Here is a 72,089-nt window from a genome sequence, read left to right as displayed (position 1 = left end):
TGAATGACTTCTATATTTAAATTCTTTAGAAAATCACCATAACTTGTGGTTTTTAATGATAATCTTCCGCGAGTGCTCTGCGGTATGCAATAGATTTTTCCGCAAACGCTGAGTAGGCACTCTCAGACCTCTCTGTCTATGAGTAAAATGCATTTATTTTTTTCAATCACGAGTTTTTAAGTGAGTGTCCTCTATCTTTATGGATTTCATTTTTATATATTTACAAAAGCCTGCATTAAACGGATTCTTTTATTTTATTTGAACTGGATATAATGTGGGTCACATAAAAGTGATACAACTTTAACATTATCTTTCTTTTGAAATATATTTAATTAATGTGGTTCCACCACTAAGAGAATATTATCTTTAGACAGACCAGAATGCTCCTAATATCTGACGTCCTTTTATACGTTTAGAGATACCTCGTCCGTGCTCACTCATTGATTGTAGATAGTTAATTTTCTAAAGGCGTTGGGCCGCATTATTTATTTAGAAGCCCTCGCTCTATCGCTCATAGCGAGTGGGCCGTGGAATGTTATAGTTTCCTGAATAGTTCACTGACCGCTATTTGGCAACCTTGATATTTGTTTGTTTTTTTAAGTAACATTAATAAATAGAGTATTATTCTAAGTTTTTCTTTTTCGTAACCTCTTTGAATTAATCATGAAAAAATTTTGAACAACATTCTTTATTTCGACTAAAAGGATATTCAAGAACTTTCTCTTTTAAATATTAATTTTGCAAGCAAAACGTGTTTAATAATTCTTTTCAATAAAATTATGTTCTTTATGTAATTTTTATTTATTGATGAATATTTTGTTCACATTATTGTTATTTTAAAACTCTGATTATGAAATCTAAATATATAGAGATGGATAGACCGCAACTTTCTTAACCATATTTAAAGCATTGTATTGTATAATTGTAGCAAATAGTCGTTATGCGGTTATTGCGTAACTTTAATGAACGCGCACCGTCCTCAGAAATCGTCGATTCAGGGCACAACTACTGCAACTCAAAAGCAACAGTTTCTGTCGGCCTGTGTATAATATTTATTCTGTTGGTTGTTGTCTCTAGTTCTGCTAATGTCTATTTATTTTTAAATCTATACATTCTTTCTTTATATCTCTAGTAGTAAGTTACGGTCTCTCTTTTTTTTATTTATCTATTTTATCATCTTTTCACGAAAACAGTGAATTTTTCCTTGTGAGATTATCCCCTTTATAAATATTGCTTACTATATAATATTGCAAACTTAGATTATCTAAACACCTGATGTGTTACGCTATCAATAAAATTATCATTAGCAACATCATATGAATGTATATTGAATTATGAATATTAATACAACGTTTACATTTAGAAAAATGGTTTAATTATTAAAATTTCTATAAATAATTTAAAATTATATGATGAATAAAAAGAAAGTAAGTGTCGTGTTAATAACTAAATGTGTTTGAAGAGATATTATATAATGTCATCCAAGAGTAATTTATAGAGACATCCTCAATACGCGAACATTCCTGTGATGTCTATAAATCGAGTTTCCAGTTTAGTTGCCAGTATTATCCTTAGCGCTTAATTACTATACAGGTGCTAAATAAATTGTTATGTTAATTTGTGGATGCATTATCGTCGAACTGGTTTCTATTTTATACCTGACTGACTTTAATGTGTCTTTTAGGAAATCAAAGCCAACGTGATATATCGACATTGGCACATTGCGGTGCCTTAGAATGTTTTTCTTATACATTCGTCATTTCACTCGTTTGAAATATTTTATCGTGTTAGACGATGGCCTAATTCTTTGAGAGGAACTGATATCTTTGTAAAAATTTGGACGCACCATATCTTATCTGGATAGGAAAAAGCTAAGCTGTTTCACTTTCTTGGTGAAACATGTTTATATCAGATAAGGAAATAAGGGAATTCAAAAATGTGATGATAACTCAACAGAGAGGCTATGAAATTTATGACATTTTTATATTTATCAATTTAAAATTGATTAACATATTTTTTTCATCCAACACAACTAGAATTAATTAGAACAGGACTCGACAAAGAAAGCTCTTTAAGTTAAGTTTAGAATATTTTTTTTGTTAGTGACACTAAGCTAGAACTGCTGAGTTGCGGTTTTTGTGCGATAACTCGTACATGTACGTTCCAGTCAGCCTTATAAGAGAACTTATGTTTCTTATTACGCCCTACCGGGAATTCTAAACAGGCTTTGTTTATGAAGAAAGTGAGGTATTGATATTTCTCGTGCGTAGTCGATAGCTACAAATATGTCGCTGGAAGCCTTTATAAAGAACTTTAATATTCCGTGTCACAGTCCTGTCAATGTGTACGATATAGACAACGTCAACGACGTAAATCTGACGATTATAATTAACAGTAATGCATATGCATATATATATTGGCAAGACTTCGGTACATAAAAAAATAATAAAACATAATTCAAAAATCAATTGAAAGTTTAGGACGTTTCTAATATGTTTCTTGAGTAATATTAAAAATTATTTTCTTATATCGAATATTCAGTAAACAGGTCACTGCCTGTAATAATAGTAACGAGGAAAAAATTAAAGGTTGTCACCGGCAGCGGACAGAGGTTATTACGTGTATTACGGACTGATGAGGCAATAGCGCGGCGCAAGCGCAAGGTAATGGTGACTTGAGATTACTTTTCGACTAGGATCGTGTACATCCGCAATCAGATATAATTGGTCATTCACTTCTCGGTTTTCTTATAGTTGCACGGTGTATCAAATTTAAACGTCTTCGAACGCAGTTGTAGTGAAAATCGTTGTATTAAGCTTTTCAAATGTGCACAATTTTGACACATTTGTCATTACCATATAAAAAATATAAGCTTCTAGAAACTCATCGGAATGTAACAGCGACCGCAAAACCGCGATAACAAATAAAAATCTTTGGTAATGGAATTTAGTAGTGGGAATATAATTAATATGGTTTTTATATGGAAGCTAGTTCATTCGAAAGCAAGTAAATTAACATTACATATCATCTTTATTGAAATGTACCGAAATTCTTGGTGTTATCTTAAATTTTCTTGATATAAATGGACTGACGTTATTATATATTTTTATAGATCTTTATAGAGCAGAATACTAAAATTTATTTACAAAACATTATAATAGTCCAAAATGAATAAATTAAATAGTTTAACATCATAAAGACACGATCGAAAATATTTAATTATTTCATATTCATACTAATTTACAACTCAAATAAATAAATATATTTTACTTTCACATATTTATGATGAAACTCGTAAATATTATGGCAACTTCTAGTCTCGCCGTGCTAACAAGCACCATGCTGCGAAACATCAATTACAGAGCCGAAATGTAAATATACGAGTATGTACCTTCAAGGCCTTTGTATGTACCAGTATTTATCGTGCTGATATTTTATATTGACAGTAAATTGTGTATATTTAGGACTATGTTGTATGTATGTACATTAATAGCTGTACAAATAAAATTCTATGAATTAAAAGAAAATATATAACTTGTTGAAATTTTCTGTTTTAATTTACGTATAGTCTTCTTCTAACCATAAACGACTATGATAATGTTTCCAAATCATTAGAACCATTATTACCTGGTACAAAGTTATTGGTTTTCAATGTTTTTAATTTTCCATTAAACCGTTATCTGTAAAACAAATAGATTACATAACGTAAATGCGAAGTTGTTGCATTCTTGACTTTTACGTAGTTCGATACGAGATTAAACACAAGTTATATTGTCTCAATATGAACGATAAAAACTATTGTCATGTTAATTGAATTAATATATATTTTCTTGTGAGTAAACTGCATAGTGTTACATTTTAAACATGAAATAAATTTTCATTTAACCGCAATGCGGGTTCAATCGATAAAAATAACTTTTTATTGTTGTCTATAATATTCACATTCACATTATAAGCTTAGTAAAATGAAATTTTTACTGCTCACGAGCCCACATTATACTAAAATGCATTTTAACTGTTACTTAAAATCTCATCTTTATTCTCATCAGGTAAAAGCACTTCATATATGACAATAAATTTAATATTTATTTATTAAAATTCAACTACCATTATCTGTTTAGGGTATTGCTTTTTGCATCAGCTTTCCCACTGTACTTTTACAGATATTACATTATCCTGTAACGGCTTTAACGAATTATATTGAAATTTTTACGTATGTACAGAAATACAGTCGCAATTAAGCACAACCTAACGTTATTTTTAGAAGTACCATTTCTAAATAGTATCATATTCTTACTTAGTCATTATGGTCTGAATTTAATACAACGTATTAGCGTTATGGTGTAAATAAATCATGAATCCGGCATGTTTGTAATAATTGTATTGTAAATGAGGACCGTGGTGTAAGTTTTGCTACCTAATGGAATCACTATCAATGATACCAGTGTACAATGACATTTCCCACAGTAATGTGAGACTGTAATGCAATATAATATACGATCAAAATATGCAATATTCTCAATGTTCACTGAAAATGTGAATTATTGAATCACAGGTACTGAGCTTGAAAATATAAGATAGTTTTTCTTTTATTAAATTCAATTCCATACAACGAACAATTTTGTAAACAATAGAATATTGCCAAAATAGTTGGTCTAGAAAGTAAAGTAAAATTTTTATTTTCATAATGGTGTCGCTGATTTAATCCAGACCGATAAGCACTATTCTGCAGTGGAGGATGAAAAAATTACATGGCAACTCTAATCCAGGACTTGATCCAGGGCGCATTCCCGATTCGTTCCTCGTTGTTTTTGCGGCTAGGCTCACTAATGGCTACAGGTTTAGCGAGAGCACCCGAGTTGTCCTACCCAAGACTGGTCTGCTCAAAAACATTGATGAATCTTAAACAGTTATTCCTATGTAATTTATTCTAATGTGTCTTCAATGCCTGTTTTATTGCAAATGCAATTGCGATGACGATAACTACAAATTATTATATATATTAGTACTTTATGTGAAATTGTGATTGAAATAGATTTATCCTTCACAAGGAAAGTACCGAGCTTTCTAGCAGCATAAGGCTTTATTAAAAGATGACAACGGTACATTTTGATTGACACTTTAATATATGGAAGGTAATTTGCACGAGAAATTAATTTCTTGTGGATATTCTTGAAAGCATTAATTTGTTAAACAAGATTATATTAACATTAACACTGTATCATTTCCTATGATATCAGAGATTAATGGTACTTAAAATTCAATCTATTTGAAAGCCAACGACAAAAAAATAAACATACCAATTATATTTTTATATATTTTGGTATTATTATGATATCTTTTCATTTCAGCGTATTTTATACAGCGGTTTTTTGATTATTTATTTAGGCTCGTTTCCATAGTTACGCCCTGGACCACGGATGGCTTATATACTTCCCAAGGCATGTTTTTAAATTATCAGTCTTTGTGAAATATTCAAGTATTATATTACCAAAAAGTTGAAAGAGAAACCTATCATCAGACTTCCGATCAAATGTACTAAACCAAATGTAATGTCTCTCTCTAAGTTTTATTATTAAAATAACCTATAACTTAAACTACAACACTAATTAACGTAACATTAATATATTAGAGGGATATTATATATCAATGCATTAAAAAGTCGTAAAAGTCCATTCTATGTTGGCATTAGTGGTTTAATATCATTAAGGCTTTTCCAAGCGAGTTTTATAAGTAATAGTGTAGTATGGAAGCATACACATTTATATTATTTTATACTACTGACTTTATTTTAATTAAAACGTTGTAATAAAATCGATACAGTATTTTTCATAAGATTCTAAATGTTTTATTAAAAAACATGGTGTTCTAAATATAATTCATTGTTTCTGCTGGACATTTTTCATTCAGGATAAGAGAAAAAGATTTTTGAAAAATTTTTTTTTGGGGATTTCTGCTTTTCGTGACCTAAAACCGAGTTTACCTCATATATTACGTCACTTTAAAGTATAGTTGAAATCCTTTCAACTGTTCCAAATCTTACCCCAGATATAATACAGACAGTCAAATGACAACTTCTTGAAAAACGTAGTTATCATATAATCATAAATTGACACTTTGTTTTTTTATTTATATGTACTTTATAGAGGAAAAGGACACGAGTGAGTTTTAGTTTACTTTATACATGTTTTTTTTTTGTAATATTTATTTCATTTCTTTAATGTAGTAATCTCATTTGATATAGAATCTACAGTGTACAATCAACAATTAATTATTAATGGAAATTAGTGTACAACGAATATAAATATGACTTTGTAGTATTGTAGCAACAACTCACTTAAAAAATAACATATAATTTAGCTAATAAGATAATTCAGCATAATTTTAGACATCCTACATACGCTACGGGTATAATTAACCAAATAAGCTCTGCTATTGTTGGATTGCACTCGTAAATATGAAAGAGTCGGGACTAAAGGATTTTAATTCCGACTTCGTTAGAGTAGTGTTAGAACTAAAATTTTTTTTGGATTTTATAGAACAAGAAGTGGGATGTAAAATGTTTTATCGACTATCGAGCGCTATACTTAACGGAATATAATCTTCTTCAAATGTAGGTACTATTTTCTTATATTTGGTGGTTTTAATTATATAATAAAGTAAACTATATGCTCCCTGAATAGAATTACTGTCTTCTGTGCCATAAATATGTCATAAATGTTAAATTATTAAAATAAAACGATTACAGACCAATAGCCGAAAATAACTGAAATGCCAAGAACTTAAAAAGTGTAACATTGGTAAAACTCGAAATAATAAACAGTATTTTTGAAAAAAAATAAATTAATAGCATAACTATTTATATTTTATTTATTACATTATCACCAAAAAGTTCCCAGTCTTTTCATAAAAATCTGTTTCTATGATTGAAAAGTTATATCAAAATGTTATTTTTAAAGCCCACTTTTGGAAAACACGTCGATATAAATACGCCAAAATATCTACTTGTTGTAGCGCAAGACGCTATTGAGTGATCTTTGTTTTATGTACTTTATTATTTCTATAACACGTTATGTTATAGTCTTACATAAAATAAAAAATTTCACAGTACATAAATTTTCATTTTATAAGGTTTTATTTATTGTAATATTTCTTATAAAGAACTTTGATTGTTTTGATTTGTTGAAACTTATAATCATTCTTCAACGCGTTTTTCTTCCGATGAGCTAACATATATTAGTTATAAATATTTTATAAGTGTAAGTACTTTACGATTCATAATTTTCAAAATTAAAATTTTACTTTTACTCGAATGGAAAATTAAAATCACGTGATATTAAAAAAATAAACATCTCTCATTAGTGATTTTTTTCTTATTTGATTGAAAGACAGACAAATTTATTGCCAAGACTATATATTATAACTTTTCAAAAACCCTTTTAATTTGAAATATAGGGTTTTCCATTAAGGGCGCTTGATCTTTGAAATGCAAAAAAAAATACATGTAGGAAAGATATTTGCGAATTTTTTTTTTATTTGGAAGGTCTATCGACCCCATTATGTATGGAATATGACATCATTCAAATGACCGCCACGGCTTCGGTTGGTGGCGCGCACACGAAAGGTCCAATTTTCGATGACTCTGGCGCACAAATCGGGCTGTATTTGATCGATGGCGTGGCGTATGTTGACTTTGAGGGCATCGGTGGTTTGCGGCTTGGTGGCATAGACCTGCGACTTAAGAAAACCCCACAAGAAAAAGTCCAGCGGGGTCAAATCGCACGATCTCGGTGGCCAGTTCACGTCGCCTCCGCGCGAGATGACCATGTCCAGAAATTGCTCGTGCAGAACTTCCATCGTAGCGTGTGCTGTGTGGCACGTAGCGCCGTCCTGTTGAAACCACATGTTGTCCAGATCCATATTCTCGATTTCAGGCCAAAAGAAGTTAGTTATCATCGACCGGTATCGTTCACCATTGACGGTGACGGCCACACCATTATCGTTTTCGAAAAAATACGGACCAATCACGCCTCCGGCCCAAAATCCGCACCAAACAGTCACTTTCTGCGGGTGCATTGCCACTTGGTGAACCTCGTGTGGATTGGTCTCGTCCCAAATACGGCAATTTTGCTTGTTGACATAGCCATTCATCCAAAAATGCGCCTCGTCGCTGAAGATGATTTTTTTGCCAAAATCGGCGTCAACTTCCAACTGCTCTAATGCCCAGTCAGCGAACACACGGCGCTGTCTATGGTCATTAACCTTGAGCTCTTGGGTCAGCTGGATCTTGTACGGGTGCAGGCTCAAGTCACAACGCAAAATTCGCCAAGTTGTCGTCTGCGAAAGGCCGAGTTCCTGTGCGCGACGCGGAATTGACTGCCGCGGGTTTTCGAGGACACTGTCGCGCACAGCGGCGATATTCTCGGCAGATCTCGCGTTACGTTGACGCACGGGAACCGGCTGATTGTTAACTGACCCGGTTGACTCGAATTTGTCCACCAATCGACGGATAGTCGACTCGGCAGGACGATCATCGCGACCGTAAAACGGGCGAAGTGCGCGGAACGTTGCTCGAACTGAAGACCCATTTTCATAAAACAATTTTATGATTTGCACGTGCTGCTCGACACTGTAACCTGCCATGGTGGTTTGGGAGGACGGAATGAATATAACACACTGCATTTGACAGCTGTCACTCAAACAACATGGCCGCAATCAGCTGTCAAAGTTCAAGCGTCCCTATTGGAAAACCCCATAGTTTGGTTCAATGTATCTTATTTATGAAACAATGTTTTCGACAAAAATGTAATTATTGGCTCATAATAATTATTTATAGTTTTACCTTTCCTTAGGAACAATAGCCACTAATTTCATACAGGATGTGGAAACCTCACATGCAGTTATTTAGATTAGTCGTATCCGCACTAAATCAATTTATTAATTGCTTCATTTCTCAATAACAAAGCGTAAAGTAAATTATTGACAAAGTAACATAATGATACTCCTCAACATTTTTTATACTTGAAATATTACTAACACATAATTTAACGGCACTCGGAAAATTTATATATTTAATCACAACAAAACACATATGAACTCAGCGTAAAAATCTGATACTGAGTACGTATATACGAGAATATTGCATGCTAAAAATATTACATAAGGTTACTCGAACAATTGTACTTTATATTGAAAGTCTAATCTTTTAACAAAAAGAATTTGTAAATTTTTATTTTTAGGTGTCTATAGTCGACGGGGTTAATAAGGCACGAGGATCAACGAACCCAGTTCCGTGACTTCCTTTTTAACATTGACGTAGTGAGAAAGTGTTCAGAAGCGTGGCCTGGTCTTTTGTTTCGAATGAATTGTCTAAGCGCATCCCAAACGACGACTCGTCACTGGGTTAGTTACCCCATTGTTATCTATGAATTAATGTTGCCCTCGCGCTTCTCTTTTATTATTAAATTCTGTGAATCTCAGGATCGGATTATTATAAGTCAATTACTTTTTACATATAGGAATGTGTGATGTAGAGTAACGGCAGCTAACAAACTGACAAGTCATCACCGCTAACAATCAAATGCTCTTATTGCATCGCTGCGTCATGGCTTCTCAAAGAAAGTAAAGCCGTCATTACCTTTACAAAGTAGCTAGAAAGTATTCCGACGCTGGTTACTTTATGATAAGCTTGATAAGGCATGTTAGGTAACTTTGTACTATACTAATACATCATCCGCATTATGTCATTGACCTCCAATTTCGGAACAGTGCGTAATGTAAATATTTTTTCCAAGATAACGTGAATTTTAACACGTGCGAGGACGTGGGGGATATTGAATATGAAAGCGATGCTCTTTTTATATTAATATTAACTAATAAAGTTACACTAGACGCATAAGTACATTGTACCGTTACGATATTATAACTACGGTCTAAAAAAAATATATTTTTAAATATATTCTAATTAATATTCATACTTAGGTAAAACTTCTGTAACAATAGTAACTCAAATTATACAGAAAGGTAAAAATTAACTAGACATTTTAAAGAAAAATTATATTTAAATATAACAGTAACCGAGCCGTGTCTAAATTGTTAAATAAACAAGTAGACAGAAAACAAGCGAGCCTGTATAAAACGACCACACTGGAGCCGACGGTGCGAAGGGAATGAGGCATCCACTCATTTGCACTAATCGGAGGCTATGGAGCTCATGTTACAATCATGCTTTCATGCCAATGTGCTGATTATAAATTACTTAAAGATACACATGTCTTATTATTCGTGAATTGATACAATTTGACAACAAATATTCAAAAACAAACAAAATTTTTGTAACAAAAATCCTGGAGCATCTAAAAGAAAAGTTTTACTATTGTTGATGTATAGTAATGACAAATCTATAGCACTATTAAGGCATTATATACAAAAGAATGTAACAGTAGGCTCTATCTTTGTTGGAAGATAAAATGTAAAGGCGCAAATTAGTTGGAATCTCGCCAAAGCGCCCGGCGAATAAAGAATCATAATTCTCTCCGAGGCTCCCTAAACGGTAGCGAGTTTTTTTTAGAAAAGATTTTCTAGAACAGTTATTATAGTTCGTAGTCTATTATACATAATCATCTAGATTTATTTAACATAAAATACTTTATAAGAAAGGATGTATACTTTAAAAAAATGAACTCTTAAATCCATATTTTGTTTACTTGTATTATTTATTATATCTTTATAAGTGAATAGTTTTTGTTATCAATAACTTAATTAAAGTTAAGTCTTAAAATGTCACAAATTTTTAGTCTGTGGCCATACACTTGAGATGCGCTGCCAGATGTCCCTCGTCCTTTTATCAGTAAATTAGATTAAAGTGCACTGGTTTGAGCCGTTTTAAGTTACACTTATGTCCCGATAAGAGTTTCCTTGTATGCGTTGAGGAGATAATGGTAATGTATATATATTTACTTATTAAAAGAATAATGGTTGAGAAATTTGTTGGTAATTATTGTGTATTTTTAAGCGTGAAAAATTATTAAGAAAATGTAGTCGTTTTAAAAATTTGTAGGTAAGTCATTAATATTTTAAGAATAAAACTGTACACCAAAAATAAACAAAAATATGGATACGTTTGAGTTACCACGTATTTGAGATAATTTAGAGGCATATATTTGAACAACAGTTATAGACTAGAGCACACATACACTAATATTGACACAACAGTGATAGAATATATCTAGGGTCTTGTTTAAATATTTCTTTAACTACAAAACATGGCTTTAATAATAGAAGATACTAATGAACCCATTGATAATATTTCTTATCATCACCTAGGAGGCTCTTGTCTTATTCTGTCTGTTTACGAATTGATGTTATATACTGGAATCATTCGTTTTAGGTATTTTTACGAAGACGAAAACATGTGAAATAAATAAAGGAGGAAAATTTTAACGTTACATAAATTTCCCCGTCGTCATTTATTCTATCGAACGGGCGGCCCGAAAAGGGAGTTTCTTGAAAAATAGGCCAGAGGGGAAGGTCTGATTCTGTATGGAGTTTCCATTCGGAGTTTCCTAGTAACTGAAAAGATTCATATATTCAACGTGAATTTCACGAATTTCTTTTTGCTTTATAATCTATATTGCACCAAGGTTCCGTGTCAAATTTATTCGTTAAATCATTATTTAATGTAATAAAACGAGCAAAAGTTATATGGTAAAGAAACTAAACATAAATTGCTATTAGCATTGGTGCTTAAACTAACTCCATCAAAATTTCGAGATAACCAAATGTTTTAACTAAATCATGTCCATTAAAATTTAAAATGCTTTTTATATGTCCATTAAAATAAATAAAAACTCACGTTGAATATCGTATTAGGGTGACACTTTAAGTCAATGTTTTACGGCCAAATTTAAATAAAATGTCGTTAAAATCGTGTCGAATCACCTGACATCAGTGATAGCTCACTCTTAATGTCAATGTCAAGGTAAAAATTTCAAATAACCTATGCTTTTAAGGTGAAAGAAGCATAAATCTGTGTATATTGGCGTATAATAGAATTGAAGACCATGAAACAGTAGATTAAACGATATAGATGTAAAGTTATATAAATCAACAATGGAATGGAATTGAATGGAAAGAACTGAGTATACATTTTTAGTAACGAGAACATTCGAAATCTTTGAGTTTATCGTTGAAGTATTCAAGTATTTATTCATTATGGTCTGATACTGGACATTTTATACTAATTATTTATACAGGTTCATGTGTAAAACGCGCTTAATTTAAATGGTGTGTGAACAACATAGTAAAACAAAACCGTGAAGATGTAACGTGACTGTATTATTTAAGTGTATTCGTGTTTTGAGGTTCAATGTTTATGCAATTGTTTAAAGTTAAACAGAAAGAAAAGTACCGTTCTTATTTGACCTACGACTTGAAAGATACTTAGGTGCATTCTTATAATATTTCATATTCCATGTAAATTCTTCAGATTATAGGTACCACGTCTGTAATTTATTATAAATTAATTATTTAATTGTAAAAACTATATATTTTCCATATGTTTACGTGCTCAAAAACAATTAAAGCAGAAACAATATGTTTTGTACGTACAAAGTATGTTGAGACTGATCTGAATTTTTGTTGAAACTCTTTTAACTATTACATGATTGCCCTTTCTTTAAAATTTAATAATAACATATAAAAACAAATGTATAGATAGACATTGTATTAGTAGCTATATACGTCTAGCAGTAACGGAAGGATGGACGTTACTTACTTGGTATTCAATACTCGGTGGGTCGAAAGGTTCTCGGAACGTTTTCATTATCATTGCCACATGTTTACAATTCAACATACCTAATATAATTTCTTAAAATTGCATTACTCTTAAATTAATAATTTAATTCACTATCTAAATACTTCCCTATGTTTATCGATATCTATATTTTACATGAATCTTAAGGTATCCATTTAAATTTTGCTGCTTCGTCCGTGTCGATAATTAACGCGATGAGAGCAGTGACGGACCGTTTACTATATTAATTACACAGTAGAGCGCATATCCAACGGTTAACATCAAAACTTTTAGTTTTACTCCAACAATCTGTTAGTCAATCTTTTAAACAATTAAAATTGATGAAAGTTGAATACATGAATCATTTTACATAAATTTTATGACCTGGTTAATATATTTCTTATGAAACATATTTTAAAATTATGTCTGAATGTATAAAACAAGGTATTTTATTCGTTAGGTGCTGGACTTCAAGTAGTGATATCAGAAATCCTAGCAAAGACACTGTAAACTTAACTAATTCAATGCATTTATTTATTCTGGCAGATTATCCTTAAACATAAGAGCAATGTTCAATAAGATTTACATCAATAATCTTCCACTTACATTCCCTCTCAAATATTATGGTTATGACTAACAGGATATGTTTGCGCGTAGGAGCTCTCATCCGACTGAATATTACGACTTCACTTGTTTTGCAATTTCTCATAATTTACTCAATACTTTGTTAAGAAATAAAATTCGTTCTTTTACGACTTGCTGCCCCAATTGGCATTCCTTTGAGAGTTCTTAAACGTTTGCTTTTCATTCGTGTGTTTTACAGTAGTTAAAAGCATAGTAAATATAAGAGATGCTACATTTTGGACATGATTCTAAATTATCTTACCAGCAAGCAATTTATAAATAAATATCTTCCGAGCACATTCTTTCTGGAGTGACTGCGTTAACACACAATGCTTTTAACGCACATTTACACCGAAAAAACTGTGAAGTCATATACTAGTGAATATTTAAAGCCATTGTAGTAATTTGAGTATTTAAAATTATATTTGACATTTTTTAAACGGCCACTTGATAATTGCATATACGTTTAAAAGCAATACAACATATACCTAATGAGATCTAAGACTTTCGCGAGTATTCATTTAAATGAAACTAACATTTTTGGAACGATATCTCGTCTGCCCGTGATCACATTTGCTGCAAAGTAACGGAAACGTCGGTAGTATGTAGATTTTTAAATAATAGAATATGCGTAGTAATCCGAAAAATATTAGTTTCATTTAAACAATATATACCTACTAATTTTATATACAAGGATATTTAGATTGTTATTCCCGAACCAAAAATTAATGATTTTTACAATAGCAAAAATAATATTGCAGCTGTAAATTTATGAGTAAATTGTTTTATGGAGCTATTTAATTCTTGCCAAATCTTCTTATAACATAAAAATAATACTGTTAAATTCATAAAACTTTAGAACATGAATAAACATCACTATTAGGAAACTAAAATTGTTATTTGAAGTAAATATAACTCGACGTTAATTTTCCTTATCGCAATGCTCTGAGATGATAAAGTGACATGACTGTTTATAATCAGATACACTCCATTTCTTACTTTCGACGTTGGGAAATCTATTTTTGTATGAGCTTTCATATCTGGCGTCATGGGCTGTTTGAGTTGAATTATCGTAGCATAGTGATCAAGCATTCATAAAATATTATTACATGTTCACATCAAACAATCGTGATAACGATTGAGAATAAAAATTATAGAAATTCCTTTTCAATTTCCACTAACAGATTGTTACATTTTGGTTAAAGGAAGAGAACATTGTTTTAATTTTAGCCCAACATCCGCTTTCAGTTTATTTTGCCTTTGTGTCAAAGACACGAAGTGGAGACAAAATACTGACACCTCATTAGCCCAAATACTCTACACTGAGAGAATCACGCATCTTTTTAATATTATTACTAACAAAAACATTGTACATTTTATTATACAGAAGTATTTATGATTATAAGAATATTTGTCAAACTATGAACGATACAGAAGATGGCCCCATAACAGCTGAATAGACTTTAGCGGCAGACGGTAATCTACTATACATTGTATGAAAATGTCTTTACGCTAAGTGCCATCCCATATGGTTCACTTTAAATGTTAAATATATTTTATATTATTCATAGTATAACAATTCAAAGTAATAAGTTTTAGCCGGGACGTCTAAAAGAAGTTATACAATTTTAAATTTAAAGCAATATAACAAATCTGTAAATATAATATATATACATATAAACTCATAAGTATCATCGAATTTATATGATACCTGCTAAAAATGCGAGTGGAATATTTAATTTGTTTTAAGATCGCGAACAGCAACTTTCGATCGGTTTATATTACAGAGTACTAAATTACACTACTTGTTATAAAACTTTTTTATTTATGAACATTATTAAATATTATTAGGATAGATTTACCATAACAACAAGTTAAGACTGAAATTATTTTTCGTAAAAGTTATATACTACATGTGCACAAAAGAGATACATTTATTCCCTATGTCCGGGCACTCTTTTATAGTCTGTGGTCTGTATTCTATGGATACAAGGTACTCTGCGCCATAGCTCGCTTCGCACATGTTACCGGATATCACGTTTTGTTACTTCCTTTGTTCCGTTGGCTGTTTTATGCGCTTTGATATAAGTATGACCGTCATTGGTTCAATTTTGTTAGTCATCATTATTCATATTCTCTACGGGAAGAGGCATCTTCATTAGTGGTATCATATCTAAAATAAGATAAAAAGAAATATTTTTATGACATCTTATTAATTTATATTAATGATGAATTTATATTTTATTAAAGTAGCTTAATCTGTTTTTGATAACTTAGTATAAACATCAGTCTGTTCAGAGGAAGTCGCGACCCGACATTAAAATTACGATTGGAGCTAAGTAATGGTCAGATGTAATAAAAACTAATAAATAGGGTAGATATGCTTCCGTGCCGTACCCTGAGTGTAAACAACCTTTAAAACACTGCTCACTTGTCTTAAGGGAAGATAAAGCGAATATATATGAGACTTTACGTCTAGCTGCCAGCAGTTAGGACCACTCGGGCCAAACAAATAAAGATCAATGACCGCTCGGGTTGCCACCTGATCCCTACTTTATGGAAGTCTGAAAAGATTTTTGATATTATATTTGCGGGAACGTTATCATAATTTATGACTATTAATAAACCATAAAAGGGTTCCTTAAGAAACCTTAGTTTTATGTTTTTCTTTACTTCCGTTTCTGCATCTTCCGAAACCATAAAAAGATAGGAAATTGTTTCTTATACTCTAAGACTAAAGTGTTCCCATGTCTTATAATAAAATCAATGCTATTAAAAAATCTTGATTTCCATAAAAAAAATATTTTCCGCTGTTGATGTTAACCTAATAATAAAAGATAGAGCTGAATTGAGAGATTTCTTCTTTTAGAAATAATTTAAATGTTTGTGTCATTATGGAAAAACAAATCGGATCGAAAATACATGTTTAAAAACATTTTATTCTAAACACACATTTAATTTTCCTTGTTATAAAAAGTGTGCGTTATAACGTCGCTGCCAGAAATTCTGCTAAATATTAAAATTAAAATCATGCTCCCTTAATATTCAAGGGGTGTCCTCTCAATAAATCGCAGTCATATCTGCGGCTGCGAGCATTCAGACTGAGGTATCGACCCGTTCTGTGCGTCGCGACGACTGCTATTAACTTTTGAATTTGAACAATGTTTTGGTAACTCATATTATAATTTTAGGTTGAATGTTTTAGTTGTCAAGGATAGATGGATTAATATTTTGTTTTTTTGATATAGGTTTGTAAGAAGTTTTAGCAAGAGAATTATTGTTTTGTTATTATTATTTTCTTGCTAAGATATTACTATTATTCTAGTAACATACATATAAAAATCATCACCATTCGCGTATTTTTTTTCATTATTATGTGACAAAAAAATATTTTTTAAAATTATTTTTTATAATACAACAACTATAAAAGCTCTTTAAATTTCTCTAGCGTCTTATAACTTTTATAATTGTTGTATGTAAATAAAACGTCTTACTTGGGCGTATTGATTATAATATCACTCTCAAACAAAACGTCAGACGTTTGAGTATTCATTCTGATTCACTGTGCAATTACGCTCCCAATACAAAATTAACAACCTTTATTATATAGTACTGGTTGTGTTATAGGTTAATGGAATAATGTTAGGATGTGCTTTATCTTGAGAAAACAATTAAGTAAGAATTTGGATTATATATTATAACGTATTTTGTTGCTATTTCAGCGTTACAAAATAAGGAGGCAGCATATTATGTTTCTCATAAAAATGTAATATTGCGTCTTGGCCTAGTTCAAGGTTGCACGCTGTCATGGTTTATTTGCTTGGTAGCGGATGTAATTACACCTCTTAAGAAACCACTAATATCACCGGTCCAGTCAGACCAGTTGGTCTCAGCTTAATCTGATTAACTACAGCCCTATATGTTTTGTTACATATTTTATTATTTGCACGGCCTTAAACACGGCATTACGAAGATAATAATATATAATAATTTTTCACACGTTTAAAAAATGCTCATATTGAGGCTGTTAAAAATATTCGTACATGAAGTTAAGGTGAGTTGAAGATAAAAAGCGGCAAGGTTTCAGTTACATTTATTTCGCCAAACTGTGGTGGAGCCCTAAATTCAGATTAGGATTTTAGTCACTATGTAAGTAGCTATATATAAAAGCCGATTTTTTGGTAATAATATATACTGTGCTATTCATTTTTTTCTCTATTTCTTTCCTTCAGTCTTTTTATTATTTGTTTACAATCTACATCTAATACCTATATAGTATTTCATATGAATATATATGTGTATATACAAATCAACTGAACTTTCATTCACTATAGATCATTGTTAATACTGTCTTAAAGAACAGCTGCAGAGGATGCATAAAGTCGATTGCTGTGCCTTTATCTATCTACATGGCGTTTGGAAACAAATTCAATGGAAGTCAATTGTGTTGCACTATGAAATTGCTTTTGCTTTATTACTTGATGTGGATTCATAGTTGTTTGAGATTGCAGATAAGTCAATTTTAATTTAAAAAAATACTTACCCACATACGTAGAAGATATTTAGTAATGTCAATTGGTTTTGTTGTGAATTCGATATGTTTGCAAAATATAGCTCCCAAGGAAGTTGGATGCTAGTAAACGTAACGTACTTAACTAGTGATACTGAAAATAGATATAATGCAAATCCACTCGCAAGTTCATCACCCGCGATGCTATTTCAAATATGTCTTAGAACTTGACTGATAGTCCTTTTTGATGTATTGAATGTGTGCATTCAACATTCATGATTTGGATCGTCTTTGGAACTGGAGATATATATTTTATACCATTTTTATAGTAATCATTCATCTTCGGACATGGACATTGTAAATTTCAATTAAATGTTGTTATTTTAATTTTTCTTAAAAAATAATATTGTTTGTGAAGTTTTCTGATTTATAAGGCACATAACCTTCTTTTACAGTTAATTAAATAAAATTAATACACATTTTAATTTAATAGTTTCATCTTTCTAGAAAGTTCACAAAACTTCCATTCACGCCCATCTATTTTCTTGTTTATTCTATTTCTTGGACGGGATCTTCTGATAAGTGATAGAGAAAATAAACAATTTTATTTCCGTCACCAAGAAACAGGCGACCTTTACTAAAATATGACTAGTCCTACAAATTTAAACCTCACAATTAACACGCGAACAATGTTTATTGTTATTCAAATACGCCTGTTTGCTTAAAATACAAGCAACCTAAAATCCTCTTAGAAAATATAAACAAATTTACTTCATGTAAACATTAACCGGGAAGGTTAATATGTTTGACAAACCATTGTGTAGAAACTCGTATTACATCGTATGCCTCACTTGTAAATATATAAATTTCTTGGAAGGGTTAAAAGTTTACAAATTTGCATTCGAAGCTACAGGCGGTCCTTTTTGTATCTTATATTATTAATTTCAGAATTTCCCCCAACGTCTTTCGTGTTTACTTAATACAGATGTATATATTGAAAACTTTCTTAACATTAATTATACAAATAATTTGCTCATGGCTGTAATAATCGGAACAGATTATTCTGTCATCAAATTTCTTTGGGATATATTATCAGCCTGAAAAAAACTGAGTCTATTACTCCAAAGTAAGTTGACAAAAAAAAATATTAAAATTAAGTATTTCTAACGAACCCTTATCTTTATCAATAAAATGAATTCAAATGATATCTCTTACACACATTTTATTTGACAGCAAAAAGGTTTAGGCTATTTTATGTTTGATAAATATTTATTAATAATTATTGATAACCCACAAAACCTAAATTTTGTAGTTATATGAAATAGTAATCTTAAGGTTTTTTTTATTAATTAGATAATAATTAGATTTCAGCTAATTTTAACGCATAGACTATACGGTGATAAATAAGAAAATTGTTATTGAGAAGCCAAAGTTATTAGTAGAAGTTTGTTTATCACAAGGAACTTTACTGCTAAGTAAAACTGTTTCTAACTAGCGCTCATTTAGTTCTTGTAATACCTTTAACATGGTTTGTGGGTTATGAATTTAACGGGATCCATCAGAAGAGAATTATCATTGAGCAATTAGGAATATAATAATTATATATGTAATTGTCTCTTGTTGTATCCCTCATTTATATTTTAAATAAAAATACATTATTCTGTAAATGAAAATAACACAGCTCACATAAATCAATTTTATGGAAAGGTCATAATTATTTCACGCCCGTAGATGCGCTCATTCAAATCTTAACAATAATTTTACCATAAAAGGATTCCGTCATATAATTTTAACAAAACGTTGGACACTGTTTATTTATGTCTACAATAAATTCCGAAGGACTTATCATATAAGTCCAGGGACCCATATGTATCTACATACAAGAGAGAGACTGTAACAGGTCGTGCTTAAAATATAAATAGACATACTAAAATAACCACGTCTAGTGATCTTGACGTTTGTGTGAAATAATACCGTCTTGATATTAATTTTAATGCATGATAGATTAGTTAATGTTATTTGTTTTTAGTTATTAGTTATTTGTTTTTTCATTTATCATAGTTATTTTTTTTTAAAGCGATGCAATAAATATTATATTACTAGTTGGTGTATATTGTACAATTATAACTGTTTCTGTCTGAGTGTATTGTTTCATTCTATTAAGCATCTGTTGTTTTAACATTAGCATTAACTGTAATGTATATGATAAGTTTATGTATAAAATGTACATCACAAGTCTCTAGAATTGACGCGAGCGGAACGCCATTTAATGTCCCTAGAAATAGTATTGAATATATAAAAGTATTTTCTTTTTTCCCTGATATGAAGTAAAGAAATCAGCATTTACATGTAAAATACGAGCAAAAGAAGTTTCGAACTCATTGACCGGGTCGGTGATAAAATACCAATCTACATAATCAAAGGACGCTGCTCCAACAAAATTTGCATTCTGTGCTGGCTTACACGTGTACTCTGCATTTTTATACTATCACAAGAAAATACGTGTTTAGAAAGTTGATAGCAAAGGAAATAGAAGACTTGCTAAAATTAATTTAATTTGAAATCATTCACAACAAAACACGAACCCCTACTTAATATATTTTAAATTAGTTTAATCAAAAGATTCCTATCATTTAAATAATGAAATTACAAAATTTTTGTAAGATCGATATACTAACAGAAAAAATATTTGCATTGAGGAGAATAATAAGACCTTTGGAGTAGTTTAATACAAACTGTGTTAAATAATCTGGTTTATAAATAAAGTGACTAATTCCACGATATTACACTAAGAGATATAATAATATTAAAACTAAGTTTCCGTTTAGAACTTGTATCATAAATGATCTGTTAATGTTTTTCATTAATTATACCTTCCTGTTAGAAGTTTCGGTCGTAAAACACAAATAGGCGAGGGACACCAAAATATCACATCAACATTCATCTTATCTTTACAAAAGTAACAACTGATATGAACCTCCTTCCGAGTTTCAGTTTTTAACAGCATTTCCCCTTTTGTGTTAAGAGCAAAACTTGTATAAAAGGTTTAGTTCAAAAATCATTTAGCAATAGTATTCGCATTGGAATGTTTGTTGCGACTTTCAAGATATTGTCAAGAGACAGGCAGTCTACTTCATTCGGCAAAGATTAGAAATATTTTATAATTGTTTAAATTATAAAATATTTAGGATATACATATTATCTGCCGGTCAACTAAATTCTTAAACTGATTTTAAAAAATATTTTAATTTAATGTAATATTTAAATTCCTCCTTTTTTGTATATAGAATAACCAAAAACTAGTAATTCTGATAAATGTGATGTAATAAAACAAAAATCTTTTAGGAAATTGCCTTTTTGTACAATTTACGCCACAAAACAATCAACAATGTGAGGAAATGAAATTGACGCTTAGCACCATTCATTGGGAATTGTTTTAAGGGAACGTAAGGAGTTATTCTCATGTTGGAATTATTTTAAGGTCAAAATATTTATTTCCAAAAAAAGATAAACTAAAAGAAAACACATTATCAATTTTATTCTTCATATATCAAATAACTGTCGAATATGTTATTTCGTATTGTAAAGATTGTAATGGTTTATCCTAACCTTTAGCCTGATGTTTTGATAGTATTGGCACGCCCAGTCTGTAGACCGTATTGACATTTGCCTAGTAAGAGGCAATGGCTAATCGCTGATTTAAATCGCCTTCACCGGTCATACGAAAACATTTATTAAGGATGTCTGTTATTATTTATATCCAATAAAAACCTTTCTGATCCATGTTATAATAGTTGTACGAATTAAATTTATTTTATGACTTATTAATTGTTTCCTCTAGGTGAGTGATGAAGACTACTATGTAAGTTTTATGTATCAAGGTGACATATGTTTAAAACACTTAATAAGAATGAGGTATAAGTTTCCGTCGTGACCATTCATCTTGAAAGGTTCTGTTGAATTCTGAAACGAGATACCGGAACGTTAGGAGTGCCCGTGTTTTGTCTAAAGGGCATCGTTAAATTGTGCAGTGATCAAATTATCTTTTGTATTCTCGTTTACAATGCGGATCGTTTAGCTAAACGTATATTTTATTTATTTACACCCAACTCAAGAACTATTTAAGGTTGTTATATCGAAAATAATATTCAAAGGACTTAGAGTATCATATGTTTTTATTAATTGTAAATATATAATTGGTATGCACACTTGGTTATTGAAACAACTCTAGAGAATCATATCTCTCTCTGGTATTCTTTAAAAAAAAACTAAGATATTTTATTTAAAGTAGAAACAAATTAATCTAACCTTCCAATGCGTAATAAAAATCATGAAAAAAAGGGTTAGAAAAACTTTAATTTAAATATATATATATATATATATATATATATATATATATATATATATATATATATATATTAGTTTTAATATGTTTTTTTCACGCAACTCATAACGCTAAGAATTTAAATTTATCAATATATTTAGTTTTAAATCACTGTCCATTTGTTTTACGTAGGAGTCAAATTACGAAAATATTTAAAATAAATACTGCAGTAACTTTTTCCGTTTCTACTTAAGGAACCTTTAATGTAGGAAATGCACTCTTATTTCTACGATATTCTTTACCAACAATTAATCATGACACGGTAAGAGTTCCTCTTATAAGGGATCTCGATTGACATCTAGTGATCTAGAACTAACTACCGTTAATGTCCTTAAGCACATATAACCATACGCAATACGCATTATTACTAAATTATATAGTGAGAAACGATCAATATTTTAAAGTTCATAGTAGTCAATTTAAGAAAACAGTTCGAGATATGAAAGCAAAATGAAAAAGTTCATACAATTCATCCTTGTGCTAATAATAGTAATAAAAAAATAAAAGCTAATCCAAAAAAGTTAAAGGTGTTTTAGAATATAAATATTTGCAATAAATTTTGTAGAGATCTTGCGTTAATAAATTCCTAAGAAAATACGTTTTTGTTATTAAAAGTGTTTCGTAATTAACAGGGTAACTTTTAAAAACTTCAGTGTCCAGTGAGTTCCCATGTAAGGTAAGAAGTATTTCATTAAAGATTACGACACTGTACAAGTCATATCGATGTCTGCATTCCAAAGCCTAATATGCGAATTCTAATGTAGCCCATATCTTTCTAACAATAAGGGCCATTGTTTTACATCGTTTATGCTCAGACCTATTATTTGATTTCTTCAGTCGGCGGAAGCAATTGCATGAAACGCATTATTGCATATTTCCAGTTACGTCAATAAAAGATAACTGATTTTGGTCGAACTGGAAGTGAAATGTTTTATCATATCAAACATTATTTTGTATTAATATTTACTTAAAAATATTTCAGACTTTATAACGGAGTTGACGACTTTGGTCCGCTCTCATTGTAAAACTGATTTTCAATAAAGATAAGCTTAAGAAAGTAGAAATGATAACAAAATAATAAACGGTGTCCATAAATTTTTCAGCAAATTAAATTATTTATGGATTCAAATAAAAATAATATCAACTCTGACTAAATCGCTGGTATTTAAACTCATCGGCAATCAAAGATCAATTTGTGAAAAGTGGATCATTAATTTAAAGTTTAATTTCTTCACTCCGGTACCTTAAGTATCGAAGAACATAAAATTATGAGATTACTTTCAAAACATGAAGTCGTAAACATAAAATAACAGCTTATTAATGTCACAAGCCAGGGGAAAGGCCCTCTCTTATAAGATGAGATGAGCTCTTGCGCGACGTAGGTATAATTTTAATTATGTACATATGAGAATAATTTGATTTTACTTAAATTTTTATTACGTTCATACAAATCAATGTCTTTTAAAGTATTTATGAAGATTATAGTTATTTTTAAACTTTATGATATGTACTTTCGCTAAAACGTCTTTTATAAATGATAGATTAAAATATAAATAAAAAGATTTAATAAATGTTGTGCCGGGTTTCTAAGGTATAAAATATATTTACAAACCAACTGAGGGGATATGCGGGTTAAGGGAGCTGGATTGTATATTTGTGAACATAAATTCAAATTTTGTTTTTTTTTTTAGCATATTAATTAATTACTTTTTTTAATAATTACTTGAAAGTGCTTCGCTTTCATTCCAGCCGTCGCTAGTTGGAAATCAAATCGTCACTTCACTTGTTTTTTCGATGCACAAAACCCTATTTATCCGATACAATAACATCTGTTCCTCTCCGTAGCAGTTGACGTGGTGTATCTAAAAGAACTTCTCCCAGACACTTGATTGTTAAACAAATTACCAGCTTCTATTAATTTGAATGTTCTTTGAATTTTTGACCTGTAGTTGATGCTTTACCTATATTACCATTACTGTGTTACTTAGGTAAAATGGTGTATCGAGATGTATCGAGTTCCTTCTCATTTTTGTCAGATAATATTTTGAGAAACTGTTAAAAATAAATATATTGAAAAATGTATTTAAAGATACAAGTAATGATCACTTTATTTCATTTATTTCAGACAAATATTTATTAGTCACCCTATAGAAAAATAGCTTTCCCCTATTCCCATTACTTTGCAATATGTAATCTGTTGGGATTTCTAAGGATTTTATTACATATATTTCTAATTAAAATTTTTAGTTTTATAATAGTAATTTGCAGTTAAATATTTAGAATATTATACTAGCAAAGGTTGACAAAATCTGTACGCTATTAGTATTTCGGTCAGCTAAAATGGTCGAGCTTATTATGAAAACCTGTTCACATAAAATCAACAAGACTTACATATCCTCATAAATATTAAAAAAAATACAATAGAGTTACGCAATGATTACTGAGGGCTTATATCACGACAAGACTGTTTTCTTATTCGCCACGTAACGATGGAGTTTTTAATATAGCAATGTCTGCATGATTTGTTATTCGTAAATGTGTAATTTTATGCTTGTGATCATTAGACCGTTCGTGTAAATTAATAGCCTTATATGATGACACCAAAACGACATGCTCTGTTATTTCGGAATGCTCCGTTAGGCAATTGCACTACGATGTCTATGTTGTACAGCTAAAGGAAAAGTAGACCAAGTTAATATTACGGGAGTTCATTAATATTATGGTAAAAAAATCTAACGTCTCGTATAGAAGATTAATATAATCGTTATATCTCTTATTAAAATAGAAATTATCTTTATATTAATGGTTTTATTTTTAAGGAAAGGACGTGTTTATTTATAGAATAACTATATCCGTTGAAGCGATATAGATAACTAATCAGCTTGATCGTAAAAATAGGGTCAATGTGAAATCAATATTGTATTTGCGGTCTAATAACTTCATTCCCCAATCTACTTTCCTCTTGATAACAAAGTCTGAAATTAGCTTCAGCTATAATTGCATACCTATCGTATTCATTGATTATTCAGTTAGTAGTACTTTTCTCCCTAATTGCATATCCAGAACTAATAGTAACACATTAACCGCATCGGAAACAGGGCTATTTTTCTGACTCTGTTTATTTTCTGTGTATATTTTCTAAAGAAATATTTAATTCCGTCGCCACTTGTATTACATCATTCAAACATTAAATCATTAAAACCTCCCTTGCTAAAACTAACGCTAAAACCGCATTGCGTAAATGTGAAAATGTCATAACCGTTTCAGAAAGGAAGGGCGTCGTGTCCCTTTCATATTAACGGTTAATGGGACTCGTAATGCATGTCGATTTCCTTTTAACCCTGACGACTTACTACAGTCTCAGAGGCATTACTATAGCGAAAATATCCAATATTGTCTTAGGTACAAGTAGAACAAGGAGCATCATTCTGATGTAATAAAGCTAATGCTTCAAGGTGCTAGTTAATGCGACAGTAATGGATGTATGTATATTGTATAGGTTAAATAAAATTTATATCCATTTTAATCATCACCAAAATAAATTGATATTGTTAATGTTAATAATGTTGCTTAATAATATATATAAACTTGGATGTCTTCACACGCAATAAATTTGAGACGGTAAAACAAAGGAGCCGTAGTCTTTCGACCCACTTTACTTTGTCAGCATTGTGCTAGCTGACGTGGACGGGTCGGCCCTTTGTTGTCACCTTCCTCACCAAATGGGTCTTTCACGAATCGTTGATTTCACGCTTGTAGAACTACATCTGCATTGAGGTTTACATAATCATTGATGTTACTAAAAATTTTCAAATCTGTCTAAATACGGCCATGTAATTTATGCCTCGAGGTTTTTGAACGCATAGAAGAATTATTTAAATAAAAATTTATTGTTACTACTTCGGAAATATTGTATATGCAACTGGCATGATCGTGAAAAATTTTAATTTGCAGTCTTTCGTTAGTATACTCAAATATTTAATTTTTTTTAATTTTTTAAAAACTTTCGTGTCATTTTCTTTCAACTATACTAATGATACAAATTACAAATTATTAATAGTTACACTACATTAATAGATTGATACTTGATCGATATTTGATTACTTGCAGGAAGCTTTTGTTACTGGCACTATTTCTTTTCTCTTTATACAAAAACTGGAGGGAGAGTATCGGCTAAGTAACATACTATAAAAGTGTTTATAATTTAGATAAGTATAGATAGTTACAGTAAAACAAAATTTATTTATAATTTATAGCTATCTTTCTATGACATTATCTGAGTAAATCAATTCACAGAGAGCAAATTGAATTTCGAAGGCTGTTTCTAAATATATAATTAAAGCAAGTCCAAGTCCTTATCTAATCTAAATATTTATCTAATCATTCAAGCAATTATCTCTGCCTACTTAATCGTGTCTTTAGTAAATTGAAAAAGTGTTACTACTGGCAGTTAAGATTATCAAATAGTATACCTATTCCTATTATAAAATAGCCATAAATAATAATAAAAAATAATGTCTGCTACAAATGTTAAATAATAATACAAATACTCATTCTAGATTTCAGTTTGACTTTTCATTTTTTTTATTCTGTAAAATATGACACTATTATAGTGAATTAAAAAATATTACCTCTTTTTTAATAAGTTTTGTTCTGCATTTTAACCATCTAACTAAAATTTAAGACATCATTATTTCCCGAGAGCTCCCTTGAATCAAGTAAAAGCATTTCTCTGTTAATATTAAACAAGGATGAAAGGACATTAAACCTGTTTTAAAGTTGAGGGATGCCTTGAGTCAACACTGAAGATTAAAACTTTGTCCATAATTAAAAGTCATATAAATTTAATTAAGACTAGAAGTTGGAAAAATAATTGTTTCAATCTATAAAACATTTATGGAAGAGAATAGCAGGAATGTGTAAATTATGCATTAAATTAAGAGAACTGTTACAAGTTAAAAAAAATTGCTAAACCTAAAATTAAGGCGAAAATAATCTACAAAAGTTTAAACCGACAGCGAAGTCAGGGGCTCTTTTTTTGGGTTATCACATGGACGTGACGACAAGATAAGCCGTTAGCACCATAACTAATGGCGATGCTGTAAGTTAAGATACACAGAAATTATGGGCCATTGTCAAATATTGGGAAACTTGTTCTCGCCGTTGACAATATAAAGCACTCCAAAACAAACAACCTTTAATATTTAGACATCGTTTTTACGTTAGATAAATCTATATAAATAAAAATATAGATGTTTGTAGCCGGGCTTGTTTAACGGCAAAATTACAGTGCTGTACCCTTGCTGAGAGTTTATTTTGTCACACTTAGTGTTCCCGGTTTTTTATTCATAACCCTACGTTGAATGAAAAATTGGACACTTTCCCTATGTAATGTGATGGTGGAAACTCGAATTAACATTACAGGTTTCAGAATAATCTTCAAATGTAAAAGTTTTATTTTCCAAAAAAAAATATCTTTCAGAAATAAGCGTTTACTCCAGTTTAACAAAGTTACTAAACTTTTAACAAACGACAAATGTTACAAACTCTGCTTGTATATTAATGTGTGTTTTATTGCACGTACAAAAAGTTTGTTAATATATCAAACACGAGATGATATAGGCTTGTTCTGTATAAATTAAGTTAGTGTTCATAAAAAATTATGTAAGTATACGCTGTTACAATGTTTACGTATACATAATAAGAAAAGCATTTAAAAGGAACCAACCATATTAAGGGTATTTCAGATATAAAAGGCGGTTATGGAAATCATGGAAACCACCTAAGCTTCAAGAATGATGAATTAAAACACAAATAGAGGGATTGGTTTCGTTATAAACAATTAATTTTCTAATATACATGCCTCCATTAAATCAATTTGCATAAAATCAATGTTTGATATAAATTCTATTTTAAAAATAAAATATAATAGCATAACAGATGTTTGTTGTAGCTTTCTTTTGTGAGTAGATGGAAATCGAAAATATTGTATGTAATGCATCAGATTGCTAGAGTTAATACTTTCATCATTAATAAAACTTCATTTGAACAAAATGAAAGTTTTTCATTGTTATAAGCGATTAACAACAATTTCATTCAAACCCAAGAAGAAACTGCAGAAACTAGATAAGAAATAGATTAGATATAGATATTCTTAACAGTTATAATGAATAATTAATATAATATATATGTTTTATTTAATAGACATATTATTTATAGATAACTTTAAAACTATTTCTTTTCTAAAAAAAAAACTTATCTGAAAAATCCGTAACCGACTATAAAAGTCTGATAGTACATCATTTTATTGCCTCGTCTATTGACCCCCGACGTAAATAAAAGGGTATTGTGTGGGAGGAGTGTGTCTGTCTGTGGCAACGCAGCACTCAAACAGATCGACCGATATCGATGCGGTTTTTTAAAATTTGAAAGCCAATTTCCGTAATTAGGTATATAAGAACGTTTCAGTGGCGTATGATTATTCGGTTAGGTGCCTCACGAGTGCCATCGTAAAATGACAATTGAAGGGTATTTATTTTTATGTTATAAAAAACTGTAATGACTTTTATAGTTTTCATAATTGGATTTTTTGATTGATAAACCTTTTTGAGAAATAAAGGCTTTTTGGATTCGTCGGTAATAAAATTCTTTTTTTAAATAGATATTGATTATTAATGTTCGTCAAAGTCGAATTACATAAAGTAGTGTTCAACAATCGAAATTGTTAGTTACGACACCTCGAATAATATTAATGAAACTATTATATTGTGTATGAATTTAATAAATAGTTCGAAAATTTGTTACTAGATGTCACTGTTTAAAAAAAGTTAGTACAGAATTGGTAGTATTCATAAAGTTTATTTTTAACAGAAAACCAAGTATTCTAGATGGGCATTACCTTTCCCTCTTTAGGTCTGGATCTGGACATCTCCTAAGATGTTATTAAAAAATAATAGCTCTATTCTCTAAATCCCTACTGTACAAATGCCAGACCTAATGCTGAAACACTACTTTTAGTTAACATAAATAACATATAGATAATAAAGGTAGAGGGGACATTACGTAAACATAATTATTAAAAAATTATTAGTAGTTTTCAGAGAAAAAAAAAGTCAAATCATTTAGGATGGAAGCTGCGAAAGGTAGTAAAAGAAAAACTGCAAATAAATTTATACTTGTAACAAATTCATTATTGATATGTACAATAAAATAAGCTATGTATCTACATCAAACATTCGACAACTAATATTTCACAACATTCTATAAAATCCTTAAATAATTTCAGAAAATTCTAAAGTGCAATAGCAAAAGGCAAATATAATTTGATGGCATTTAAAATTTATATCTAAAATTTCAAGTGTTTTGTTTTTCTTGTCTATGGATGCTAATAGCTTGACATTACATAAAATTAAACGATTTTATGGTCGTATTCTGAAGGGACAAAAAATGTTTTACTATGTTTCTCAGTACCTAACAACGGCTCGTTAAGTAACTAACCATTTGTGTTCTAAAACCTATCACAGTACGTATTCAGATCTTTGACTTGGATAACATTCGACTGCTATATAATAAGAATTTATTTAAATATAGTGTTATTACAGAAGCCATCTTCTAAATATTCTAATCTTATATAGAACATCCTCTAGGCTATAATGTTGAGGATTTGCTTTTACATGCATAATTTTTGGAAGATTGATTTACATGAATGTTTTTTTTTTAAATTCAACATACAAAAAAATTATCATTGAATAAGTACTTTTTCTTAAAATTGTATACTTATATAAACACGACTAATGTAGTGGTCTTTAAAGAATTGCACTAAAAATCTTAAAAGAACTCTAATTTTGCATACTCCGATAAAAGTAATTTTATGAAAGAGTTTTAATATTATGTAAAAAGACTACCAAAACAAAAGTCATCGCTATGTCCCTATGATTGTTAAAGAGTGCAATCGAAGTACCTAAACTTATTATAGAAGTGGTAAAATTTGTCAATGAAATCATTGCATTAGTTCTAAAATACTCTCTCTAAAAATAAAATTTGTAGTTTGTCTTTGGGAGAACCATTAAATTTTAAGAGTACATAGGTTGAGTCTTGTTACAAAATCAGTAGAAAAAGGGAGTCAGGTACAATTTATTAATTTTTCACGTGAGCAAGAAATTGTTTCCATTTTAAAATAAGAAATTAATAATAAATGGCACATTAAATGAAAATAATTTCCTGCGTGGAGTACCAAATATTAGCAAGAATATTTGTGCTTTTATGATATTAAAAATGTTGTCACGGCTCATTTCTTTAGCATATATCAAAAATCACTATTTTTGCAGAATCCGTTGGTGAAAAATTTTAATTACTCAAGAAATGGTAAATTTGAATGGCACCATTTTTTGTACAATTTCATTTTCATGTTTTAATTATTACATTGTAAAGTTCAACCCATCTGATGAATGACATCATAACACAAGAATTATTAAATTTTTCAATCGTCGTCATTCAGAAGATCTGTGCACGATTTTGCTTTGGTAGATCTGAAACACAAACGTCCATTAGTGGACACATTTTCTTTATATAGGGAAAGAAGTATTACAAATAATAATACATATTTACCAAGTAAAATATAAGTTAAAGTATGTACTTTCACTTATATTTTACTAGGTACCAACCCCGGCTTCAAACGGGCTCTTTACAAAAATATAAAATAGCCTATGCAATTTTGAGAATTATTAAACTTATATTTTGATAACTTTTAAATGGTACGACTGATTCAAATGATTTAAAAGGTAATTTACAGATACTGATATAGGCTTGAAAACGAATTAATTTATTTTGTTAAGACTTAAAACCGTATTTATGTAAATAGCTTTCCAATAAGCTCTTTAGGAATGCCAATTTTCAAAAGTTGTAAAATGGATATAGTACTAAACAATATGTCTATACCTTAAGGATTGTTATCCTTAAGGTGTAGACATATTATTTCAGCGCGGAGTTTTCTGTAGGCCTATATAAGATACACAATTTCACCATATATTATTTTGTTACATCTCAAAGACTTTAGGCAGCGTTTTCGTTAAAAGCTCTCAGACGGCTCATGTTTTCCCGACATTATATACTAAAACCTTCCTCAAGAATCACGCTGTCGAGTGATGATAACTATTTGATAATCGGTGCAGTAGTTTTTGTGGTTATCGCGAACAGACAGACGCGGCGAGGGACTTTGTTTTAAAATATGTATTGATTGATGATATTGATTAATTTTAATATACTTTCTTTATGAAAAGTCGAAAATTCTAAATAAAATGTGACAGTTTCACGATTACGCGTAATAAAAAAAAACAGTTGACTTATTTTGCTTCTTACATTTGTTTTTACTTTATAATTGATAACAAATGGTATTAACTTACTGGTTTTTAATTCTGCGGCAAACTCTTAGCTCGATGGTCCCACTTCGAACAGCTTTGAAGAGGGCCAGAGCTTCCACGTGGGCTAATTCATGACACGCCTGACCGTTCACTGCTAAAACTTCGTCACCTGAAAAAATTTTCATATACACTCATTAATTTCAAAAGTTTAACTATTGGCTATTTGTAAAAACTAAATTAATATTTTTGATCTACATTCTACATAAGGTCTTTTCAAAAGTGAAAACGTTTATTTGAAAATCCACACAAAAAATTATTTAAGATACCTTTAAAGCATACTCCGTGTATACTTAAAAGGTTAATATAATTATTGTATTAATTTGATATGATGCCATTATACCATGATACTACACGTATAAAAGCTTTTTGTGTTCCTGTTATGTTGTATACGTTATGGATATAAACAATTGATGATTGAATTATTTAGTCCCATTAAGTTGATATTATGATTTATTATAACGTATTGTTCCATGGGAACTGACACAATGCGAAGACCAATCCATATGAAAATGCATTCAACAAATACATTAAATAATACACGTTTTTTAAAAGTCTATTATCATTCTCCATAAAATATTATACAAACTTACCAGCGTTCAATCTTCCGTCGTCTATCGCCTGTCCCTGTGGTAGAATACTTTTTATGAAAATTCCCAAGGGACCCCGAGGAGAATCCCGTCCACCAACTATCGTAAATCCTAAGGGCTTCTTTCCATGACCCTTCTCAAACACGATCGTATGGTAAGTGTGTGTTGGCGCCCTTGGTTTTCTTGGGAGTGTGCAGAAATTTGCGGTATTCTGAGTCTGCATATTATCTTCATGTTTATCTGTCCTCTCAGTGCTCCCATCTGGCACATCCACATCCACTATATCACCTGCACAACTAAGAACAAGCGCATCTTTATTAGCACCACCATAACTGACAACTTGCCGTCGCAATAACTTGTTGTTCATACTGCTATAACCCGCACTCTGCCCTTTTAGGAAGCGCGACTGTGTGTCCTCCGTTCCATCCGCCTCATCCGTTCCTGATAAGAGCCGATTACATGCGGGTTCCTTTTGACGTAGGTCGACTTTGATGTCATATTTATTATTGCATCTCTCTTTTCCCAAAATTATAGCGTTTTCGTAATCCACGGAACTTTCACGCATTAAAGCTATATTTCTCTGTGTAGGTTCCCGTTGTATTGATTCAGGTTCTGACTTTTGTCGCTGTCTGCATATAACTATATCAATCTCCGCTGAACCAGACCTTAACGCTTCTTTGGCTTCCGACATAGTCAGATCTCGTAGTCTACGTCCATTTACGTTAAGAAGCTCGTCGCCTATTTGAAGAGTACCTTCCCTAAAATTAAAAAGGCATTTTTAATAATAAATGAAAATCAAAAATGTGTAAGATAAGGAAACTTACACATTGTATGTATCATTTTTTATGTTTGAGAGCAACAAAAAAGTAAATCAACCAAACAGACCACCTAATTCATATTTCACCTCATGGATATATCTGGTATCTCAGTGGTATCGCTAAGAATTATATAGACAATATTTATATAGGGGTGATATTATAAAAAATTGTACATTTAAACTTTTGGTTCTCCCACGATTGGCAAGATATGGAATTTCCGCAAGAGAGTTAATAAAGTTCGTATACGAATTGTATTCCATTGATTATTATTGTATTGTTAAGAACTTTGATACTTACTTATCAGCTAATCCTTCAGCAACAACATGTGCAACTAGATATCCCACATGGCCTTCGTCCAAAAGTTTAGTTTTAGCAATAAATATGCCCAACTCGTCACCCGGGTTATTTTTAATTATCCTTACTACTTTAAATTCTGACTGCAGCTTATTACTCTTGTTTTTAGTAGCTTTACGACATGGAGGTATTGGGGGTATTCCATAATCTTCCAGACTAGCATCTCTTTGGCGCATTTTTTGTTTTTCTGTCAGTTGTAGGTATTGAGGTTCAGCATATTCCGAATTTTTAGGCATACGCCTTAGGATTTCCTTACGATCTAATGACAAAGCTCTTTGAGTTTGGCGTGGTCTAGGCTTAGGATGATCGTTTTTGTCTCTTCGATTTCTATAAGAGATTCGAGTCTTAACATATGTTTGATCACCCGAAATACTTCTACTGTGACTCTGTATCTGAGAGTTTGTTTGTGAAGCAGAGCTTTCACATCGAGATATTCTATCGCTGTCAAATATTGATGACGCTGCTGATTCGTTGACTAGTATACCTGAATCAGCATCTTCACAATCTTGAATCAAAACATTTTCATCGTCGCAAGAGACTTGATACACATCATCATGAAAAACTGAATTTTGCTTTTGAAACTCATCTAAACCAGGTAATGCTCCATAGGAAAAACTTCTGAGTTTTGCTTTAACTCCACCCCTTTTCTTGCGACTCCTACTAGCTGAACTTGTGGACTTTATAGCACTGTCGTTTAGACTGTTTATACCTACTTCGTCGTTTTGTTTATATAGCTTTGAAAAAAATCTATTCGTAGATGATTTAAGATATCTATCAGACATTGCTCGAAGTTTAGCTGATAGACATGAACTAGGCCCTATTGTATCTTTATCGTCCTTAGTTTTTTGTTTATCAGTCTTTTTACCTGGTTTCGTCGGAGTACAATCATAAGGTTCATAGTCGTCATTAAATATTTGATCACTTGACTTAGAAAGTTTAGCTCCTACTTTTGGAATTGCATGATATCTGTCACATTCTGACCCTGAGCTGTAACATCTCGTACCCCTATTCGTAAATGATTTACCTTCACGCCAATTACATTCAATAGGAGTTTTAGCAAAAAATACATCATCCTCATAGTGTGACATTTTCACCCAAGGATTATGGTTTTCGAACTCCGTATGTTCAGAATAACTTTCAGCGTAACGACAATGTGTTACCTCGTCGACATGACCAAAGCCACTACAGTCACTACCAGATGTTGATACTGCATCATCTCCGTGTCGAATAGGACCATTAGATCTAAAACATGAAAGTTTAGTATTTTTCACTTTATCTAGCAATGGATTCCTCTTTTCTCTATACGTCATGTATTCTTTTTCCAGAGAGCTGCCTCTATTTTTTTGACTGCTATCATAAGGTAATTCTTGGGGGGATGCTGGTCCATTTTGGAGAGATATTCTTCTTGTTACTGGAGTTTCACAGCTGCGATGGCATGGATGAGGCGATTTTTCAACTATAATAATTTGATCGTTCAAATTGTAAAAATTGGTTTCTACCGAACTGGTGCTACTTTTTCGGTTATTATATCGCACTGGTGACATATCTGTAATTTAAAAATATTGTATTAATAGTATTAAATTACATCATCATCATCATCATTAGCCTATAGGAGCCCCCTGGTAAGCAAAGACCTCTTCTCACATTGAGAAGGTTAGAGCATTAATCACCACGCTTGCTCGAGACGGGTTGGCTTTTTAAATATTATAATTAAATTAAATTAAATCACATTATTGCTTAATTAAGAAGACTTATTGTGAAAAATTACAATTTTTTTTCTTGGTTTTCTACATATTCGTTTTATTTCTTTGAAAATCGTATAAACAAATTTTTTAATAATTCAGATATTTTTACAATTTTTTTTATTTATTTACTGAATTAAACCATAACTGCAATAGTTTATAAAATAAGAAAAATGGAACAATTACAAAAAATTCTCAGCAATGATTAAAACAACTACATATATTGAGTACCAATTCTAGATCTTCTAGTGGAGCGAGGCTCTTCGGGCGAAACGGCAAGAAGCCGCGGCGGCTCACGATTCCTGAACCACCGCATCTTTTCTTCTTTATACCATCTTTAACAGGTTGTCCCTGGAGACAAAAAAAAAGAGACACATTTTATTAAAGTTATCCTAATAAAAAAGACTTTAAGCTTAAACCTATCCCTTCTATTAGCTGCCGAAACAAAAACGGTTTTTGTAGGACATATCGTCTCAGCTTACACTTAAAAAGTTGTTGTCATTGACAGCTGTAATGTACATTGGAATGCATAAATTAATCATCTGTACGTTTAAAGTCTGTGAATCCAGTCACATTAAATGTAATTTTTCTCCTTATTCGATAAAAGGGTGTGGTAATTAGTTAAAATACCTAGAACTAGTGGGCAGGTGATGGTAGCTATATTTAAGCAAAAAGCTAAGGAATTTCGTAACCAGTTTATCTAGTTTATTAGATAAAGTACCAGGTAACTAATTCTATAGGGTCTATAATTACTTCAAAATATAATAACAGCTGTACATGAATGCGACTTCTCTTGCGTGGTTTTTAAAAATAGAATCAAAGAAAAAAGACCCCGTTATATTGCATACCATGTTAAATGCACTTCTATGTCTATAATATTTATAGAATTCTCAATGTAGACTTATAAGTCTACCTTGAGAATATATGTAAATTATAATTTTTAATTATTATTGATATAATTCCAATCTATGTCTTGTATGTTTTATATATATTTAAAAATTTTGATGTTAGTAACAAGAAAATTTTACGGGTTTGAACAAACTTTACGTTGAATGCAATGGTCGTAACTATGGATTTGATGAAATCACGTAACGGCGGCCTTGCTCGTGACAAAACTATGTTGTGTAATCGTCTTCGCATATTTGAGGCAATCGATTTTTTGATTGCGATAGTTCTTTGTCAAATAGATTAATAAATTCTTGGTTCTAAGTTACAGTCGTCACGTATGACTTTTTTGTTTTAGTTTTGTTGATAAAAAAAATTTGTATAATTTTTATGTTTTTTTTTTTCAAAGCAAACAAAAAAATATATGTTTGCTTTAACTAAGAATTTCGTAAACTAAGATTCCTTTGAATCTTAGACTATTAAATAATTTTATAGAGTTGTAATATAATTTATACATTTGCAATGCATTTCGCAAATGCTTGTGACAGCAGAGCACTTCGGGTTATCGAGTGACATGGGCGATCAAGTGTGCAATTTTAGATTTGATTTCTTATTAATAATTTATATTATAACCGGTTTGTCAAAAGGTCAGAGTAAACAAGTGCTATTGGAATCAATGTATAGATAGTGAACACAATTCTATGAGTGAGGTGTCCATTAGAAAATAGCCTAACTTTAAATAAATTTTGAAAATAAAACTTTTAAGTGAACCTGAACCTTAAATCGGTAAACATTTTGTAATAATATTAAACAATATTTAAAAATACTCTATATGGATCATAAATATTCTCAAAGTTCATTTTAGTTATTCATTACAGGCCTCAATTTTATAGTTACAACGTAAGTATTTGTTTATTAATATAGTTTCAATAAAGTTTCTAAGATATACATTGTATTTTCATATATAATATAATTAAAAAATCTTATATATGCTATTTTTGTGTATAAACATGTTAGGTCATTCTTATGTTTTTTTAATAAAAAGATACGCATGCTAACAAATCCTTAAAGGCAAATATTCAAACTGGTTTAGGGACACAAACACTCTCACTAATGACATTCCGTATGCAGGTAATGATGTCCTTACGTGTTTTCCGTGTAAACACTACCGTACGGAAGTAGCAAAAGGAAGAAGTTATGTGAATACTTACAATGCAATTTGCGCAACTCTAATCGCTTTTTCTTTGAATGAAACCAATTTCGCAATTCACACGTCTAGAGATTATATTATGAGAATATACATTTTGTTTGATTTAGTGGACTGTATTTAATATAGAACAAATAGTATATAATATGTAATAAATTACTTACTTCAGTAAAATACGATGTCGTAAAATAAATCACAACAAAGTCATGAGATAGCTTGACGCTACAACCTACTATCCTACAAATATTATAAATGCGAAAAGTTTCATGTAGGTGTGTATTTATATATTATTCAAATATATGTTACTATTGCACTCCTTTTGATGAATTTTTGTGTGAGCGTAGTATTATAATGACTTTAAAAACAAGATCACCTATAAAAAGGTAGTTTTGTATTTAAACACTAAACTAAACCTTAACATATTTATATTGAACGGAACTTAATATGGTAAATGAAATATGGATGAAAGCGGAAATGTGATATTAGACAATATTACTAAAGCAATTGAACTATTTGATTTCACTGATTTCTATTCTCTCTGAAAGTACAAGGATTTTGTAATTCTTAATTAATTTTCAATATATAATTCATTGCTGTAATACATACAAAACAAGATTATGTACGTATATTTATTTATGTATTGATTTTTTTATGTTCGAATGTCTTTAACAATATCCTTAAGTCGACTTATTTATTTACTTATATGTTTGATTTTCAATGCTACACAAGAAAGAGACGTCATCCCAAAAAAAAAAGCAATAAAATTTTATACGTAATTAATATTGGCATCAAGCCATAAAGCTGATGTCAAGGACTAGGAAGCCATTAACTTGTGTCTAATATGTATATATATCCGTATGTTTAGAAACAGGGTTGGTGTAACATAAATAAATATTTATTTATTGTATTAAAGAGAAATAGTTTTATAGACAACATTATGTTATAATGCTTTCAATGTTATGCGGCCACGAACGTGTTACGATACACTTATTGAAAACATGTATTAATGTGCAATGTGACGTCAGAGATGATAAAATAAATAAGTAAAATATAAAACAGTTAAACAGATTAATTCTCATTAAAAATATGAGTAGTCATATTGTAATGGACCCTTTACATTTTCTTAAGGAAACCACTCAATGTTTCTATTCCTTTTATATTTCACCCTGAATGCACAATAAATAATTTGAATGTCATATATATATTTTAATAAAATGAGTCAAATATTTCTGAATTTTTATTTAATTGTACACAAGAAGTGGGTCCACAAACTTCTGTAGAATTCAGTGTACGTCGAAATAAAATTTATTACAAGGATTATACAGATTGGACATGAAGACAGATTAAAACATTAAAGAAAGGTACTTAGTTAACGTCTAAAAATTAATTTAATAAAAATAAACATCAGTGTAAGTATAGTAATTTTTAAATCATAGACAAGTTTCAATTTATAAGTAGTCATGTAAGGGCCATTGTAATTCATGCCTCGATGTTATTAGTTTCTCTTATCCCTTGCGTTTGCGTGACGCATCTTGTAAGTCAGGTAATGTTTATTTTTTAATTATGAGTCACCCACATCAACAGAATTAGATCTCCGTAGTTACAGTTAGTTAGTTTAAAACAGGCATTCATATTTCCGTGTACAAAACACACTCATATAAGTTTTTTTATTGTGATTTATGTGAACATAATTCAATATTATTTTCTTGAGTATATTGTTCAGTATTTAGACGTCACTTTAAAAGCATTGACTTGTTCGTCCGCAAATATTCCCGTTAATGGCGGCAACAGAAAAGACATTTACTTTTTTAATTTTACTTAGTGTGTGACAGTAGTTACCAATTGTAACTGTTTACCCATATGGCTATTCACTTTACTGTTACTGGGTTGATGGTGTATGAATTTTAATATTATTCAATGGAAAAATATCCAAACAGGACACGAAGTGAAAAAATTACTCATTGACAGTTTTACAAAATTATATATTGTATTGAATTAAACAAATTGAAACAAACAGGTTTTCTCAACCATTCCGTAGTTTGGACTGAATTGTTGATGGAATGATTGACAAATTACAAAAATATTAAACAAAATATTAAAAAAAATAACAATACCCGGCATTACGTAGTAATATACTACTCATGAAAAGGAACACATACGTCGCGACCAGAAAGTCAAGTTTTTGGGAGTCGTTGAAACAAAAAGTTCATCTATTAAAGGCTTGTGGACCAAATTGTTAGTAAATATGTCTTAACAATAGGTAATTTCAATTTTCAAGGTATGTAATCTGAACAATGAATGCATATCGGCATAAATATCATCATTTCTTATGCGTTTAACCGTCCAATAGAATTGTTTTTTGCTTTAACATATAAAATGAAATTAATTTTTCAGTCAGACAATATAAATTTAAAATGTGAGTGTACTTTTTACTATTAACGACAAGAACTTTTAATATATCAACATAACAGAAGGTGCTGTATTTGGTTTAAGAAAGTGGCTATTTCGGAAGTTCTGAGAATGTTTGTCAATACTTGATATACATTTTAATTTAAGTCTTTTTGAATTTCTGAACGTCACCTCGTTTATTTGTCACTCTATATAAATATACTAAAATACATACATAAATATACATTAAATGAATAGTCTAACAGCAGTTTCTCAATAAGATCGAATTATCAATAAGGGTAATGATAACCAGATGAATATACAAAAAAAAAAATACTTCAGAAAAACTCCTACGAATTATAAAACATTTCGCATTAGAAGATTAATAGTGTGTTGATATGGTGTGGTATTCTGAATTATTCCTACTGGCGTTGTTAATTTCAAATTGATAATGGTGGACTCATCTTCCCACAGTCATGGAAATTGGCAAAAAGAGCTAAATCTCATAATATGTATATAAAAGGCAAACGGCTAACCCAAGCTAGCACATGTGAATCTCTTCATTTGGTTGTGTCACAAGAAGAAGTAATTGTGAAATGTGCCTTCACAAAATTTATATATTGAAATAAAATTGGTCAAATTATAAGTTATTGTGTAACTTTATCTAGCACAAGATAGTTATGAAAACAAACTTTTAATAATATATATATATATAATATATAATAGTTTCTAAAAGAAATTAAATTGATTGTACATAAATCTACAACAGTATAGAACAAACTACGCAAAACTATAATATTCTATCTAATGTTAAGGAGTACCTAATAATGGTAATAGTATAAAAATGTTTTTTTTCGTCACTCATTACAGATTATTTTGCATCAGATTGATTAGATTTACATATATCCTTTTCGGTATCGAATGTAAATATAAGAGCTGGAACGTAATTTTTCATTGTTAAAAGCCTTCACTTAAAATTATTAAATAAATAATGCACAAGTTTAGTATCGACTTGTTTATTTATAATAATTTTATATTATGTAGGTTTGAATTTATCTGTTTAATGCAAGGCTTAGTTTTCGACAAGCCTAAATGCTTTTGATAAGAATGCCCCTTATCATTTCAAGCGCATAGTACTAAGTAATTAAGTTACATTGTGAACTAGATTGTACAGAGGCTGTAAAATTTTAGTACTCGTTCAATCAACTGTATTTAGGTGAAATACAAAGCATTGCTTATATATACTAGCAGCTATAACAGGTTCACCCTTGGTAGATAGATATTGCAACATGTAACAATAACTTTAGCCTGCTATTTTCTGATCTATAGAATAGGTTGTTTATAATTTTCTATAAAAAGTGTAACAAATATACATCCACACAACAACATGTTGACAGGTGTTAGCATTGATCACTTTATTAATATATTTGATTTAAAGGTATACCTAATAAACCTATCTGGTAGTGACAAGTTCATGAATCTGCGTAACACCAAATGATGTTATTAAAATATGCAACAAAAGAAACAGCGCCAATTTATAGTGAAATTATCGCATACCACGAATTCTAAAAGAAAAGAAATTTCCTTACACGGTGTAGATCACGTATGTGATCGGTATTGGTGTCGCGATGAGGAACGAATTCGAATGCTAACATGGAAATACGGACGTGAGGGTGTAAAGTATTTGTCATTTTTGTATGTTTTCTATTTTTACAATCGGCAAAAACATTAAAATATTACAAATACGTATTACAGAATATATTGTATTCGCTATCGTTGAATGTAGAAATATTATTTCCAGCAAAAAGTAATCGGTAACTATCCAATATTGTTATTATTCTGACCTGAATAAGAAACCTATATAGATAGTCCTTTATCTATGTCTTTAAAAATGAAATGGATTTGTAGTCCACCGTTATCTAGATAGTGTCTAGACACGTAACTTGAACTAAAATTTTAGTGACATTCAGATTATCAAAAATATTGTGAAGAGTAACAAAAAAAAAATATCATATAAATTTTAGAAATTTTAACATTATTTTTTTTAAGCCAATTATTTTCTGTGACACGGGTAGATCTATTTAAGTATTTTAATCCGTTAACTTAAGACTTTTCGCTAGAGCTCAACGACATGGTATCAATGTACGATCGACGTTGACGGAATTCCTAAAGACCACAGTCTCCGGTAAATTCAATCCGAGCGGTAAAGAAACTTACTTAAATAATCAAGAATCTTAACGTATCTTTTACACAGCTGCAAACCCACGTTCAAAAATAGGTGGTTTTGATTTTAGGAAATTCCATTGATAATAATCGAATAATAATATTGAATAGACTTTATAATTTGAATTATTACTGGTACCATAAAAGTTTGTGTCCTGCTAACATAACTAACTTTAAAGGAATCATGTTTCAGATTTTAATAATATTGGCATTAATAAACAAATGCTTTTTTTTTTAAAGGTCTTGACTACAGTCGCGTCATAAGGCTAAGATTAGCGATGACGCCAACATGTCTTTAACCCGTACTATTTTAAATAGTTTACTTATTGCACGTTAAAATATACTAACTTTGAAATTTTATTTGTTGCATTTCATTTCGGTTTATTTTATTAAATAAAGAGTAAAATGAAGGCACTGTTTAAGAAAAGTACCAAATAAAAAATAAATTTGTTTAAAAAATTTCAAATTAGTTAAAGGGAAAAAAGGTTTAAGGATATTTTAACTTCTTAACTGCTTAGTGTTATGTTATTTGTTCAGTTAATTACAATTTCAACCAAGATATTGCAGAATTTATTGCATTTTTATACAATAAGGTCCCTTAAAATATTCAATTACACGTTATTGAAATAAAGGGGTATTTTTTTTAAACAAGTCTTTATATTTGAAAACTACCAACTAAAAGGAATGTCATGTTCTTTAATAGGAACCAAGCTAAGCTTTCAAGCTTTAGAGCCTTTTCTCTTAAAGCAAGAGCAGTTCTATTGAGTAAGCTCACATTGTGTAGATTCAATAAAAATCGAGCTGTCCGTTTATATTATGGTTTAAAAAATGCTTTGAGCTATGTTATTAAATTATACGTATATCACAACCTTAAGTATTTAATTTTAAAAATCTCTCTAAGCCTTTCCCAGTTGCTAATAAGATTTATACAATTTATTTCATCCTGAAGCCATCTTTTTATATTAAAGAGAAACTAGACGTGCAATTCGATTAAAATTAAAACAAAAAATATCCTGCATTAAAAAATATTTAAAATATTAATTATCGAATATTTTTCCAAGGCACAGTGAAATATAAAAGTTTGTAACAAAAAGCATAACCTTAAAAAGTTCGTTACGTAAATGAAATTTCCTATTTGCTTAGCCTGCTATCGTTTTATTTGTTCCTTTTTGTAAGCAAACTCTATTGGTATTCATATTTGTTGTCATTTTAATTTTATTTTCTTTGAACATTTAATTCTTGTGTTTTATTATTATTATTGAACAAAAAATATTTTAAACGCTATTTGTAGCTTGATACAGTTTTTTTATAACTTTGAAACTTAGATTAACTAACTCATTTTCAGTTCAAAGTCAAGTAGTCTATTTCCGGGAGAATGATACCTAATTGTATATATTGTGAAAAAAATATTGGAGTACTTTTAATTTTAATCCACCTCTCGACAATATTAAATCATTTTGCCATGTTTTCTGCATAAAATTCTATATAGCATGTGTTATTCTCTTAATATATAGCTATGCATAAAAAACAAAATTTGAAATACTTGTCAACATCGAAAGGCTTGTCTGTATATATAATGTTACAGAAGACGATTCAGGTTTGCCGTCGTGATGAATATTCATGGTAACTAGCACAAAGTTTTTGTTTGGTAAATAAGTTTTGAATTTCAAAGAAATTGTAAACAAAGAAAAAACATGAAATATTCACCAGACGCTTTGTTTTAAAATTATAAACGGAATGTCCTTATATGTTACAATGAAAGACATACCTGTGAGTGTTGAAACTTTAAACACAGAATAACTAAACCAATTAAGTTTTAAGTAAGTTGAATACAAAAGTAAAATTTGTTGCTTTTAATTTCACTTTATTGATAAAAAAAATATTAAACCAAGTACGTAAAAGTCGTCCAATTGCTTACACTTAAACGTAATCAAATATCAGATGGTCCTTTTAGATTGCTAACTTTGATGACGCTTTAGTCTCAAGAGAACGTACACAAATCTGACATATTTTTCCACTAACTATTTTAGATTATGATACAGTTTTAAGAATAATCAAACATTATAGTTATTGTTTTAACCAACGGTTTATAACGCCGTCAATTACAGGTTATCCCGTTCCATCGAGTCGGAACAAATGTGAAATGAATGGTTTTCTAAGTTCAGTGATCTCTATCCTGTTTACACAGGTACATTAAATATGTAACTATGTTTTTTTTTGATCTGTCGAAGAATCATCCCGTGTTTCCGTATGAGATTGTCGGTAAATGCCAAAATAACAAATATATATGTATAATGATTTTAAACTTTGTCATCATCAGTCATCTACAATAGCACAACATTATGTATCTTTATAATAGCCTCTTACTTTCAATAATTTCATTAACAACATCATTTGTACCATTCCAACAACTTTTTAAAAAGTTATCACAGTTAAATATAAATATAATGTGTCAGTTAATTATCTGCGGTTAGGGTCAAAATCGGACAATCCAATTCCAAGGTTAAAGATCAGTCCACCAGATTTTTTTACACGTATATATTTTTTCCGGCTAATTTGAATTCCTGTATTACATAATCCTCGCTAGTTACCCAGTCATTTTGTACTTATGCAGCCTATTAGTGTCACAAGGAACAAAGCTTCCTCGTTTAAGCTACATAATACATTCCAGGCTTATCTCGCAACGGTTAGCAAACTGTAGACCACTGAGATTTCTAGGAAATATATATAACCTACCGCAATACTTTGAATATTTAATAAATATCCAGTTACTTTATGTAAAAAACAATTAAAAATATCACATATTAACGATGCCTCGTTAGAAAATGCAAATACATGTCACGTTTATAAAATAAATATCTAGTGATATAAAATTCTTGCCTTGTAACTTGTTTCAGAACAAATATTTCGACACCTGTCTACACACCCGGCTTATGATAACAATTCTATGAATAGTGCCTAATTAAATACCAATTAATTATCCACTCATAATTATAGGCTATTATTTAATATACACAATATTATAATCATAATGTGAAGTTATAATATTATTTCCTTGAAACGGTTGCAGTTTAAGGTCTATTCTACGACTTGGTTGATTGGAACCACCTTGGAGAGACTCATGTCCAGTTGATATCACTAAAGGACGACGAAATGAATCTCTCGCTTCTATTTCATCAACAACGTGCAATAAGATTCTAAACCGAAATAAGGATGATGATGTTTCTGAAATTCAAATTCTATGTAATATATAGTATCACATGTACCTATTATATATGAACTACTGTTCCTCTCTGGTGTTGCTCACAATTAACGAACATAAATTAATTGCCTCTATCCATTCCTCTCAGCTGAGCATAGCTACAAGCTATATCATGCCAATGGGCCAATATGTTAGCCTTAAGGCAGCCACTTCGTAAGTAATGGCACATTTCAAATTTCACGAACTCTTTATACATAAACAGTAAAATTAGAATAAGATTTTATTGCACAGATGATGTTAAAATGATTTTTTTAAATTTTCGTTCCGATTTATATTATGTTTTGTCTTCAAACAAAAAAAAGGATCTGATAAGAAGTCTTTTTATACCACTTTTAAAAAGAAGTGTTTTGAAAACATTTGTAAAAATTAAATAAATATATGAAACAATTGATGATCAATATATGAATTACTACCTCATATCAAAATACACTTTCTAATACACTTACATACTACATATGGTTAAATAAGAAATAGCTGATATTCTTGTAATCAGGCATACGCTCAGCGAAAGTTATATCATAGCGTTCGATTACTTAATGGCTATACGTAGCGATTTATCCACATAAACATTACATTTCACATACTTTAACCCTGAAATTACTTCTGTCGATCAATTTTCTGAGTACTGATAAAGATAGGAATTTGTCGCAGATAGCTCCGACTGAAGATATCAATCAGACAATCTATGTCTCATTTATCCAAAATAAGGACTAAACTTATCGAAATTCCATTCAATGCAATGTTCTCTATAAAAAAATATGTATTTTTAAAGTTTAAAATAGTTTTGCTAGCTATTAAAATTCTTGATAAACCATTATAAATCGTAGTAGGTATCTCCAACAAGGCTGGAATCTCCCTCTGTTTGCGATAGCTAGTGAAATTTATTAATTAATATCTAGAGGAAATCCGAGAGCAAAACAAATGTTTCGTAATAGTTTTTAACAATAGTAATGTATTGATTTATAAATGCTCATGTTTTTACTAAACAATATTCATATTTTTTTATTTCCTTCCAACATCTTGAGATACACATCCATATAAAACAATTATAGTATCGGTGATTTCTGTGTCTACATGAAAAATATGTCACAAAAAGTATTATTTACATATTTTATCCACGCAACAGAAGTCAAAAATAAAATCTCTAAAATTTTTCTGCGTATTTTAAAATACTTTCTATGAAATATTATGGTACGTTTTACAGAAAACTAAATACTTCTTCTATGCAACTGGTTCACAAATGAAAACATTACCGACTTTTGTCGAATTACAAAGTCAGATTCAGAAAACTAAGCGAACGAAGTCCAGTACATATTTTGTATTAGAATAAATTGTGTTTTATTAATCAAGGGACTTTGTCTCAAACTCATGATTTACAATCTCATTTCTTCTCAGTTTAAACAATCCTCAGATCTTGATATTCGCAAGATCTTAGAAATATTATTATTATATTTTATAAAGTTATATTTTAATCATTATATTTTTTTATTTTTCCATACGTCATTATAATGAAGTAACGTAGAATACTAATTAGTTATTGTTAAACTTAAACAATAACAAATTAGCGTTGAAGACGAGTTAGGAATGGGACGTTAAAAAGACATCCGTCTTGTCGCAGCTCAAGGTCTGATCGGTTTCTTACACATATATAATATTTATTTTTGTATCGTTGTATACATTATAACATCATCATAAAGTCTTGTACCAAAGATGTTTGAATATGATTTACGTACAATAGTTTCGTTTAACGCGCCATAAACACGTATGTAGGTATAGGACTCGTTTGTAACAAATACGTATGACAATTTCATCTCGGACACATTCAAGATATTAGGGTACCTATACTTTTATATTAGAAGAAATTGATGATAAGCATATATCTTGTTATATAGTCATACAGGAAATTCCATTAACAAAGGAGGATGATAAAGAATTCTTTTCAAGTGTAATCGAATGATAAAACCACTTTCTTTGTCATAGCTTAGCTAAAATTATATTTGGAATTAAATTTTGTACTACAATCCCAAAACTAACAATTTAAATTATTAACGTCACTTGACGTTGCATTACAAAAATCTTAAAACTGACAACCGCATTGTTTTATTATGATTGCTGTCATTATGAATCATGTTCCACAAATCGAACGCGTCAAAGTATCGGCCATCGAATTATAACTTCATAACCAAGAAGGCCGACGTTTGTAATTTTAATACACGTAATATTACTAATAATGTAGTTATATACACACTTATCTGAGAATGATAAAGGCTATACACATAAATATTTTGGAAACTACGATGATTGAGAGAGTTTTTGAAATCTTTATATTTTGGTAGATAATGAAAAAATTAATCAATACAAGAATTTAAGGTGTGAAAGCAAGGAGATTTGAAGTTATTTATGTTACTAATAAAAGATAAATTTATTAAAAACTTGAATAAAATTATCTTATATAAAAATATTTCTTTTAACCATAAAAATACAGGTTATATATTTTTATTCAAAGTTATAAAATAAAGTCACTTTTATTTCATCAAATAAGAAGCGATAGACTAGGTATTTTGTCTTATTGTTAAATACTTAAAGTTGCAAGCTACAACACTCACGTACCACGTGGAAGTTAAGTAGAATATTAAATAAAGATCCGTATTATATCCTGAGTACAATATCACATACACTTGGAATTAAAAACTATAACTTGTTTCGATTTACACATAGAAGCAATGTATTCCAGTTTCGGAATGTAACACAAGTTGAGCACGTTCACTCGTCAAGAGCGCTGGATCCAACTGAAGTTATTCGACGGCCGGCGATGTTACTCGGCAATACGAGAGCTTTTCTATGTAGTTATTATCGATGACTTTATCGTCCATTACTGTTTTGTTCATAGTTCCTGCCGTATATTAGTTACAGTACGCGGCAGTGGAAAGTTTTGAGACAAGATAAAAAAACTTCGAGGCGTCGAGTCGAGCCTGAGAAATATAGTCAACCGGGATTTCTCACACGTAAACAAATTCGATTTAAGAATGAGATTATAATGTCCAGGTGAAATTGTGGAGACGCGCTGGTAAACCCCTGCGGTTATATTTCTTGTAAATTGTGAGAAATATTTTGAAATTGCTTTATAAATTTAAAATTTTCTTGAATTTATATAAAAATCCTGGTAAAAATCGGAAATAAACTTACTTTAATTTCAGTTTTAAAAAAAAATTGTAAGCTTATAACAATATTTCCATAACGATTCCATATTTGGTTTTATTAGACACAACTCTCAAAGAGGTTCTCAGCATTTTTTAGTTTGTTTAAAACGAACTAAAGGCTTAAAAAGAAAACAGTAATATATAAGTTTGACGTATTAGTATTTTTATTTTCAATTTTGTAGACGTTACAGTCCTTTTAGAAGGCTGAGTATATAAATAATTTATAAATAGATTTCTTGAAACAACTCCAATTTAATGGGCCAGATTTAATTTAAATTACCTACCTACCTGCATATAAAAGGTTTATTTGTATAGACTGTATCTTTTCCTCATACATGATTTATACAATTTTATATCAAACATCCATACGTCATATTATTATAATATCTTCTGTTTATTTTCATTTTGGATAACGTGACTATTTCCAGAGAGGAAATATGGAACGAATGAAAGGGGAAAATAAAGGTTCATTGAGTACCCGCTTCGATTAAGCGGGGTCACTTCCGGAGATGTCAGGGGAATGGCCAGCAATCCGATTAACCATAATACTGTGCTTACTCTTCCGTTCAGGACCGTGTTGAGTTAAATATAACTAACCTACTGTATGTGAGATTATTTCTGTGCTAATTGTGGTCGCAATACAAATTGACCGCATTTTAATGGTTAAAGTTTTTGGCAGGTTGTGATTGATGGCGCAAAAGCTATTTTAAGTTTACTAACAGATTTGTAGTTGCAATTTGCTCTAGTATTTTAAAAATAATTGTTAACTATTTTACAATGTATTTAAACAGCAATTTATACTAACTATAAAAACTTGATTATTATCAGCTACTAGCCGTGACTTCGATCATATGTTATAAATAGTAAAATATTTTTTAAACCAATCACAGCCGTCCTTCATAAAGATATTAAGGCTTCGAAGTCTTTTTCATATTTAAAATTTTTAGATGAGTCGCGTAATTATCTCCTCCATGTGTATAAACTCAATAGATTATTTTTTTCAAAACAGTTGTAATATTTGTAAGTTGTACTTAGTAGTAGTTGTGATTCCTTTTAAGTACCTACTACAAATATGCATTGTCACATTGCACACTGACTGTTTCCAGTTATTCATTCATAAAACTGCGTTACGATAATATAAATGTAGCTTTAGAAATAAAAATCTTTAAACGAGATATAGGTATATAGTCGCGGTAAAGGTCCATTCAAAAATCTCGGATGAGCTCGTTTGAACATATTCAACCCGATCAATCATTATCACTGGTCATTGTAAAACCCGTCTTCTTTAAAAATATAAAAATATATATTTGTATAAAAATACCACTTTACACAAAAGTGATTCTGAATATAGACCAATATCAAGTAACTTTCTTTTCTTTGTAACTGAGATATGCAGATTCTTTCTCGTGGGTAACCGATCTAAGAACATCTTAATGAGAAAGGGAAATTCGAGAATCTAATAGTGTTGCTGCCTTTATGCAACTCAAAATACTTCAAAAGAACCTTCCCTGCTATATAACGTTATGTAATACACTCAGTTCTATCATATATTTATTATGAGATCAGTGCACATTTATTTATAAAATGATGACTGAATTTTAAAAAAAAAAACATTTGTTATTTAATATTTTTAATAATTTATTAACTTGCTTTGCATTCCATATCATAGGTGATATGAGTTTAGCAAACTCATCTATTTAATTAAAATTTCCCTGTTTTTCCCACAAAGCTTACATACTATAACTTTAAGATTTCTCTGTGGTATCTGTTTTAGGTAGAGGAAAATATTACAAATAAATTGTCAGTTTTTTTAATAAATTATCACATAATTTAAACCCATTTGAAATAATTTACATCTCTGATACCAAGGGAGAGATAAGATTGGATGTAAGAATTGCATTTGACTTTCATATCTAAAACATAAACCTCTCACTGTGCAAGACTGATATATCTAGGAATTTTAATATATTATAATTGTAGACAGTATGGAAAAAGAAGTCTTTGAAGGTTCCGTCACCCCAAACAACAATTCGTTGGATTTGTGATTCAATATTCTAAGGCCAAACAATATAAACTACAGGAATGTTCATACTTCGGATTTTTGCCATATTTGCATACTTACATGGGAATAATAATATAAGATTAACCACAAAGACCTAGGATCGGAAAGAACCAAAAATCTGTAAATATATAATGACGTCACAAATAGTAACTTATTGGCAATTTATAACCTACTCGCGTCCTATACCGTTGTATGCAGACAACAGTTTTTCAACGACAAAGTTAAGTATATCTCTCATAACTAATCTGCATAGTACACTCGAATTTGTATGGTGTATTTATTTTAATATTAAAGTGCTTACGTTAAACGATAATGTACATGGTATCAAATACAAAACAGAATTATTGTTATTGTCTTGCTTGCCACCTGCACTTTGGCAACCGACAAACATACTTCGTAGAAAGATAGCTAGTCTTCTTTAAAGTTATTCTAGGAACAGCCTTATGTTTATATAAATATTTGCTTATTAAGTTTGTACTTTGTCGTATTCCAATAAAAACAAATAAAATAAAAACCACTAATTCAAATAAAGACGATTTTTTTTGGATTTTACAAAAAAGTTCCAAAGATCCTTAAGGACTATTGTAAAGTGAGGTGACGGATTCATTGATTTTTGGATAAAGTTGGGGAAAGAAGTACTTAAACTCAAGTATGGTGTAAAGAAGAACACTTAGCTTTAGCTCTATATACTTTTTGGGGCTACAAAGAGGCTCGCAATCGGAAGAAACATGTAAAGCCCCCATTATATGTTGTACCAGAAGTGTAACTTCTTTCTATTTTATACGCATTTTACTTCCGTTTGATTACATAAGCTAAATAAAGATTAAAAAAAACATTAATCAGAGAAACTTCTTACTAAGCCGAAGAATTGATTGGTAAAAAAAATATATAAATTTGAATTAAATTAATGTTTTGATATCGCTTCATGTCAAAAAACAGTCTCCTTTTTCATTTTATAAAACAGTCTGCAATCTATTTTCTTATTTGACCTTTTGGCAATATCAAACGAATTCACCCCAGGTTCTCTCTGAAAGGATTTTAACGAGTATTTGATTGTCTATGTCGGTTATTTTCTGAGAGGCGTTAATTGGAAAAACAAGCATAAAGTAAACTTTAAGTATTGTAATGCAATTAGAAATACATGTTTATGTTTAAGTCAACAGATGATTTCTAAACTAACATATCTTATATAAAGTTTATTTAATGTTAGAAAAATAGTAAACAATAGTGGCATTTGCATGTAAGAAAGTTGAAAGTGATAACTACACGTTATATTTAACATGTCAAAAAATATTTTTATGGACTATAAAACCGTCATAATTTTAAAAATCTCAGTTAAGAGGTAAACATTTTATTGCATCTGATACGTTGCTCACACTTGTGTTTAGTGTTGTATTTAAGAAAACATATTTAATACTAGTGATGGAGAACCAGTACAAAAGTATTTTCGTTAATCAGCCAAGATTCCTTCCCTTCTAACATTCTCTTGAAATCATATTACGATTTCAATTAAATTTTAGCAAATTCTAGTCAACATTTTATAAAATGTAACACAACGTAAACCAAGTCGAGTTTTTTTTATACTAGTATAAACGATTTATGTACCCTGATATCACTTCCTACTTGGTTTTAAAAAGATTATATCAGTATGTTTTCTAATTAGCCAGAACTGTTGATCGTTTCTTATGTGTATACTTACATATATGTATAAGTGAAATAACAAGTTTTAAATAATATTCTTGAGAAATAAAGTGCTTTAAATCATTTAATACCTTTTGATTTTAATGACAAGTTTGAAAGTCTGTTCCTTCAGCATCCTCTTCAAAAGGATTTTCTTATGTCCCTAGAGACTTATTTGTTGCTTTTAGCATCTAATTAGATAATTTATGAGGTATCTTTAAATAGGTGTTGTAAGGATGTGGTATATTTATCACGAAGTCACAGTCGAATTTGGTTTTATAAGATTATTTATCCAAAATGCTACATAACTACAAAAATTTTTATTTCAAACTTTATAGAAGTGAATTTTAATATTAAAATCTTGCTAAAATAAATGAGTCTTAATAGTATTAAAGTTCGCTTAAAGTTCAGGAAATATATCTCATACATGTAACTATATAAGATGTTTTCCTCAATATTGTATGTATGAGCTGGAACTTGGTATAAACTAATTACTTAGTACCTGCACGTATCATGTGAATAAATAAATACTAATAAAATATCGTATGTGCATATTTTTTCTATTTTTATGTTTATATAAATTGTAATATTTATGAATAAATTTTGAGCAAAAAAGTCAGAACAAAGAATATTTTGCGAAGTCAGATAAGTTGTTAATGTTATTGCGCAGTGCGACGCTCGATCGACTGATTTAAGCTACGGAAGCTGTTATTGTCAACCTTTATTATTCCTTCTTTGTAATAATTTTGTTTAAATGTTTAAATGATTTTTTAACAAATTAAGAGTTACAACAACAAATATAACAATGAGAAAGTCAATCCTGATAAATTATTACGCTTCGCTATAACTAAACTAAACACTTGAATTTATTTGACTTTGTTTATAGTAGTTTGTGTCATAAACTGAATGAACTGACATCAGTACAGTTTTCCAATCACAAATCAATATAAATGCCTCATCGAGTCTTTGAAAGTTTATGGATGGAAAGTCTTGTTACTATCTGTTTGCTGCTAACTTGTGATAGGCGTACTAGAATAGGAGATCTGGATAGAATGAACTAAAAACAAAATCTATAACAGACAGAGCACTTTATATAGATAACCGATGAATCATATTTGCTTAATAAATTAAATACTATAACCGGTACCCGTCTGGTTTGATTTGCAATGGGCAGCATAAAATGTTTATGTTTTCCTTATAAACGCACGTAGATCCAAAAAAGATTATCTTCAATGGTAATCAACTATATTGAAAGTCAACATGTGACTATGATACATTGTGTAGAAATAGTGACTATGAATCCACTTAACCTAACTATTCGAAGCCTTGTCCGGTGACTAACCCACGGTCCTTAACCTCTCAAGGTTACTATGAAGAACTTAAGGTATACACCTTACCTATGCTTGTTATATCGATTAAATTCAAATTTAGACAAAGAATTTTATTGTATACGTCGTATTGTGGGAGTCTGTTTACAAATGGTGAGTGTTGACATAGTTTTAAATTACATTAATTTATTATTGTCCATTTGTAAGTGTCAAAGAATAAAGATAAGGAATCAAATTGGATCATTTTACATTTCACTGGCATAGCTATTACGTGTAAAGTGATATAGCATTAGATTGTATATTTTGTAATAGTTATTGATAAATACGATTAGAAATAAATACACTCTGTGAGCAAATATTATCGATTCCGAGTTTTATTTTTATACTCTAAGACTAAAATATATATCTAAAATTTTTATATTTTTAATATTTAAATATTAAACCACTCAGTATTTTTATTGTAAAAAATATATATTCGGATTTTACATACATGTCTCATATAGCTTTATAATAAAACGCACGAGTGTAGTAATTAGTGTGAAAGTCCCCTAACAAAAATCTTGGTTTTCAAGCGTTCACAAAAGTGTGTAAGGGATTCCAATGGTACTCTGGTACGACTAATGACAGCTATTTATTGTACAAAGTCTACCGTCGTATGAGAGGCTTTTGAGGTGGACAGAATTAATGTTTAAAACATTTTAAGTCATTACTTTTGATTTCTTGCTTTGATACTTTATTTCAAAAATATGACTCATAAAGTTTAGAAGAAATCTAATTATGTGTGGTTTAGACATTAAGGTTTCGGAGGTTTCATTCACGCTTAATTATTTCTTACTTCAGGTATCTAGGAACATGGAAACCTTTGGTATGCTAATGTCTACGAAAGCTATTACCTAGGAAATGCTGTCCTACTAAACGATGCTTTGACGCCACAATCTGTCCTTCACTAATATATAAACCTTATGTGGGGAGTATCAGAATTAAAAATGTGTTCACAGGAGAGATTTTAATAAGAAAACGTCTAGTTACCGAAATTCAAAATACATTTTTGTGAATAATTTTAATAAATGACTCTTAAATATAATAACTTATAAGCTAAACCCTTCATGTAAACTTAAAAAGTAATTTACATAAAGATTTCTAAGGCTGTCTCTCAAACCACTTATATAAAATACGAAATTATCTCAAGGCATCTTAAATTTTATTAAGATATTTATCAAATGATTTTTCTTATTTCTCCAAAGAAAGTTGACTTCAATTTAGATAATTTAGCGTAAGACCGAAAAAATAAATAATGATACTGAAATATGAAAAAATTAAGATGTTAATACGGAATTTTAGGTAAATAATGTTAAAATGTCCTTTATAAAATAGAAAGCTCTTTCTATTAACAATTAAATAATAAATAAGTATATTTGTAAAAAACAATTATGTAAATTGTTTAATTTCTGTATTCTGGTACAGGATTAGAAATAAACATATGAATTTGATATAATAGAATTCCAATTAAATTAATGAGTGGAAATGATATGTTAATTCTATATGAGCTTTAATTTATCATACATACAACTATTGTAGATTTAGATACCATTTTCAAAAGATAAAATATTTTTTTTGAACTTTAGACATCCGAGTAGTCTGTGTTAATATTATACCACAATTTTTTTTAAACCGGATAATAGTTATTTAAAAAACTGTGCATAACAAAACAAAACAAAGCAAAGTATGAAGTTTATCCCACGGCGTAATGAAATGGTGCGTAAAATTTCCAGCAAAAAAATGAAAAATCACGCCAACATCTACGACTCTACGTGGTAAATAATAATAAAACTACAAGGGAAATAACAATACAATTTATTTCTATCAACAAGACCTTTGTCTACAGCAAAGGATTTCAGACCATAATTATATTTATAAGTTGTGGCTATAAAACTATTAATCCAGATCTGACATAACGATTTCCTGACTAGTATTACACAATTTGTGTAACAGCTTAATTACAACTTCAACAAATAACAATAAAAAGAAATTCCCATCCAAAACCCCGCTTTATTAATCTCATAATAGTTAAGAATAGCGCATGTCATAAGCAAGATTTCTATCTTTAACTATAAACGTTCGGAACTAATGGCTGTGTGAGTGAACCTCAGGTGTGGGGAAGAGAACCTCGACACTGCAAAGTTCAGTGCTCCTTCAGACGCTCTTACAAAGAACACTACAAACAATTATGATCCGCTTTACAACGGAACTGGGTTGTTTTTCAAATAACATATAATCTTTTTTATTCCGACAAAAGTCTAATTTTGATGTAATGAGACCACCACCAATGATTTAAATATTAAGTCGCACTAATTACGGTCAGTCAAAACTAACTCTTAATTAGCTCATTATTAAAACACTTTATAAAATGGAACTTTTTATTTGTTTACTATTCTAGAAAATAATATTTGTAATTATTCAAATAACTTAAGTCGAATAAAATTTAAAGAGAAGTGATAAAATTTTCCGGTTTTAGTCTCTTAATAGTTGTAATATCGTTAATGCAACATAGAGTTGTCATTATTCTGACAAGTTCTTACGTAAATATGTACTTCCTAGTTCAAAATGACCTTGAATGTCATCACCGCTGAAATGGGTTTGGACTAAAGAACAAATGATATGTGCATATTTTTACATCAGCATACATAGCATAGCAGAAGATGAATAAAGCGGTACGTAACTTTGATGTTAAATCGAATTAAAATAGTGATTTTGAACTTTATTTTATAAATAAAATTGGAGACGAAATTTTCATAGATTTTAAACTGGTAACCGATGAGAATTATTCACATAATTTATTTTTAAAATAATGAAAGTCGTATTACGTTAGACAACATCTTTATTATTAGAAAACAACTAATTTATTTTTTATTGGTACCTACATTGATGCGGATATTTGGTTAATATAAAGTAATACAAACAATTTCTAAGTAAAGTGCCACAACTTTTGAGTTATTATTCAATTTTAAGAGAGAGCGTTGTCTGTAAAGTTTTAATAATGATCGATTGAATTGGTTGCTGCTCAAAGCTGATTAAGACCGAATGTTCTCTTTGGTTTAGTCAAGAATTCTATAAAAATATTGAACTAGCCAAGTTCACAATCAATAAAACCGAACTGAAAGTTTAATCAATACAATATGTATTAAACTTTATTTAGCGAAAGTTTTAAAACATATATTACCCACTCATTTTCATAACTACAGAGCTACTCTTGATTTATCTAGAATTTAATGGTTACGGAGAAAGTAATTTAAACTATTTTGAAATATTGTGGAATTTATTTCGATAACCTTTGGTAACAATTATTGTAAATAATCTTGCTTAGCTGTAATCATGCTGCGGAAACTAACGGTCATACTTTGCCGCCCCTTTCTTATTATCAGTGCAGGTGTTCTGTTGTGCAATCTGACTAAGATAGAACAAACATAATTACTTCAAAGTATTAACTACTGTACACTGTTAGGAACTTTAGATATACGACACTGGTATTATTATAAATTATAGGACAAGGTTTTTATTCAGTGTATTTCGTCAACACCACGCTATGCTGGACATAGGCCCCCTAAACTCTGTCACAATTCCCGGTCTTGTATCATTGACTCGGCACATTTAGCTGGCGAAAAATAAGTATATATGGATCCATGTTATGGGATGAAGGAATGAATCAATTTTATATATTTTTTTTAACAATGGGAATACCACGAACCTTGTGCAGTGCTACTTAATGTTGGTATATAAGAATCTAATTAATATTTCTCTAATTACGGTAGGCAAATTTATACTTAGTAATCAGGACTTTCGACTGTCTTATCTAGTCTTTCTCCTTCATAACCTAGTAAGTATTTATTATTTCCTTTGTCGTAAACATCCGCTAGAATGACATATTATCAGCAAACATCGTCGGGAGGACAATTTAGATAAGTAGAAGTTGTATTTGCATTACACAGATAGCATTCATTTGTGTCCGGTTGATGTTAGTATATTAACTGTGGAAGAAATATAATAGCAATTATTTAATATTTTTCGATTATATCTAAACCAAATTAGTTTGCAATTTCCTTTACGTAAATGGTTTTCTTTTCCACAGAAATATTTCTTTTATCAAATTGTCAAACAGCTCTTCACCCTGAAGAGAGAATTTTAATTAAACGGATTAAATCGGTCAGGCAGGCAATTAATTTCACTGATCCGATGTAGTCACGAAATCAATTTTCCTTGATTTATCTGTAGACTCAATAAATGTTTCATAGGCATTCACGATAACGTGGGTCTAATTTATAAGTTAGATATGAATTATATTATTCTATATGAAATTTATTAACAAGGCACTAGGTTTTAAATTGTTTACTATAAAAAAATTACAGAATTTTGTCTATAACATAAATATTTGTAAGATGTTTCGCTAAGACTCATTTAAATATTATGAACACTTCTTATGTGCTGACGGTTGGGCAGTAAGTCTTAAGTCGTAGTACAAAAGTCAAAAAGCTACATTATCCGTTATGCAAACAACGTAACATGCAGGGTGTTCGCCCCACTTGTTACCTGGGTTCCCTGACAGTGTTTTATGTACGTTCAGCACACAAAGCGTCAACGAAACAGTACAATTGCTTAAACAAATTACTGGCATCGCTAAAAGCGCTGACATTGTTTGGCAAACTCAGCCGTTGGTGAGTAAACAATAGGGGGTTACATTGCGGATCTTTTTAACGAGATGCGACATGGGTAGCTTGATATTGTATAAATATACAAAATTATTGTCTTTTGTTTTCATTAAAATTAGACAAGATGGAATCCCTGTGACAAATAGTCTGCCTATTTTGTCTACATTATTTTTACGTCGCATCTGTATTCCATATAAAATGTTTTGCCTTTACATTCAATAGAAACAAATATGACGAATGTATATGTTTGTGCGTGTTTCGTAATTTATTAATGTTGTTATAAATTGTTTTATTTTCCCGAGATCTCTGACGGGACTGTTTTCAATGTAGTATGATTAATGTAAGAATAAATAAAATGAATTTGTTTGTTTGGTTTTCCTTCACGCTATAAAATGTGAAAGGTACAGAGAAAATCATGACGAATATAGATTCATTTAAAAAACGGGGGTATCAAAAGTATCTAGAAATATATTTTCCTATAGAAATTCTTAATTTAAAAGAAAATTATAATGTTAGAAAAATTACAATATGCAATCACATGGCAAGCCAAGGAAGGAGAAATTTCAATTCAAGGGCTAAAGTGGGATGTATTTATTATAAATGACATTTTAATAAAATGCAAGGTTGATCCCGGCTTGCAATACGCATTAATAATAATCATGGATTAACTAGCTTGAACGACCAGAATTATTTGTGTACTCCATACAACCGAGAAACGGGAGCTGTTAATGGGATTGGTAACTCACTGTCGGGGCTCGATGGCAGCAAAAAATAATAACAAACCATCATTTGAGAACTGGTTCCATCAGACGATGTAGTCGCTATACAAATATAACAACTAAGCAACAATTTCAATGCATTTATAATATCACTGGCCGGTAAATTTTGGATATGTTATGTATCAACAAAAACTTATTATAATGTATAGGCTATTAGAACCTTTGGTTTTATTTTTTTGAAGAAGAAGACTCAAACGAATTGATAGGTAAGTACGTCCAAAAAAATCTTCACCCACCTTAAAACAGCAATTAGCGCACCGGTCGAATATTATCCAACGCAAAACCAGAACCGTTATACAGTTGTCACGTTCGCAATATTAACGCTGTAATATTATTAACAATCATTTGATTTACACAAATTCACAACACAGTAAATGCGCGGAGGGAATAAAAATAACTTTCATGTGAATGGAACGTAAACGTCGGACGCTCGTTCCTTTTCGACTGACTCGCTAGAAGTCGCCGGCGTGTTTGCATTGCGAAGCCCCGTAAGCACAATGGTTGGGGTAACTTTACGACTAACAAGTAACACCCCCGTATTGTATAGCTTGTTAACATATCTTATTAGCTATTCGTTAACTGCTTACGAGTCCTATTCGTGCTAAAGTGGCCTCTCGACGAAAGTGCTTTCATTCTGAACTTGTGAAACGTGTTTAAGATTACAACTTGCCAAATTATATAAAATATAATAATGTTAAAGTAAAGAGCAGTCAACAAATAACTCTGAGAAGTATGCCATATACGTTTATATATTTTTTTAGTGTATAAATATATGTAATAATGGTATATAAAGTAATGAGATTATTAAAATCTGTAACTATAATAGTTGTGTTATTTAGAGTCGTCCCGTGTGGTTGTTGCACTGGGGCCCGCCGGATACAGCACATGTGCACGTGAATGTGAATCCTTTGTTTTGACGTCACCCCATCTTTTTTGCATGCATTACAAAACAGTTTAAATGATAAAATACAAAGAAAGAACATCTTTTCATTTTGTATTTCGTTCATAAATCTTATTCAATTTTATATATTTATATGTATATAGATTATCGATATATATTACAATTTCAATCTAATTGAATCCTGTATTATAATTTTGATATGTACTTATATCAACATTTTGGAATTAATCTAAATCTAATTTAAATTACATACCTAGAAAAATATTTTCGTCTTGTAAAACACGATAAATTGTGTAAAAATGGTAAGTTAATATAATATTATGTTATGAGTACATAAAACGAGAAAGTAATTTTATAATCTACTTTTATATCCTACAATACAAATTACATTTTTTGCATATAAATGTCGTAAATCATTATTTACAATGGTTATTTTTAACTACGAACGCATTATCATCCATTTTTGATACGGTCAACCTGTATCAAATAGGTCAAGTTGATGACGGCTTAAAATACAATATTAATATAGTGATATCAATATGGGGCATTCGATATTCCTCCTTTGTTTTGATGTTATAATTGGATGTATTCCACTACATCGCTTACACTTATTGTGACTTTTATTACTGTAATAAAACACATAATGTATGTAATCCTTTATCAGTTTAATAACTTAACTAATGAAACATAAGAATAAAGTTAAAGATATTAAATCAAAACTACAGGAAGGAAAAGATAGACTTATTCTTTTATTGAACGAGATCTAAGACTTTCGCGAGTATTCATTTTGATTGATTGATCACGGGCAGACGAAATGTGATCAAGGTTTCTGCAAAGTAACCGAAACGTAGGGAGTATATAGTTTTTTTTAAATAATTAAATACGCGTAGTATAACCCGGAAAAAATAAGTTTTATTTATTCCGTTGTTCTTAGTATATTCTCCTGTATATAAGTTATATAAGATTTTCTTAATAAGCCTAGTTAATTGATTCTGAAATTCGTCTTAGTTATGATTTACAGTTTTGCGGCATAGATGAGAAACGTCATTAAAGTTAATAAGTAAAGAGATCGATAACAATTTTAATATAATTAAGATGCCGTCACCTTATAATACCTTCAGTTAGTTAATAAGGGTTATAAAAATATTTACTTCCAGCTCTCAAATCGAAATATTGCGAAGTTTTAAATAAATTCCCTCCGATAAGATGAACGGAGACGAAGAACGAATTACAAAGTCATGGTTAATTGATATAGAAATCTAGCAAACAGAAATGGTGATTTAAAAGTCGCACAACTGTCGGGCGACCCGTTAAACTTTATAGATAAGTAGAACTATAATTAACCGTAAATACTTTCAAAACAAAAGTCATCCGACTTACAAAACAACATCTACAAGAGTAGAATCCTATAAATATATTATGAGGTATCAAACTACCTTGGCCTGTTACAATAAATAAGATTCTAGGACCCACGGACTATAATCTAAACCGTCTGGCAATATTTCATACAAATACAATAATATTTCAAACGGATGTAACATTTGTGCATCGATCGAACCGTCGCATTTAGAGCCCACGTACTGCAATGTTGACTTTTACGAATACTTCATAGCAGTAAATTTTACCTAATAACCATAATGAAAAATAAGCCAACTCTAATTGCATAGATACTGATTGTGACGTTGCCATTTAGTCAGTAGGTGCACTTGCAATTTTTTTTATTCCATTCAGTTTAAAATTGGAACAATATGTACTATATTTTAAAAGATTACATAACATTACGTTTGAGAAACAATACAAAATCCAGACGATATTTGTGCGTCGTCCTTCAGACCAGACATATTAATGTATTCGCGAATTTTAAAGCGCGCTGTGATAATAGAGCTTAGGGTTCTTTGGGAAACCAACATCCCCAAAGACCATACTATCAAGGTCAATAAATATTACGAGCTCACAAACGAACTCACTCGAAATAGGTTCGTCGTGGAATTGTACGTGGCAGAAGTGGGAGCGAGAGGTATAACGGCAAAATCTCTCTACAACCTACTAAAAGGCTAGGGCCTGTCCAGAACTAATGTCAATTCATTCTTGGAACGTACTTCGAAGGCAGCTCTAGTAGGTTCTTTTCAAAGTTGGTTAGGTAGAGAGAGGAGCTTGGACGGTGAAGGTGAGCGTTTGAGATAGGGTCCCCTTAAACCTACATCTGGGTCGCAAATCCCAGGCACTGTTTAAGCTCCTCTCCCTGCAACGCGATGGCGCCAGCACCCACACGATGAATCCATTGAATGCTAAGAAGTTTCGTCTCATATTTAATATATGGGTGTCAATTTGATATATTTATAAAATATGATTTTAACATAAGTTAAAAAAAATAAGTCTTTATATTATATGTTACTAATTTAAAATATTTACACTTATTTTATTGATTCACTTAGTCACTATTTTAAGACATAAAAAATATTAGATCTTAATTCAACCTTTCCTTGTAATGAAGGACAATGGACTAACGGAGCAAACAAACAAAAACACGGATGCACATGAGCGACCCGCCCAGTATAATAATCAGTTTCTAAGCAAGTCTATTTGTTTGTGATAATTTTTACAATTAATGAGATCTAAGATTTTCGCGAGTTTTATTCATTTAAATGAATTTTTACAATTCTATCATGTTCGTATTTCATATGTCTCATTGCTTCTATTTTCTTATTTAAATACAAAATGTATACCTAATAAATCTGACATCGCTTTAATTATTAATAACCAGTAAAATATTATTCCTCAACTTAACATTGAGGTTCTAAATGTTGACAGTGAATTCATAAGCCAGCTACATAAATTTTACATGCGCTGTAGGTGTGATTTTGTAATCGACTACGTTACATTTTAGGTATAGGTGAGACATTGCTTCATTTTCTATTGACCTAAATTTATCCAATCTTGGGTTTCTAATGTTAGTCTTATTGATTTTACTTCAAACCAGAAAGACACCTCGCTAAAGTATGTCTTGAATTGGTTCAAAACACCAGATACGTCGAATCATTAAAACAATGACTTATCTATTAGGAATAATTGTTTATTTTAACGATAGTGACATCATTAAGTATGTTAATATTACGGATCAATTGCATCCACCACCGGGTCATTAAGAAATAATTAAACGATTGGCCTTCATTACATCTTCGATGCATAAACAATGCAGCATGATTCAAACGGTGACCCAAATAAAAGTAGCCGATGAAGAGAAAGTCATGCATCTTAGGTTACATAATCGATGCGAGCCTAAGGATTGCTCGAGGCGTTTCAATTATGTAACCAGTTCTCTTTATTATCATAAGGTTGTTGGTGATTTATTCGCAATCACCCGTTAAATAGCTGAGATAATTTAATTTACTGTTCATTGTCTACGATCTTCTTTCGTTGTTTAGTTGCTTTTGAAGTTTTTCAGTTTTAATTAATGATACGTAAATTTAAAATGCATATTATTAAAAAACATATAATTGTTAATTCCTTTATAAAAAATATTATTACATATCCTTTTAATTATCAAAACTAATTTGTATGTAAAAATATAATCTTCATATTTTCCTGCTTTTTTATCATATCGTTTGAGCGTTTGAGTCTTTTAGTAGTCAGTAGACCGCAGCTCAATGCTCATTCTTGGCCTGCCAATACAATGGCAGCAGTTTCTCATATTTTTTTTGTATTCATTTTTATTCGTCTATCGGATTTTCTTTCCTTATTCCAATTAAAACACCTATCGAGAATATAAAGTGATGATAATTCGTGTGAATCTATCAATACTAAAAAGTCATAGAACTGATTGTGTATTTAAGGTACACATTTGAGTTAATGGGACATTAACATAATTCAAATCAAGTCGTAATGATAGCAGTCATTATTCCACATTTAAGAAATTCTATTTAATAAGCACTAATTGCTGCATATTAGCAGGTCCGACAAACATTGTCATGTCACGTCGAAGATGTTATTCCGACCCAGAAGCTTGGTTGGATTATAATTCGTTCTTAATGCCGACCATGGATTTTTGATAAAGTCCTTCATACCTATAAATATAACTAATTAACTCAAAAGGTTTTGTGATCTTTGTAAACAATTTTGGCGGTGTGTGACCTTTGTGAACAATTGATGGTTATTTTAACCGAGCTTTGCTTAAGGAATATAATAGTATAAGGAAGGTTACGCTGGGGCTAGGGTTATTTAAAAAAAATTGTAATAAATCTATTCAGTAACATTTTTTTTCTTTCTCCTTCATAAGTCTTTAGTTTTTTTTTCATATATTAATAAAAAATTGAACAGGAATATGCAAAAAAAAAAATATTGAGAATATTCTTAAATTATAATTAATGGCTATTTCGAATTCACACTTTTTTATTATATTTTATCACATACTTGTTTATCCATTTTGTTTTATTGATGCCGTTCACGTTTTTGACAAATTATAACATACGTTCGAAGTTCTTTTTAACTTTATAAAGATTTAATAAAGCTATCTACGTTATACATAAGGAAATCATTTAAAAATTATTTTCCTTAGAGTTTCGTGTATCAAGATAAGTACTGTCAGTATATATGTTGGTTTAAACTCGGACTAGACGTTCTGAGCTTTTTACCGTATAATTTGGGAAGGCGTGATCAATAACAGCAATGCGGTCAGATCGTATAGGTCATCAGATAATATGATATCAGTTGATCATGTTATGGTACTCTATAACTGGATTTAACTTCAAGCTTACTCAATTACGTTAATCGGTGCGGTTATTGCATAAGAACTATGATGTATTTTATTACACAGTTCAAAGTTTATTTCGCGATAGAATCGTTTAAATCAGTGCAGTGAGTTTCTAATGAAGGTATAAATTTTAGTAAATTCCTTTTTATAACTAGGTGGCATTGTAGATTTTAACAAATGAAATTTGTTGAAAATCAAAGTTTAAAAAAAAAATCTAATTTAAGACAGCAAGCAAATTATTATTGAAAGGTTTTTTACAATACACTTATGAAAAATGGTTGTCACAATTTTATTTTATAACATAAAAACCTAAGGTATTCAATAATAAAATGTTGCTTTAATAACATACTTCTTATGGGATATTACGTATATGGTATGACTCTATACAAAAATGTAGATTCAGGAAACACTATGCTAACGTCAGCTTGCGGACGGCCCCACCTTAATATAAATGGCTTCCATGACAGGTTCGTTGGCATTTTCGGGTAACTCGGAATTAATTATATGAGTAACGTTAGAACGTTAAAGTAATTAAAAGGGTTAATTATTTAAAAGAAACCCATAATACGACAGATGTAAAGTTAATTAAAATTGTTTTTGTTAAATAAAATTATTTATTTTACAAGGAATAATGATATAGTCTATACCTACACAGATCGTCAACCGAATAGAAAAAACCATTTCTAAATTACAGAACAGTTATAAATGAAAAGCTTAGGTTATCTAGAGTTCAAGTTACAACCTGACGATAGTTAATGAGAACGTGACAGCATCCGGCCCTCTCATTGTATCGAGAAAGAGGCTGCATGATTATTTAGGTCATTTTAGTCGCCGGTATGATGTTAACAGTCTTGGATTACACATTATTATGTTTTACTTTTATCTAAAAACGAAATGTAGTAACATTTTATATAGTAGTTGTCAAGGTTGTACGCTAGATAATATTTTATTAGGAAATGTTTATGGACACGACACGATGCGTTTCGAATTGATTCTGTTATTTTATTGTTTCGATTGGACGAGGTTTTGTATGCCCACGATTTTTATTTATCTAGTTTTGAAACCTTTTGAGTAGTTGTTATTAAACCTCCATCCTGATAGTTCAAGACATTTTAAATAAATATTTTATGGAGAAAGTTACGATTTCGTGTAAATATAGCATATTATAATTATTATAATAAGAGCATACCGGACGATCAGCGGAACAAAATTCCTGCAGCATCCTTTTAAATGAATACAAAAAAATTATTAAAAAAACAATCTTTTTTTTTATTTTATGGCTTCATTAGCACTTGAATCGTGGAATATTTTGCCAGTGTAAACGTTTTTGTTTGCTGAATCTTCAGCATCTTAACCAACTGACGTTTGATCGTCTTTGACACATAGATAGTAAATCACTTTTGTGGATATAGAAAATTACTTTGTCGAAGTAATATCCAAAGAAATAAGTTTATTTTTCAATTTTTCTACGGAATTTCTCATATGAAACACTTTAATTCTAACTGTAAAGAATACATAAAACATGTGCTAAGATACGTGAAGCTAAATAAATGTACATGTCGTTATTAAATAATTCAATATTTTTACTCTTTGTAACGATCAAAGTTAAGTCAATCAGAAATATTAATCAACTATACAATACCATGAGGGTCGTTTGTTCTATTGTATGCTTAAACGAAAGCAATTTAATTTCAGCAAAACCCATGTGGTTCTAGGGATTAAACGATGTTTTATATTTGATTATGAATATATAATTAAGTATAATTTAGAGGAAAAATTATTTCCGTGATTATTCGACAAATAATATTAAGTTTATAAAGGGTTCGAGTTAATTATTACATATAATTTCAGGCAATAACTGCTAATTGATTTAAATTTAATTTAAAAATAATTGACATTGACACATGTAGTAACTTTTTTCCTGATAACCGTTATAATTTGGTACAAAGTCACATGACACAGAGGACAGATGGCGCTGTCGATTCTATATATTTTTTTATCACTTATTATTCGTTTCTCTTCCTACTCTGAAGTCCACACTTATGAAGGCACGGGGGAAAATTGTGTGCATGTATGACATGGCAATGTTTTTAAGATATTCTTGCTATTTGAATAATAACTTATCAATACATAAAAATGGAGATATCGAGAAAGCATTAGGCGAAATGGAAATACGTAAGGCTTTTTTCATAATTTATTAATTTAAAAAAGTTACATATTGGCTGTGTCGCAATGTCTAAATATATAATATCTTATTTGAATTAAATTGTTTCTAAATCGACATCTTGTGATATTATATGAAAAATTACCGTTCTTTTAAGTGACATCTAGTAGCTTTTATAATAAGTCACAGTGTTTTATACACTTGGCATACCCAAAAATTCTGTGCTTTTCCAATAGATGGCAGTATTTAACATCTTTTTTTATCAAGGATTGATTAGTAGGTATAAAAAAGATATAAGTAAGTTTTGAATTATTATATTAAGATGACAAAATAATCCTTAATTTTTTATACCATTAATTTCTTACCCTTTTAATTATTCCTTTCGCTCTTTTAATAAATTCGCTCCCACCTCAATTTGAGAAATTTATCCAGTTTATGAGATTTAAAATGAAATAAGAGTAATTTCACAATTCACCGGAGATGTTTCCTTTTAAATCTATTCTCGCTTTGTGATTTGTCCATTTATCACTACGTGAAATGGAAAGAATCACAAGCTCACTGACCCGTTGCATTTCCATTTACAGAACCTCCCTTATTTCTTTAGCTTGTTGATAAGGCTGGTAGAAATAACGGAAGTATTTTCAGTCTCGTAATAATTTTAATATAATCTAAATTATAACCAAAATTTTTCCTATCACGTTTTATCATTACGTGCTGTGCTATTGTTTCTGTGTTGTTTTCATTATAATACTATGCTAATGGAAGTGAAGTATGCAATTTCATAAAAGCATTAGTCGTTTTACTATAAAATTTTAATAAACATAACCTGAATGGAATTAAGTAATATTTTTAAGTGAAGTCACTTTTTAAATTTCAACGTAATGTCGATGGCTGCAATGGTGGCAACATACATTATAAATATTGGTTTGCCGTTATGATTATCTATTTTACATTTTATTGGTATACCTACTTCTGACATAACACCACAAAAATCTAACTAATTAAATTCTTTCTAAACCTTAGCTGAATGATGTAATTTCCTTAAAAGATATCTATTTTACTAGTCAATATTTGATATCATCCAAAAATATTTATTCAATTTTATTTATTTCCGTAATAAGATAAAGATATTCATAATATTCCTCTCCTTGTACTAAACAAGAAAATTACGGTAACCCATATAAATGAGTACTGCACCTAATTTCAATATTTAGTATGCCAAAAAAAAAAACAAAAAATAGTTTCGGATACCATCATCTACAGTTAGGGTTTTGCGTTGCGTCCCGCGGAGAAATTTTGGACTACAAACGAGCGTGGAGAAAATATTTCATTTGTCCCGTGAGCCGCCAAAGCCGCTTTTGATCCTCTTTATGAGCTCTCCATACTACCACTGGGCAATGAACGTCTCGAAAATGTGACATCTACTATAATAACAGTAAAGCCTCCTTTCACACATCTAGTTTCGTTGAGTTTTGTCAACAGTTTTGTTATTTATTTTGGGGTCTCATAAAATAGTTATTCGGATTGAAATAACGTTCTTTGAGCTCTCCATATACTTAAACTAATATGAAACAAATTTTGCAATAGAATTTAATAATTGTAATGTATTACAATTATTATCTGCTATTGACTATTGTTAGTTATTTATAATGAAAACTAAAATAATAAAGCCTTTAATAGAATTTTCATTAGTTTTTAGATATAAATAATGGTTATTGGTATTTAAGGTTTAAACTAATTCCCAAAACATGGTTATTTTATGAATGACTACACATGTATGTACGTCACGGTATCATACAAAGGCACTTAAGCCTTATTTTATTGAATTTCCATTAACTATTATTATTTTACCAAACAACGACTTATATTTCATTACGTATGTTTAAAAATTTGTTGTTAATTTATCAACCTACTTGATCTATACATATTTTTGCAGTTGACAATTTTCTTATTGAACAGTCAAAATCCTGATTGATTATCTCAGTATGAGAGTATGAGAGTTAGATATGAATAAGGGAAACCTCCTTAGCATATACTTCTACAATGTATATTTCTTTGAGACAATGTTATTGCATAAACTTTAATATTTTATTCCAGACAGTAAACATATTAAGTATTCTTAAGGTTGTATTCTATTACTTGATTAAAACTAAAGTAAAACAGATAAATTATATTGCTTTTTCATAAATACAAGAATTAAAACAAGCTTTTACAATACAAAATGTTTTCTCAGTAAAAATTTTTTCCTATTTTTTATTAGGTTTCAAAACGTTTTCGATCTATTAAAGTCACTATCTATGGAATTGTGTTTCAATAGAAAATAATGAAATCAGAATCATTGTTCGAAAAAATATAAGATAGTTTTAAAAAATAATTTTAAAATTTTGAACATTTAATATCACATGGTAGCCTTTACGCAGCTCCTTTTTAAAAATCATTCGACTGATTTTGTTATTTGCAGGAAAAATACCATTATCTTGTCTTTTAACATTTATTATATATAACTGTTACAAACTTTATCTAGCTGTTGAGGTTTAACTGAAATAAACTGACTAACATAAACCATGCAAAAAAAAAATGTGAAAATAATTTTGGTGTTACAAAAATATTTCATTTTTATTTCAATGTTTTCATAGATGTGCAATATATACATTATTGGGTTAGATATAATTATATATAAAATTACATTTGAGCCCTACAGTTAAAACATTTTGTAAATTTCATATCGTTAATTATTTTACTTCAAATATTACTGAAATTCCTTATATATTTTCTTTCTTTACTTAATTTACATTTGAAATTTGTCATCAAATAAATATATTCATTTCACGTGTTCACAAATTATTGAACATCAAATCTAATTAAGGAATCCATGACTATACTGTTCTGCCTGAATTACAAGAAGTTTATAAAATTAATTATAAAAATATATTAATTAAGTTTTGTTTATTTTATGTTTCAACGATTTATCCACAGTCATTTTGATTGAAATAAAATGCTTCTATTTCATATGGGTTGGATGAAAAGAACTGTGAATATAATCGTTTACCGTTTTGTAAAATGTTTTTAAACATTTTAAAAATGTATATTCCTAGCAGGCGAGATAATACGTCGCTTAATGGAGTGTCGCTGCTGCATTGAAAAACTAAAAGGCTTGCGTTATAGGATTTGTATGCGAAAATGATGTACTCTTAAAATTTTAATGTTTTGAATATACGAATTACAACACTTTCGAATATTTTTTGAAAAAGATACTTTTGGATTTGATCATAACCTTTACCATAAATTAGAAAAATTGTGAATCGTTGTTAGCGTTATATCGAATAATTTATCGTTGTATAAAGTTTCGGATTCAAGACCGATCTCACATTAAACTCGTAATTGTTATTGATTTGGATCTGTAATTACAAGTTGTGTTCCTTCCACTCATTAAGACTAAGATAAAATAGGGTCAGGGGCGGTAAATCTTTGAAGTCACTCTCAAACCGAACCACGATGCCTCTCGGGACCGCGTTGCTGTGCTCCTGTAATTAGGTACTTAATTACACACGTTAGATGTCACCTATAAAATTTATTATAATGTATATAATTTGTCTTAGTAGCAGCGTATTAATTAAATGACACTAATAATATTCGGATTACTACGCGTATTTTATTATTTTTAAAAACTACATACCTACTTCCTACGTTTCGTTTACTTTGCAGCAACCGCGATCAAGGGCAGACTAGATGTCGCGATCATCATGTAGTTAATAACCAATTTTTTTAAAATAATACTAGCTTTTAATGGAGATTGAACCAATTGTTTTGACGGAGAGATTTGACAATAATATTTTACAGGTCACAACTCGGACTGTATGTCCCCTAAAAATATATTCTGCTTGGAATACGGTAACCCATAATTGTTTAATATTTATAAATATTTATTGTTAAAAATTTCATAAGTTAATTTCGATTTTAGTTCTAGACGGCGAACGAGCAGACGTTGGTGATGAGTCGTCGCCATCTCCAATGAATATTTGCAAGACGAGGGTAGCAAGTACTTTGTCGGTCTTGAAGGTCGGGAAGGTGCATGTGAATATGTATTGTAGTTCTTTAAAAAAAACCTGGGAAAGAGGGCCATTCGGCATCCTGCATTTGAGTGATAAGAATGTTCACGACACAGGTAAAGTCTTTTCATGTAAGTGATTTCGATGATGTGGATGCCATACTACCTTAAGGCGGTGAGTGCGATGATAACATTATCACTTAGGCACTATGTCAAACAATCCTTCAGATGTATGACGTCAAGTGGAGGAAGTTGGGATAGCGGGTCAACGGCCCAGAGGTAAGAGCAATTCTTCATGTGGGTATGAACCTGTGCTTCGTATAATAAAAGCATGTAATGCAGTGTAAATTATTGCTTGTTATAATCTATACCTTGATGTTTTCCGGGGCTAATTTAGCTTTATTATCTAAATGGGGTCTAAAATCTACATGATTTTTTTAATGTGGTAAACACACAGACTTGCTTCTTCGGGGGATTGAACTGAAAAAGATTGAGTTTCCCCTATTTACTCAATATTCTTGGAGGTTTCAGTTTTGCATTATACACTCTTCCCCTTCTTCTGAAGAGATAATTGCCTGACCGGTGTATAGACATTACTCGTAGTTTCACTCGCATAGTAACGTATTTTGCTGGTTGCCACATGTCGTTTATATGAAGGATAAATGGATAAAACGGGCACCGAATCTTAGGTTATACCAGCTTTAAGAGGCATGAGTTCCGAGTATAATACGTACACTACGAACTTAGTCTACATAGAAGAATGGAGTTCATCCTGCACAATCGTTGAGGTAGTCCGTAAAAAGTCAACTTCGATAGATGAACTTTGTGTTCAGTCTGATGGAAGGCCTTTGCAATATCCAATTAGATATGGTAAAGGAAACTCAGCCCTTTACAGTTGAATATAGATAACTGAAAAGCTGGACAGTGATGATTTGCTTAATATCTTGCGACACTAAAAAGGTAATCGCGACAGGCCTGAAGTTGGATAAAACTGTCAGGTAACCCCGCCTGGTAACAGGGTGAACATTAAGTAACTTCCACGAAGATGTAAATATTCTTGAAGTATAGAAGAGTAAGAATAGCGAACGAAATCGGGCACAGTACTTCAGATTTAATTAGGCCCCTAGACTTCTTAAAATCTATAAAATTTAAAGCTTTGCGTATGGTACTTTGTTTATAAGGCACAATGCATGATACTCTGGTGTTTTGTAGTATTTTTCCTTGCCTTTCAGAGTTGAATTCAACACAAAGAAAGAGCAAAGTTTTTCGGCTTGCTCC

General features: G+C 30.2%; 1 protein-coding gene across 2 annotated transcripts; it reads right to left on the bottom strand.

Moving 5' to 3' along the window:
• Positions 1-29,475: 29,475 nt before the first annotated feature.
• Positions 29,476-59,393, bottom strand: LOC116778913 (uncharacterized). 2 transcript variants are annotated; one of them, XM_032673002.2, is made up of 6 exons: positions 59,185-59,393; positions 35,463-35,582; positions 33,433-35,035; positions 32,321-33,075; positions 31,713-31,839; positions 29,476-30,839 (listed from the first exon to the last, which is right to left on the bottom strand). In XM_032673002.2, the coding sequence occupies exons 2-6, from the start codon at positions 35,545-35,547 to the stop codon at positions 30,791-30,793; spliced, it is 2,619 nt and encodes an 872-aa protein (XP_032528893.2). In that variant the 5' UTR covers positions 35,548-35,582; positions 59,185-59,393; the 3' UTR covers positions 29,476-30,790. The 2 variants fall into 2 exon arrangements, with proteins under 2 accessions (XP_032528893.2, XP_032528892.2); XM_032673001.2 differs by lacking the exon at positions 59,185-59,393 and adding an exon at positions 47,807-47,976.
• Positions 59,394-72,089: the final 12,696 nt, after the last annotated feature.

Source organism: Danaus plexippus, chromosome 6 (assembly GCF_018135715.1).
Source record: "Danaus plexippus chromosome 6, MEX_DaPlex, whole genome shotgun sequence".
NCBI lineage: Eukaryota > Metazoa > Arthropoda > Insecta > Lepidoptera > Nymphalidae > Danaus > Danaus plexippus.
This window is presented reverse-complemented; position numbering and strand designations above follow the sequence as displayed.

Bases quoted from the DNA above. Each gene is read 5' to 3' on its own strand.
- LOC116778913 (XM_032673002.2), bottom strand. From the start codon at position 35,547: ATGCGGTGGTTCAGGAATCGTGAGCCGCCGCGGCTTCTTGCCGTTTCG. The intron at 33,076-33,432 runs GTAAGTATCAAA...TTTTAATTTTAG, and splicing joins GCTGAAGGATTAGCTGATAA to GGAAGGTACTCTTCAAATAG. The intron at 31,840-32,320 runs GTAAGTTTGTAT...AAATTTTTTCAG, and splicing joins CGACGGAAGATTGAACGCTG to GTGACGAAGTTTTAGCAGTG.